Genomic DNA, 55,000 nt, shown 5'->3' with positions numbered 1-55,000 from the left:
CCATAGCATGAGAGCGTGATTCCTGCTTTAAATGTGAGTCTCACGCTTAGTGCAGGGTATTTAGCTGCGAGAGAAAATAGAATATCTGATGGCTGTTAATAAATAAATTTTTATACGTGTAGAAAATTTTTGAATTAAATGTCTGCTAGATTTTATAATATAATTAAGACTACCAGTGAATCATGGCTTACGTACAAATCGTTGCTACTTCCAGTTGATCATATATTTTTGAAACGTAAATTTGATTCATTTCCTACCACAGACATAGATGTTATCTATGTCTCTGTTCCTACTAACTGATATATACAATTCAAAATTGTTACATATGATAACATGGAAGTTTATGTTGTACCGAGATACACATAACATGATGACATTGCGACTGCACCAGCCTTTTCATTCTTTTTTTCTGACATTCTTTGCAAAATTTATGTTTTTATAATTTCCACTTAGGTGGCCTTTTAATTATATCTTTCAATATTCTGAATTGTCTTTCAGTCCTCGAGGTATTTATATCCATTCGTTGCAGTTTTTCAGCGATTGATACCAACTTTTGCAGACAGTTATACCCTGATTTGTTGTACATGTATATAATTGAAGATATTCATCGAAATGCAGGCATCTGCCAGGACTTTTAAAAGAACATTTTTACGGAACATGTCTACAAACTATTGTTGTTGATGGTTTTCACACATTTGTATTACTGTCAGTATGTTATTTATCGAAAAAGTCGTGAAAATTTCCTTGAGAAAAATATTTGACGTCACCAAAATCATTACGTTTTACTCACCCTTTATTTTATATTCAAATAGTAATAGCAAAATATCTTACGCGTTGACCCTATATTTTTATTGCATAAATATTTTCTTTTATGACTCCACTACATGCTAAAAAAATTAATGCAAAATTCACCGTGTTGATTTTTTATTATTTCACAATCTTTATTGCGATATCGCGCGATATTTGCATCAAATATGGACGTCAGAACGAGAGGGAAAATAACGTAGAATCGCAGAGTATTAAGCAAATGTTCAAGAAAGACATCATTACAAAGACATACATTTACTGAACATTATAAAATTAAAATGAAGGAAATCGGATGAAAATTGATAATAACAGACATGTTTATTGATAAAAAAGACGCAATTTCGCCGCCACCGATAGAGGGCGCTTTGACGTCATAGTAACGCTGTTTATTTATAAAATAATGCTGCAGAAGTAAAGCTTACATATCTACATGTCTGTATACCAGAAATCATCAAGATCTGAGATATTGTCAAATTTCGGTCGGAAAGTAGCGAGCTACCTTAATTGAGTCATCATATCACATACCAATCTAGTTATGTACATTTATTCTTTATTATCTCGTTGTTATCTGCACATTGGGCCTCACAATATGTTCACCTTGTATAGTTAACAACCAGGGTAGGCTCTGTACTTAAATGGGGAAGAAGAATAAGTCTAGTCGAGCTAACATAAACAATCATGATGTAAACCACATGAATTTTAATTTCATTTAATGGAAAGCAATTATGTAGTATTGCAAAAGTTTGCTTTGTTACCTAGCAACTTGAGTTATATAATTATTATACGCTTATATAATATTTATATTTGGTCATATAACTAAATCTGTAGAAATCTATAGTAACTGATAAACATGTGATATTCAGACATTAAAAGTTTTTACTTCTTTATCAATTAACTTAATGACATCCTCATACAACTGGACTACTGCCTGGTTATATAGCTCTATTTTCTATATTAGGGTTGTTACCGCACTTAAGCGAATTTATATACGTATATAATTATTCTTCTAAAACAATTTTCAAACATCGAAGAATATGTAAAATATGTACTGCAAATATTTGTCCACATTATATGTAATCATTAAAATATATGCATTCATTTCTTATTGAAAAATTTGACTTAGACTTTATAGAAAATAAATTTCTAATTACCTCCCTTTATTAACATGAAATGTAAATTCGGTAATATCTTTACAAATAATGCTTTTTGGAACTTACAATATTGATAAATCTTCATTTGAGCATTATATTTATGATATAAAACCATAAAAAATGAGTTACAGGATCTTTAAATTGAAGGTGATTTTTTTTTATTCACGTGACTTGCTGAATATTAATAAAAACAGCACTGTAAATACCTGGAACTACAAGTGCTCTAATAGGCCAACATTTTAATACACTATGTGCAGTACCCACATTGCTTACTTATTAATTCTTTTTAATATAGTAATAAAAAGGTAGTTCAGGGCTTAGAAATTTTTTGAGAATCAATCAACATTTAATGATATTTTGTGCCAGAAAACCGATCATTATAACCAGAATTTTGACACAATTTACTACCAGTTTAGACAAGACATAATTGGGAAAATTTACACAGAAAGAAATTGGGAAAATATGTACCAAAATATCCTAAATTTGGATTTTGTGTATACTGAAATCCACACAATTATATACTGTACATTATAATCTCTACAGAATGGTCGTGTTTAGAGCAATTACCTCTTTAAACAACAGTATTTCTTCCCAATGTCAACATTTACAATAAATTCAGCCTCTCTTAAAGCAGGACTCTTTCAACATCCAAAATCTGTGTCACTCCTGTGAAAGTTGTAACAGTACATACTGCATTGGGTTGAAATGAACATTGCTTTGCACCCTGTCATATCATTTGTATAACTTTTCTTCTTAACAGAATAAACATATTTTGTCCTAATTCGTATGACTTTCTCAGGAAAAATGATACTTACATACAACTGGGATTTCCTATTTCTAAAAATTGGGATAAAATAAACTAACTGGGAATACCTCCTTTCACTGGAGAATGCTTATTTAGGGACAGAAATAGCCTGGAATTGGAAATCTTATATTATCCCTTTTATAGCACACTAAAATAGCATTTATATCTTTTAAAGATGATGATTTATATATATGTATGTGCAATACCAGAAATATTAAAAGGAAAGTTTATCAAACTGAAGGGAAGCTTTAACAAAGCTTTCTTATCAAAGATATTCCTGTCATGAATTTTTCTTGACATAAGAACAACTCACTATATATCACTGTATAATTTGTCTGAGCTATATTTAACATTACATGGTGATAGGGAAACTAGAAGAAAAAGTTCAATAACACATAGGTTTTTTTGTATTTTATTACCTTCAAAACAAAACAGAAAAATAAATAAAACCATGAAACTTTCACAAAACACCCGCATTTTCTGAGGCCAAAGTAAATTAACTGGATAAACTTAGAAACACATGTTACAACTAAAACTTCCTCTTTTAATAAAATAGGTTGGACAATATATTTATTTTTTGTCTGATTTAGAAAAAGGAAGTCTTCATTTTTCTATGTACTTTAAATGGTTTTGGTTAATTATCACAGTGTCTATTTAGATCTGAATGCATTCAAATAATATTCTCAAACAGTGGCAAAAATTAAAGTCATTAAAAAAATACATCAAATTAACAGACAATTTTCTGATTAGCCATGTAAAATATATTACCATGCACATGTACAAGAAACCTTTGCTAAAAAATTTAAAAAAAAATTTCAATCAATTTCCTTTTTAATTCATAAAATTAATAATTCACAGCTGTTATTTTCTTTTCCTTTATTTTTCTTTAAAAATGTCTTACAGATCTTTGATATCTAAATTTAAAGTAAAGTCTATTAAACAGCTACTCAGTTAAATTGCACTTAAAAAGGAAGTACAAGTATAGACACATATCAGACTATAGGTTTAAACTTATCAGTAAAACTTTGTGGTTTATCATTATTGGCCAGTATACAATATACGTCATGTGATCATCTATATGTATAAAATCATTAATTGCGTATGTAAATAAGAAAGATTTGCGGTGAACTATTTATCCCCTGAATTTGTGTACTAATTAAGGTAATTTCAAACTAATAGATTAACAATGATTAACATAATTTACAAAATGATACAGTTTCTTACTAAATTTGTTAATTAAATTAATTAACATAGTTATAATGAATTGTTTTTATAAAACAAGTACATGTATTATTAATATACAGAAATGTCTATTATCTGTCATATCACAAGACTAAGTTTGTATTAAATACAATTTGTCGAAAACAAAGTCATTTCTTTTTGCTCAACCATTTTCAGCAAGCACTTGTTTGTTTAGCATCATACTACATTCAGGTACTGGTACCCCTTTCTCCTCCCTGTAAGATACTGGTACCCCCTCCTTCCTTGCGAAACATAAAATTTACTGAGCAACCCTGGGCAACATATTGTTTGTACAACTCCAACAGAAGTGCTTTAATAACTTAAAAGTTATAAGACATTATGTGTTCACGTTGAACTTTCATCATCTGATTCCTCGAAAACATCATAACTGAAGTATGCTCCTTTTGCTTTTAATCGTTTCACAATCTCTTGGTAGTTTCTCCAGAAGGCTAGAACAAGAGGTGTCTCCCCTTTAAATGTTTTACATTCAACATCAATATGTGGATGAGTCAATAGTAAAGACACTGTTTCTATGTCTTTTCTTTCAACAGCGTAATGGAGCATAGTTCTTCCACTCTTAGCATCACCAATATTAACGTCCGCCCCCTTCGCGAATAAATGTCCGAGTATGATAAACTCTTTATATTGAGCAGCTACATGCAGGCACGTTAATCCTTCACAGTTTTTAATTGAGAAGTATTTTTTACGCCTTGCAACATCACTTCCAAAAGATTGAACTATCATTGAAACAGAATCTCTGTCCCCTTTCCTGCAGGCTATGTGTAGAGGAGTGTTGCCTTGTTGATCCCGAAGTGTGACATCGACCCCTTTCTCAATAAGTGCCCTAACTATATCAACTTGTGACGTGAGAACTGCTAAATGTAGTGGAGTCTGTAACAAGAAATTCTGGATGTTCAAACAGTGTGCATCTTCTGCTAGATCAATGAACACCTTTGCAATTTCATCATTCAAATTAACTATCGCAACATGTGTAAGAGTGTCACCATCTTCATCTCTTTCAGTTAAATCAATGTCAATCAATGTGGTCTCCGGCACAGACTGTTCAGAGCTCACACTTTCAACTGACTTATAACCCATTGAATAATGACCCTCATCCACTGTATTGTCTGAAACACTTAACTTACTGAGTCTGTTTTGCAAATCATTATCCGAACTTTCATATGCATCCGAACACTGTACTGGCGTTTTGTCCAAAAATTCCGGAGTTTGTTCCAGGCTTGGATATTTTAGCTCAATACTTGCACCAAGTCCAGAATCAACTTGACCAGAGAGACACCTTGACTTTGTGTTATCCGAATATAATTTTGTGTGTGTGTCTGTCATTTTTTGTAATCTTTCACTCATAACGTCAGCTGCCTCACCATCTTGTTCAATATCCTCATCAGATGATAAATTAGTATTCATCTTCTTGACTTCTGTCATCTTGTTACTATCTGAAAAAGATAACAATCATTTTTTTTTAAATACTAAGTACATTAAATTAAATATAACCAAATTCCAATTCCATTAATCTTATTCATTTATTAATTAATATTTTTTAATATCTATTCAAATAATATTAATACAAGTATACTGGAGTAAATATTAACCTTAATAGAATCTATTACCAAAATATCAATTTAATTTCTTTACTTTTAAATAACATATAAATAATAACGATTTTTTTTTAAACTGTGCAATGCAGGTAATTAAATTTGGCAATGTTAAATTCTACCTTCAGCGCAGTGCACTGGGCTAGAACTGGGTCGCATTTTAACCTTTTGCTTAATTCAGTCTTATGCTGTTTATATCAAGTATTTATTAAAATGAATGACACAAAAGTATAGTTTTATACCTTATATTCCTCTATCAACAAAATTTCCCCAACAAAATTTCTAAGTTTATGTCAAAATCACTGTAATCAGGTAAAATCGTCCTGGTTTCCTCCTTTCTTTTGATTGTGTCAGCTTACTGCGCATGCGTAATCAGCCACTGAGGTCAATACCATGACAGAGCGGAGTTTTCATTGGGATTTCCCCGTACTGCGTTACAAGGCCACGCAAATGCAAAAATGTGAGTCACCGGCTTACAGGTTTGTACTCAAATGAACGGGTTAAATTTATGAATTACCTGTAAATATGTATTCTTCGTCACATGATTATGTTAGCAAACTATACAATGACTAAAGTGTTTAAAATGATTAAATTATATCTAAATATAGAACATTTATAAATGTTTTATCTATAATATAGATCTACACATGCAACTGAAATTGCGACTTGTTTTGACACATATTTTTTCTCGGCTTTATGATAACGTCATCATAGGTGTTCAACAAAATTTCGATCAAAGATGAAATCATCTTTAGCATTTTTTTGTGGGTGGGCGTAAGTTAATGCTGGTTCCACCCTCAACATAGAACTTTATACGCCTCGTTATACATTGCGTAAGCTGTAAATATAATGTTTTACAAATGTCATTTTAAAATTTTGATTTGTTATGATGTGTTACTTTAAGGTGACGAAAAATGGATTTAAAATAAAGAAACATAAGAAAAAGTCAAAACAGCAAAGTTGGAAATGTTGCAGGCTCGGTTTGATTGACGGTACTGTCAAGTGCAAACTACCGTCCATGTCCCGTAGCACCGACTTAAGCGGAATTCAACATTTAAATATGAAAATGGTGAAATTTTGAATTAGAAACATTCGCAGATGTGTTTCATACGGGGGTTATCACGAAACCTTCAGTGTGACAGTTTCGTGCCATTCCATGAACCTCAAGTAAAAGAATGCGTGTGCCTTAAACGAGAAACTACACAAAATGGAATTTTGAAAGGGGATCAGAGGTTAACCCGAAAATCATGATTAAGTGTTTTCTTTCCGAATCTTAACAACGCTGTACTTGAGAAATCACTCAAGGCACTAAACAAGTCACGAGAACTTTGACCGCAAGTCTTTGTTGTAACATGTACATCGCAATATAATTATCAATATTGGGATTTTCAAGGCCAGGACAAAAGTATCTAATGGTTTTTTGTTTCAGTCCTCATACAAGTCAAAGTTAGAAAGGCAGACATTTGGCATTTGATCATAATAATAGGCTCTGTTCCTTATGTCCGTTGATGAATTTCACTACTTATTTGAATGTTCGTACTTTAATGACATAAGACCCCAGGTTTTACATTCATCCCAATATTTTTAAACTTAACACATTAATGAATAGTTGTGATAAAAAGATTCTACTAAAATTATCTTTATTTTGTAAAAACATTGTGTTAAAATTTAGATAATTAATACTTCTCATTCTCCGTTCCCATTTGTTACAATATAAAATACATGTTGTATTGAATTTAGTACTTGAAATGAATAATATGATCTCCTTTTTTGTTTCTTTAGCTAGTCATAATTGTATTCTTATATTGTGATATTAGTGATTTTTGACTGTTATTTTTCTGTTTGTCGGTTGTTGTAACCAGTTGCATATTATATGCCTTGGTTTAATAAAAACTGAAACTGAATTCGGTCAATGTTTATGAAATGTTTATTGAAATAGGAGGAGCGTTTTAAAAGATATCCAGTCATTGTCTCAGGTTACCTGTACATTTAGGTTCTCATTGACCGCCGTGCAGTGACCTACTTTTGGCTTTGGGTAAATTATCGCCACTTTGTTCTTCAAAATTAACTACGGGGTCCGTACTCGACAGCGAAGGCTGATTTTTGTGCCTTACCGGGCGGATGGACCCTCATTAAACATAGACTACATACAAGTTTATTTCATTAAACCCACTGGGCTGTGTTTTATAGGAAATCTTAAGTGAATCGTCACTCCAAGGACATTTATAAAAATCATTCTTAGGATTTGCACTTAAGAATTTTTCAATAAACAGTCTTAATTTTGGACTATTGACAACATGTTACAAATCATTTCCATAAGAAAAGGGTAAGACATATTAATGTTCAGCTGCATAAATAATTAATGTTGTAAAATGTTAAACACTTAGGGCATTAGTGTCTCAATTTTAGGTAAAGACATAATTATAATTTATGTATTTTAAAGGCCCATTATCTAATTATGTTTTAAAAAATCTTTTCATTTTTGATTGCCAAAAAATTACTTATTGGCCAATTGACTGAACCATCTTTTTGTGGTAATTAGTACAGTTTTAGTGAATGGAAGTCAAAATGCTTACATTTTGCAAACTCTATGACATATATCATTTCACTTTTAGCGCCACTTTCTCCAGGTTGAAAGCATCTTACATGCTCTAAATTAAACCCATTATTTAAATTCCCTGTTTGCCATTTATATACTGATTCGTTTTCAGAGGCATAATGTGTCTTTAATGCATTATCTAGAATTCATGCTGACGCGTTTTATTTTTGTGCCCCACTTGAGTGGCAGGCATTTAGATTTACTCGTGTCCGTCCGTCCGGCCTTCCGTCCGTTCTCTTTTGTGTCGCACATGACTCATGAAACTTTACAGGAATGTTGATCAGCATGTGCAGTTGTGCACCTGGGTATTTTCGTGTGTATTTATTCAGCATTTTTAGAGTTATTGCCATTGACTTAGTAAAAATTTGCAATTTTCAACTTGTGTCGCACGTTACTCAAAAAGTATTCGACCTAGAGTCATGAAACTTTACAGGAACGTTGATCAGCATGTGTAGTTGTGCACCTGGGTATTTTTCGTGTGGATTTATATAGTATTTTTTTAGAGTTATTGCCCTTGACTTAGCAAAATTTTGCAATTTTCAACTTGTGTCGCATGTAACTCAAAAAGGATTTGACCTAGAGTTATGAGACTTTACAGGAATGTTGATTAGCATGTGTAGTTGTGCACCTGGGTATTTTCGTCTGGATTTATTTAGTTTTTTAGAGTTATTGTACTTGACTTAGGATTCATTCAGAATTTGTAAAGTTCTTGCCCTTTACTAAGTAAAAGAATTTTAGTTTTCAACTTGTGGCACATGTAGTCCAAAAAATATTTGACCAACATTGTAGAGTCATAAGATTTACTGAACAGTGGCGTGTGGGGCACCCGTGTCCTATGGACACATTTCTAGTTTTCTATATTTTTTATCTAGAATAAGAACAACAACGTAAAACGCAGAATAGACATACATGTATTTATAAGTGTAGTTATGTCATTTGTTGTACTTGAGTGCATTCTTTTTTATGACAACTATGTAAATAAACTTATTCAAGTTTAAAATCGCTTTCCTTTACAATGGAAATAGTGAAATGTGTGTTGGAAATTTCCGCTATATAACTTTTCAATGGCCTTACTAATATTTATTTGTCAGTGACATTATTTTCAAAAAACTCAAATAGAAAACGGGTCATTCGGGGACACCGGGTTCCCGTCGTAATTTTCGTTTTCGGTCCTTATCCAGTTAGTCAGGTTTTGTTTATTAATCTGAAATAAAGTTATGGTACGAATTAAACTGACAATACTGAACATTTCCTTCCGAAAATTGTCTATTTTCTGAAAATAAAACGCAGCATCAAATAATTCATGTTCACAAAGATATCATTCAGAACACATCTTGTCATCTTTTCGAACACCTCGCCCATTATCTGACATTGGACAGTATTTCATTGCGTGGTGAGGTGGAACGTCCGTAAAGAGGAAAAAGAAGAATAATAAGAATTAAAATGAATTGGTGAAGAAGAAAAAAAAATCCGAAAAGTTGCATTATTTCGACCGTGAACACTTTATAATGGATTGATAAAAATATCTGAATAGGTTGTTCTGTTGATTCCATGCACCTTCTCATGAGGGGGGAGTTTAGTTTAAACATTGCGAAACAAGATCTTCCAAGTTATATTAATTACTTTCGAGTCCCTCGTGGAATATAGCCCAACCCACATTTTGGACGGATGGTGTGGACGGACCCCACTGGAAGGATATTTGACCAGATCACAAATTTAATGTCATCTCTTTTCTACAATGGAAGAGCACTAGGCGGAATATCTTTCTGGTTAATAAAATGATGATTTTCCAAAAATATTTCAACAAAGATATTGTGTAACGGCTGCACAATGTTTATGTCTCTTTGAAGTTTGAATTCGAACTTTTCTTGTTGCAAAGATTTTTTTCCTCACATAAACCAAAACGATTATTTTGTATTGGCCTTGAAAACTCCAAAAATTAACGATAATCTTATTGATGAACAATGTACTTTTTACAACAAATACTTGCGGTTTGCTGTATTGGCTGTATCACGTGACCACTTTAGCAAAGATTAAAGCCTAAAAAATCCCACAAAAATAATCACATAACATGTATAAAAATATACGAAGAAATACCCGAGGATAGGGTAAAACTTTGGTGATAAAGTAATGTCATACCGAATTTAACAATTGTACCAAAAATGCAAAATTTTGAGACTCTGATCGTCAATATTTGTTACAATTATAAAACTTATAATACAAATTCATAAAGGATAATCAAGATTTTCCCCCTGAAAATATAGGATTTATTTTCATCGAGTGGTATGGAAATAGATATTTCATGTCAAAGTAGCTGTCGCCACTAGTGAAATATGATAATTTTCATACCACAAGATGAAAATAAATCCAGTAGTTATAGAAAAAACCTTGAGTTTTCCGTTTATATTTACATTTATCTCCTTTTGCAAGGCTTCCCCTTAAATTTTGTGTATCGGCTGAATTAAGTATAGAGAGTAGTCAAGCAATGCGCTAGTGAAAATACGGACTGCAGTGAAAAATAAATGTGTGCAGTGAAAGTACGGAAGATGAAAATACTCATTTTATTTCATCAATGTTTCTCAATATTTCATTTATAAGTAAATATGTATATAACAAATTATAATACAATGACATTTTGAAAATTTCACACTTTAAATTGAAGGTTTGCCGCACGACAAAAACACTATTTATATAAAATGATAACCAGACAAAACAAGTAAATAAAGTATAATCAAAACAATACGTCACGTTGAGGTAAGTAATGCGTAAACGCCGATCAAAAGATTAATAGAATCTATCATTGGGTTAGATAGAGGATAGGGAAATCCCAACCCGAGGGTGATCGGTTCCATCGGGAACGAGCCTTGGCGAGTTCCCGATGGAACCGATTGCCCGAGGGTTGGGATTTCCCTATCCTTTATCTAACCCAATGGTTTGATTATTTTTTTCTCACTCACCTGAACACACAAATATCAGTGAATCTAACTTGCTACGCCCATTACAACGTACCTGGTTTTTGAAAAGGGGGCGGGGCTTAGGCCGCCTTGACTTTTCTATGATTAAAAAGCAATTATGTACGTCCGCAAAAAAAATCTTCTGACCAAGTTTATGTTTGAAAAATTAATGAAAATAAATTCAATATGAGACCCCTCATGAAAAAAGCAAGGTCATTCATGATGAAAACACATCGATATTAAAAACGGAAAGTGCCATAATATTAAGTGTTTTATAAGGAACTTCAGTGTCCATACTCAAATGGTTGACAAAAAAGCGTTTACCGTTTGCAAAGATTTTCTATTTTTTCGGTTATTTTGGCTGAAATATTCAATTAAAAATATATCAAAATTGAGATTCGTCATCAAAAAACATCGTATCATAAGCAAAAACATGAATGTTTTCCCGGCAAAGTGTCATTAATATCGATTTTACGAAGAACGTTCGATATTTTTTAAAAGTGGTGCCTATTTTAGTAACAGATCGTTAATTGGAAAGTGCGGATCTAGGTAGAGTAGGACTCATTGCAGTGTGAAAGTTAATAAAATCAATCTATTTTGATTCCGTAAGACATTTAATAGATTAGCTTTACAAATTTTTAATACATTTTGACCCTTTAACGTTTAATTTTTGTTAAAATAGGAGTGAATCGCGTATTATTTTAGAACTGCTGCACGTTGAGTGTGAGATAAGCCCATGTGAGATAAGATTTTCCAACACCGCTATTTTTAGTAACATTTAAGGATTTTTCTATCTGGTTAGTGAGAAAAACGTGATCTATGGCTGAACGCCATTGTACGTACAACGTTAACGTTCAACGTAAGACGTCTACAAATAACGTAAATGAGTAACTATGTCACTAGGTTCAACTATTTTCGGAAGACAAATGTACTTCAAATATGACTCTGTCATACATATTAGCCTGCGTAATATATACACATTGAAAGACGTTTAGCATTGTTGTTGTTTTTTTACGTTGTCACGGTGGCGACGTTGAAATTGTTAATTGCATGATAATTGTGTTTGCGGGCTCCCTTAATCACTAATCTGGATTACCTGCCCCTGTTACTACGTTATCATGGAACCAGACTACCTAAATCATTAAGACTTTCGGAACACTTCGCCGATTATTTATAAAATAATTCTTATCCGAAGTTTGACGGAAAGAGCCGAGAAGTTGAGATATCCCAAAATGCTATATATATATAATTAAGGGGGCACGGGTGTAAAGTAAAAATTGCTCGCCCATATGGTTCCTTTCCGGTGGCGAGGGTAAACAAACGCAAACACACAAAAAAAGTAAAGTAAAGGCATATACATTTGATTGCTTTCTTTTAACTTTTGTGGACCATGTATAAACACACTAAAAAGATTCTGCAAAATACAAAGAAGAATAGATTATTATTAAAAAATATATTTTTCATAAACATACTGTTTTAGTGGTAAATTATTTCAATCTGTTCATAATGATAAATTTATCTCGACATTTTTATAACGCATATCTCAACAATATTTTTATTTTTCAATTTGACGTGACTTCGAGGTAAGAAATAAATATTATATTCCTCATTTGTTTCCAGGAGCACTTCGAAAGCATTTTCTGTTTGACCTATGCGTGATACTTAACGAGGCGTTGTATTTTTATTGTAGGGCAGTTGTTTTCTTGTCATACGTAGATTGCACATGCACGGCAAAACTGAGATATTATTGAGATTTATTAAATATTTCTATATATATACATTTTCTATACAATAAAATTTAGCCATTCTATAGATGGAGACACCTCTGTTGACAAAATTAACGTCGTTTATAATTATCTTAATTTTCTGCACGTTTGTAACATCGATTTCTATTGGATAATTATAAAGTTTATATTATAAGTTGAAAGATTATATGACCTAGTACAAACGATTGTAAGCTTATATGACCCCAAGTGAAAGAACAGGGTAACTATGATTGTAAACAACCTGTTGTGCAAGGCCATATGACATGTTAACAGTCTTTTTTACGATTTGTTTAATACTGTTAACTTTATTTTCCTTGACTAAAGCTATTATGTTGTATAGTAAATGCATGGTAAGGGTTTTTTACATGCCATATGATCGATATTATATATACAACTGTAACACAATGCATCAAAACTTCCTGAAATTATGCATTTCTGTTTCACATATCTATGTACATTGTATCCCACAATTACATACTTGTTACAAAGAAACATTGTGAAAAACTTGACAATTTGCTATTTCCTTTATGTGACATTCCTAAAACTACATATGACCTTATACATAAGTATATTGAGTATTCAAAAATGTATAAATTAAGTGTTTCGTTTGTCAAACAATACATTTTATTTGCGGCTTGTTTTAATCAGAAATACTGTAATTTTACCATGTACTCTAATAAATTAGATTGTAAAATATTACGGGAATTTCCGCGCCACTAATAAAACTTCCTAGGTCATTTAACATTAAGTTATATATATAAAGTAAAACAATAGCAGTATAAAATAGTTATAGTATTTTTTAAAGTAAGATAAAAAGAGAAAGTACGGAAATATCTATGAAAAACTATATAAAGCGTCATTAATGCATATGTATAATTAAATGTCATATACTTTCGTTTTTCTGACGGAAATTTGATGACAAAAACCCAGAAAAAAGTTTAATTTAGAGGACATTACAACTATGAATAATAAAACTGCTTTTATATACAGTATATAAAAAAAGAATAAAAATTAAAAAGAGACTGCCTTGGTCGAGTGGTTAAAATAGCTGACAGAGCGTCACTTGCTCGCTATACCTGCGGGTTCGAATCCCGCAAGGAACTTTCATGTGGCAAACTGTCCAGTCAGGTTACGGGAGGTTATGCATGTTCCACACATATAAAATGATACACAAAAGTACGTGTACTTTAGATCTTTCTCTGTAAGTAAGGGCGGATAGTAGCAATATATATATATACAATTTACAATGTTTCATGCCCTAAAACCGAACATATAAATAACAAATGTCCTGGGATCATATAGACACAATGCTATATTGTTATAATTAATTGACTGACATAGATATGAATGTATAGGATATAGGAAGATACAGTAATACTAGTACATTATCAAAGTTCATATTTTTAAAATCAAAGTTGCGAAATATACTTAGGTCGAAATCCAGTACACTTTACTATTATAAAAAAACACGTGTGCATTATGCTATTTATATAAATATAATTAGATTTTCATGATTTAAGATATAAATGATAAAATCATGATTGAGTGAGTATGACTGCATATGTACGGTATATGTTTATGATCAACAGAAATTTTACACAATAAATGTGCAAGTTGTATGGAAAACAAGTTGTTCCTTTACTTAAAATAATAATAATAGTAATAATTTGAAGAACTATACAGAAAACCGCACCTAATATTTAAATGCGGAAACTCCTTATTAAAGTATTAGGGAAACACATTAAAACTTTTACCATGTTTTAAATAGAAAGGAAATTCTGTTTCAGTTTGCATCGCATGGTACATTTCAGTATACATGAAAAAACATTCTGAGAAAATTATACAAAATGGTACTTTCCAATGAAAAATATCCCATACATATCAAACGGGAACGTGAAATATTTTACGGTTAATTCATCAACATCATATTTTCTGAATGTCACGTCAGTGGTTACATAAACAAAAGACCACTTCCGTTATTTTACCACAAAAAGCTGTATTTGGACACAGACATTCGGTTGTTTAATTAATGTTTTTCTTCATGTTCTGTTTCACAGGCAAAAGGCCGTCAAAACAACAACGGTAACCGGTCACGGCCACGATTACGACAACGACGACAACCACCACCATAACAACAACAACAACAACAACAACAACAACAAATAAGAAACAATGTGCTAACACAATAACGACAACAATTGAAAGAAAATGTGTAATAAAAAAGATTGAGCACACCAACAGAAAATAAAAAGTGGAACAGAAACAATAAAGGAAAGAAGAAAAGAATATTCGTTATTGACATGCAAATTCTTTTTCACTTCCTTCGATATAAAAATGTGTTTGTATAAACCCCATATACTATTCCACTTGAAGCAAGCCCTATCAAAATAAATTGCCTTTTTGATAAATTATTTTTGAAACTGTCATACACGACTTTATTTACAGCTACTTTAATCTATAACGCTTGCGTATTGCACTTAAAGTAAAGTTCAAATTCAGTGTCGGTAAACGCCGTTTAATTCAATATATAATTTATTATTATAGAATAAGTGACTAGATATGTAGGTTGTTAGGTTCGGCATTCATAAACATCAAAACAAATACATTTTGGAATGATTTCGAAATATTCTTGGTGACTTTTTAGATTTTTGAATTAATAGGTCGCGTAACTTAAAAACCAATATGTATTAATAGCCTGGCCTGATATACCCGACACGTAAATATAAAAGGTAAAGCAATTGCGTAATAACATGTATTTAGTAAATTTCCACTTAGCTGGTTGCTCGAATATTTCAAAAGTTAAGTAAGCATTCATTTTTTTAAAGTTATTAACCCAGTTTTGAGACAAATGCTTGATTTAATATTACATTTTTTTTCAATTGTAAACAAGACAATGCACGATGTTGTCTTCTTTAGTTTTATATCTATTATACATTATGGTTTTAGGACTTAATAGATTAGGATTATTTTTACATTATTAGGGTATAAAGGGATTATGAAACACAAGGATTAGACATAAGGGTTATAAGGAATAAATTAGACATTAGGACTATAGGACTTTAGTCAACATAAGGATTATAGGACTTTATACGATATTAGGACTAGAATAATTTATTTGACATTAGGATAATAATGATATATGGCCTAATGCTTATAATTACATGTATATACCATTTTTGTCTCATATATCCATGCATATCTACTCGGATGGAACATGTATATCGCGGGCGTGTTCGAAATCTTAAACTCGACATACCATAATCGTCCAAGCGTAGACTTTAAACGTAAAAAAATGATTTTACCCAAAAGTTGTGGGAAGATTTAAAAACCAGATCAACGACTCCCATCATTGACGAATAGATTTTTTGTCGTCATTTTCAGTCTAGTTTTAGGTTTTTTTTATTGCGGTTTAAGGAAACTAAAATAATTAAGGAACTCAAATTCGTAACACGAGATCTTATTACATAATGTTTACCTTGAGAATTTTGACGTTGAGAATATGTCTAAATGCCATTTTACCTCTTCCAAAGCTTAATTAAATCCTTCAATTTATTAGTTACTAAAATTGTTGGTATGTTATATGGCCAGGTATTCAAAGGTTGTTAGGTTATATAACTCGGACTGCAATGCATTGGTTATATAGCAAGCAACCGGTCATACACGACCATATAACCTGCATGAAATTCTTATGACGAATTTATATTACTTAACATTGAAATAGGAAAGTATTTCACGATTTGCAGTGTATTTGAATAATGTTTAAAACTTCTGAAATCAGCCAATGACTTGAGCTTCAATGAATAAAGGGAAACAACTCTTTTCTAGGGATTAAAGTAGTCGAAAAGAGTTACTGGTATTATTACATCTACTGTCGTCCAAAGGGTTGCCTAGAAATATTAACATTTCCCCTTTCGGAATCTAAAGTGATTAACCTTTGTCCAGGCCAGTCTGCATCCCTGCGATCTGACCAGGCTCTACACAACCGGAAGCTCATTTTTGTTTATTTGATTAAAATCCTCAATACTAGAAATGAACAGTTCCCAATTAATAGCAGCGCAAATCCATCGCACAAATTAATTTAATCAAAATGAGAGTTATTAGGAAGGATTGTTGGTACGCTGCTGATGACGTCATAAAATTGCTATTGCCTATTAAAAGGCTTGGAAGATTAAAGGCACCTGTCTTTTCTTATCTACATTCAATTAGAAATGTGTAATTACTTACTTGTATTTATCTTCTCTTTATTTCTAAACAAAACAAGGCAACTTTGTTTTCTATACATATAAAGTGATGATATGATATTTCTAGGGGGTAGTCCCCGGTTAACACTGGTTTAACTTTTGGCTAATGTATATGCATGATAATTTTGCTAAAGTAATAATTATGTCAATTCGGGTTCATAAATTTTGCTTGAGATGAAATGATAACAATTTGTGTATAATTATGCCATGTTCTTTTATAAAATAAGTTGTACAATAGAGTTATCTATTTAAAATATTTATGTAGTATTATTTTGTTTTATCCAAATTCTGACAAGTGCAAAATGAAATGACATAAAAATGTCAAACCATGTAAATCACCCACGAAAAATCATATATTTCCAGTCATTTACCCTGCTGGAATCAAAAGTGACATTACCACCAGTACAGACCTATGCCAGTCAGCACGTATAGGTAGTCTGACTAGGCTCTATACTGTTGGCTGACCAACATTAATTTTTTTATCTTGCTATCTATAAAATTGATAATGGACAGTTCCAAAAATGGAAGTTGGACAAGTTCATTAATATCCAGAGGTTAAGGGTTAACTGTTGAAAATTTAAAATAAAAAAAAATAAATCAAGTCATTAAAATGATTTTATTATCTCTTTTCAAAAGGTGTAAATAAAAATGCATAATATTATAAATACATTTGTCAAATAGTCGAATGTTCAAATATCATGACAGGAATTCTTTGAGCAGTTGATATTTATTTGTCGACAACATGGGCCATTCCTGTAACAAAGATTTTGTAAATTCTGTCTCGTTTTCGTTAAAGTTTCTAAGATTTGTGATAAGATTGAATATTTTATAAAACAGGGAACCAGCGCCACCTGGCCGGATGTTGAGCAGGTGCTGTAAGCACGCGACAAGCTTCTCTTGAATCTGATCGACCTTGTGAGGCTCTTCCAGCTTGCATCGATCTATAAATAGATAAATAATCGATCTATAAAGTCCAAAATATGTAATTATTCTTACTGCCTCTCCAAAATAACGTTGATGGAGGGATAAATACGTTTATGAAGAAATAAATAGTGTTGCTGGAGGAATAAGTAACGTTAATGAAGATATAAATAACGTTGATGAAGATATAGATAACGTTGATGAAGATATAGATAATGAAGATATAGATAACGTTGATGAAGATATAGATAACGTTGATGAAGATATAGATAACGTTGATGAAGATATAGATAACGTTGATGAAGATATAGATAACGTTGATAAAGATATAGATAACGTTGATGAAGATATAGATAACGTTGATGAAGATATAGATAACGTTGATAAAGATATAGATAACGTTGATGAAGATATAGATAACGTTGATAAAGATATAGATAACGTTGATGAAGATATAGATAACGTTGATAAAGATATAGATAACGTTGATGAAGATATAGATAACGTTGATGAAGATATAGATAACGTTGATGAAGATATAGATAACGTTTGATGAAGATATAGATAACGTTGATAAAGATATAGATAACGTTGATAAAGATAACGTTGATGAAGATATAGATAACGTTGATAAAGATATAGATAACGTTGATGAAGATATAGATAACGTTGATGAAGATATAGATAACGTTGATGAAGATATAGATAACGTTGATAAAGATATAGATAACGTTGATGAAGATATAGATAACGTTGATGAAGATATAGATAACGTTGATAAAGATATAGATAACGTTGATGAAGATATAGATAACGTTGATGAAGATATAGATAACGTTGATGAAGATATAGATAACGTTGATGAAGATATAGATAACGTTGATAAAGATATAGATAACGTTGATAAAGATATAGATAACGTTGATGAAGATATAGATAACGTTGATGAAGATATAGATAACGTTGATGAAGATATAGATAACGTTGATGAAGATATAGATAACGTTGATAAAGATATAGATAACGTTGATGAAGATATAGATAACGTTGATGAAGATATAGATAACGTTGATGAAGATGAAGATATAATAACGTTGATGAAGATATAGATAACGTTGATGAAGATATAGTTAACGTTGATGAAAGATATAGATAACGTTGATAAAGATATAGATAACGTTGATGAAGATATAGATAACGTTGATGAAGATATAGATAACGTTGATGAAGATATAGATAACGTTGATGAAGATATAGATAACGTTGATGAAGATATAGATAACGTTGATGAAGATATAGATAACGTTGATGAAGATATAGATAACGTTGATGAAAGATATAGATAACGTTGATGAAGATATAGATAACGTTGATGAAGATATAGATAACGTTGATGAAGAAATAGATAACGTTGATGAAGATATAGATAACGTTGATGAAGATATAGATAACGTTGATGAAGATATAGATAACGTTGATTAAGATATAGATAACGTTGATGAAGATATAGATAACGTTGATGAAGATATAGATAACGTTAATGAAGATATAAATAACGTTGATGAAGATATAGATAACGTTGATGAAGATATAGATAATGAAGATATAGATAACGTTGATGAAGATATAGATAACGTCGATGAAGATATATAGATAACGTTGATGAAGATATATAGATAACGTTGATTGAGGGATAAAAATCATAAATCGAGATTAAATAACGCCGAGCGTTGTACCAGATATCTTACCACAAAGTAACCATACTGACTTACTATTAGAAGGTAAATATTTAATATGCTCTACAAACCTGAAAACATGGTAACAATTGCCCGGATGATTGACTCCTCTTGAATAGTAAGTTTTAGATCAATAACTGACCTGGCATACTTGAACTTAGACAGAATGAAATGGATAGGTACAATCCGCTCCAGCTCGTCCATGTGAATTTCCTTACCCCAGGGCGTGGTCAACACCCGTCGCTCCATATCAAAGTTCCGCAATAAAGCTCTGAACCCTCCTAGCAAGGTGCTCTCTGTTCTTGACGCTAAATTTATGTTCACAAAAAAGAAATTTGGTCAAAGTATTGTCCTTTTCAAAATTCTGAGTTCAGGTGAAATGGATGGTTCTAGAAATAGCATGCACACGACCGAATCAAATCAGTAAAATATCTTATAATATGTGTGTTTTAATTTCTTCTTTGCTGCATTTACTGAAGATGCTGGCACAAAAAGGGCCAGAAAGGTTATTTTTTATACTCCATGTGCATTTTTGTGTGCATTTTGGCATTAGTATTCTGTCGATAATGTTAAGGCTTACATATGACCAAGTTATATTCTTGTTTGACTTGTATATCCATATAAAATAAAGTTACCCTTAAAAATAGGAAAACAAACAAACAATATGGCAGCCATACTGATCGCCATCTTGAAAATTAGTATCCCTAAAACAATTACTTTTGACCAGCTGTTAATAGTGGAAGTATGGAAGTATATTTTCTTGGGATGTGGGTGGGGAAAGAGGTTTAGTACCACCAATACAGTATAAAGACAAATTAGGTCATAGGCGACTTTCCTGCTTTACTGGTGCAGGAAGAACTTAGGTGCCTTTCCATGCATTATTTCAGGCACAAACTTGCATCGACGTTCCGTTAGCCAGCCGGATAGCCTCCTCACATTAAAGATTCCAAAGTTCCTATCGGTATTCGAGCCAACAGCAATGATGACCTAGTGATTGGAAGTCAACGACATTAAACACTCGGAGACGGACGACTCTAAATTCTGAAAGTTTGGCTTAATTGGTTAAACAAGAAAGCCACTAGAACTTTAAAAATCTGATTTTTGTGTTAAAGATTTGACTTTCTTGTTTTAGTTTGCTTAAATTGAAATCTTTTTTAAATTGTCAACAGAGTAAGGCTATTAATAAACTTGCTAAATATGTACAAAGCTAACCTTTGGCACGAAAAATTCCAGGGGTGAATTATGTTATATAATCTAAGTTCCTATATGGTTTAATCAACTATGGTATCTTATTGTTTTGTTATTGTCGACATAATTTGATAGAGCTAATTAATATGGACTACATGCTTTTCTCTTTGTACTTGTACCACCATTGTATATATGTTATATTGGCGACGAACATTTATAATAATGTTTTTGCCGAATATATATTTAATATTGAATTGAACTGAAATGTAAAAAACATATCACTTCAATTTATTTTTTGTAACCATTAGTAGAAACAGCATTAAGTATATAGCCTCATTTAAATACATTTTGTAAATAGATACCTTTAATTAAATTGGCCTGGTCGTTGAGAGATAGCTGTTTAAATCCTGGTATAGACTTTGCAAATGCAACCACTTGTGAAATCTTACGTTCAAAGAAATTAAAAGCCCCGTCCACATGTTGCAGCCTTCCATCTAGATCTATTCCTGTGATTTTATAGAATTCTGAAAATTCTTCTTTAGAAAGCCCCATGTCACCAAACAATTCCTTCTTTATGTTGTATTTTTCCTGTTGTAGAAGAATAACTTATTAGTTAACACACTAGGAAATCAAGTATATTCAATGCACTTGCATATCATGTCGAAACACCACGTGCATACATAAAAAAATCACGTGCATACATATAAAAGAAATCACGTACACACATATAAAAAATCACGAGCATACATATACATGTAGTGATTGTCCCCTTTATATAACAGAGGCCTGTAAAAGGCATTTTCCCTATATATATATATATAGAAATTTTCTTTAAAATCATGCAGTTTTCTCCCAAAAACTGAACCAACCCCAGCTTTTTTACTTCCCAAATTAGCAATTATAGCGATAAGTGTCTAAGGTCTCTTCCCAATTAAAGGAGAGATAAAACACTGCCATATAACCATTGTGCATGATGTGAACATATTTAAAAATTCAGGTAACTTTTGTAAGATTTAATGATAAGTTTTCTTTTGTTAAAAAATAAAAGTAAACAACCATTGGCTATTGCAAAAAATGATACATTTTATTAAACACGAATCATCATTATGTTTGATAAACGAAATTTAATTGAATGAAATAATATGCGTGTGGCAGCAGCAAAGTGGGTTTCATGTTACTTCCGTAGTTGCCAAATATTTTGTCGGAAACCTTTAAATTATTTCTTTTATAATAAGAGCAAGTCACGTTCCTATATCTATACATAAAAAATCACACTCTGTTTCTGTTTCGAAACTTCTTTAAAGTAGTTTAATCAAGTAAAAATAAAGTACATGCAGTTTGCTGTATTGATCTATATATACGAACAGAAAATCTTCTAAACTGTTAACAAAAACTTTGTTTTTATTTATAAATATTCATAGACATAATCTTAAAAAGAAAATAAACCTGTTTCCTGTAGTTTAGACTTATAAATAATTAATACTATGTATATAACATGAAATTAAAATGTGATACCAAGTATTCTGTTTGTTTCTGTTTGATAACTTCTATAGGTAATCTGTAGTCGTCAAAGTCCATTTTAGTCTGAGCTTGTGTAATGACTGCCACCATCGTCTCAACTTCCTGTTAATAGTTAAAACAAAATGACTATCAGAATAAATATTACACTTATGTAACATTACAAAAACGCTGTTCAATTGCATCTGTAATATAGATATATATGTCCATTATAAATAGATAGAGATATTTGGTGTCCAGATAAAAGCGTACATGTCAGCACCAGTACTGTGAGACTCCGCGTTAAGGTCACCAATACATAAAGGTGGTAGCATTATATAACGGGGTTTTTCATAAAAATTGTATCCGGCAAACTAAATATAACGTTTACAATTATTGATTATTTAAAAAAAAATCTAGCACTATGACGTAGTGCACATACGAGTGAATTATAGTCTTCATTCGTATACGAATTTTAGTGTTATCCTGGGGTTTGAAGAACAATATCTGATTAGTTTTACGACAATTATGTTAAAAAGAGAAGATTGCTTGTTTTTCAGGTCGACAGCAGAACAGTTTTACATATAAATAAAACAGTAAAAAGAGAACTAAGGAGCGAAAATTTTCATTTTAATTAAGCCACGCATTCCGAGATGTTATATGTTGAAGGCCTTACAGAAAAGAAAACTCATAATTTAGTCATGAAATAAATATAAAAAGCTGTTACAGATTGAAAAACATACATTTTCCCCATTTAAGTTACTGAAAAAATCAAAACAACCCAAATTGCATATGTAATGTCAAACTGATACTGTAAAGGTCATGTAGAGACTTTCCTGTTTTATACTTTGCGAAAAATACTTCCGGTATATAATAATTTACTATAATACGGATATGGATATCACAGATTTATGTTCAAAAAGCCACAAGAAAAGAGTTCTTGTGGATGACTCTGATTCTGATTATGAGTAGAAAAAAACGTCAACCTGCAGGAGCCATAGTATTCGCAGTATTTTTTTTTCAGGCACCTACCAAAGCTGACAATGACGATTTTGGCAGCAAGCCAACTTTGACCCCATGACGATTTTCGTACTTTCGTACGTTCGCCTCGTAAAAACTAGAACTCCGCGAGTCGGATGTGTCGCCTTGTGAACAGAATATACGAGGGCTGTCCGGAAAGTTCGTAGACAAGGCTATTAAATTATTATAAACAGTGATATCAATATGATGATTGAATATTTTGCTAAAGTATTTATTTGCTACATATTTCTAAATTAAAAGACATGATGAAATAAATATCTGTAAAGCACCGATCACTAACTATGGCAACATGATCAACGAATCACGGAGCACTTTGATTTCATAACGATAGCTACTCGAATAATAAGTTGCTAAAAGTTGTAATTTTAACGCAAACTCTCCTTTTAATTTTGTGGCATCATATGATATTTAGTGTAAATTATGACGTCATACGTAAACAAACAGCTTGTAAAAGACGATTATAGGCAATGAAGGTGCGTAAATTTTGTGTTGCAAAAATGACGTCAAATTCACGGACGGAGCAACGTAATGATATTTAACTTCATAGCAACGCTAATATGGCGCCAACTGAGATTTTAATCTTTACTTTTAAAAACAAAATCAACCATAAAATGTTAAAGGCAACTTGTGTTTAAATGTCAAACAAGATTAAGAAGCGGTGATGACAGGATGTCGTATAAGAAACGCTCCAGACGACCAAAAGTAGCATGGCCGAAATATCGTAGATTGCGTTACAATTTTTGAAAAGGCAGACATCTCACACACTGTATGGGAACCAGTGACATCTTTGATTTTAAATAATAATTTTAAATATGAAATTCATGAAGTAATAGCAAAGGAACATTACATGTATTAAGTATACGCCAGACAGGTACCATGACTATTTACATGATTTAAATCGGAATAAATTGAATTCTTGGTAGACATGAAGTTAATTTGACGCCGTTGACTCTGTCCAAGTGCTCCATGACGATGTATATATGTTGTATGTAAATACTGTTAAAATACAAACGTAAGTCACAGTTCAATAATTTTTGATAAATGTGTTCGCTAGATATGCATATTTATGCTGACAAAATTTAAACAGCGTATGTATTGTTATACAATAAAAAATGAAGATGTATATGAACTTTCCGGACATCCCTCGTAGCTGTCACTTAGGTATATTCTTCTAAATAATATTCTACTCGAAAGTTCGCAAAGTGTCGCGTTCTACCTTAAATATAATTATGTTATTTATAAGCACCACTCTTACAATGTACATGTACCTTGAACTTTAGTGGCATTTGAACTGACTGAATCTCTTGAATAGCTTTTATTGTGTAGAAGAGTTGGCCCGGACAGAAACAAAGTATAATAGTAACCAAAAAGGTAATAACACAAAAATCATGAAGTAATGAGTACCGGTTCTTGTTCGTTGCTCCTCTTCTCAATGAGATCTATCATCCTATAAAGTTTCAAGTCCATAGCTTTTATACTTAAGGAGATATGGCCTGGACAAAAATAAAGTATGAAAATTAACAAAGGGCAATAACTCAAAAATTAAGAAGCGCAGAATAACCATTCTTATGCACTGCACTTCGGGTCATTGAAAGAAGCATGCATGCATGCCAAGTTTGGAGTCAATCTTATAGTGACTCAGTTATACTCCGAACAAGGCTTAGGCATTAGGGGACGCCGCCGACGCCGACAAAAGTAACTCCTATATGTCGTCTTTTTCAAGGCGAGACAAAAAATGTTCATGGCCCAATTCACGTCACCCACGATTTGTAATAAATGTGTGGCAAGCGGGATTTATTTTACCTATCAAAACATAGAATAAAATTATATTAACTTACCTTTAATGTAACAATTTCCTGTCTACACACTATTTTGTCTTTTTTAGAAGGTGATGGAGCCACATCGTCTTGGGTGGATAGATAATTTGGTGACGGCGTCGATTCGAACATCATCAATCGAGCTTGTGACGTCACCAGGGGAACTTATATCTATAATCATGAAAATTCATTTCATCTGTTTAGTTATATAACACCAAGACTTTATTCCGTCGTTTAGTTTTGACAACAATTTTTGAATTACTGTAAGTCATAATTACCTTATTCGACATTCATTTTCTCTTCAACTTTAAACTCTCTTTATATTAAGAAACAGAATAAATAATATTTTAAATGTAGGAATAGATAACGTTAATGTTCATTTCATAGGACAGAAACATATTTAAACTGTTAAGTTTGGGGATTGGTTATACGTAACGCAGACATAGTTTGTTAAAACATATATATAACCGGCTAGATTGTGATAAAATATTCAGGGTTCATTACCTAAAGTTAACCAGTACTGGCGCCATATAAGAAAACATGACCATGACCCCAGTAGGGCACAAACCCACGATCCCTAAGTGAAGAGTAATGCACCCTAACCACTAGGAATCTTTCTGTGTAAAGGTTATACGGCGCTTGTGAAATACCAAATTGATCTGTGATGGAATACTGACGATTTATCAATGCACTCTCTCAAACCTCGGTAGAACGATCGACCACCGACCCTCCGCGTGCTATCCAACTGCCCTCCGCGTGCTAGATTCCAGACGTGAAATATTTAAGACATCCCTAACGGGATTTGCATCTACAACCGTGATGGGCAATCGAAAAGTAGTCTTCAAATTGTACTTTCTATAGATAAAGTAGGACACACTTATTTGCCGCGTATGTATCTGTGGTGGTGGTTTTCATATTATACTTTAACATTCATATACATGCACATTATGTGTATAAAAATTTACCTATCCCGGATGATGATGACGGACTACTTTCAGAAATCATAGCAGCATCTATCATTTTATCTACTGGTTCTACAGACTTCACTTGGTTGATGTTTTCCGTCTTGTGTTGCAATGTATATCTTCCTATTTTAATAGCTGAAATGTTTTTTAAGATATTTTTGCTGAGATATAATGATATACATTCATAAGCCTCACTCTAAATATTTGACACAATGACGTGTCATTTATTCACCGATAATCACCAATAATAAAATTCTTACATATTTTTGTATCAAAACGCAATTTGAGAAATATAAACAAATTGTATACTAAAAGTTTAAATACACTAACAACAATTAATGACTCCTTGTCTTGCATATCTAATCCTTAGAAATGTGCCCGGATAACACGGGCGTATGCCTAGTGCATAAGTATAATTGCTGACAAATATTCTTAGACTATATCATTGTTACAGCAATTATATTTTTTGTAACATGCAACATAAACTTCAGTCTGCGGACGAACATCGAGACGGGCGGACGGACAAGGGCATATCCCAACGAGTGTTTGGGACATAAAAACGAACAAGTCTGAATAAACTTTACCGTCTTTAGACATTCCTACACTTACGCATCTTTTATATCTACATGATGCGCAGCCATTTTTCACGGTGCCTCGTTTCCATTGTTCCTTCTCATCCGGTTTACATTTACATTTGTAATTTACTTCATTCTTCTTAAGCGTTCTTCTGAAAAATCCCTGTCATGACATGAAGACTTGAATAACATTTTAAGGTATTACACATAATCAATTCATTGTCATATTGTCACGTTATAACATAACATTACTGTCATGTCATAGCTTAACATAGATACTCAATCAATTAATAACAATGTACAAATCAATTAGCATATTGTCACGGAATAACAATGTACGAATCATGTAACATATTGTCACGGAATAACGATTTACGAATCATGTAACATATTGTCATGAAATAACGATTTACGAATCATGTAACATATTGTCATGGAATAACGATTTACGAATCATGTAACATATTGTCACGGAATAACGATTTACGAATCATGTAACATATTGTCACGGAATAACGATTTACGAATCATGTAACATATTGTCACGGAATAACGATTTACGAATCATGTAACATATTGTCACAGAATAACGATATACGAATCATGTAACATATTGTCACGGAATAACGATATACGAATCATGTAACATATTGTCACGGAATAACGATTTACGAATCATGTAACATATTGTCACGGAATAACGATTTACGAATCATGTAACATATTGTCACGGAATAACGTTTTACGAATCATGTAACAATTTGTCACGGAATAACAACATGTAACATATTGTCACGGAATAACAATGTACGAATCATGTAACATATTGTCACGGAATAACAATGTACGAATCATGTAACATATTGTCACGGAATAACGATTTACGAATCATGTTACATATTGTCACGGAATAACGATTTACGAATCATGTAACATATTGTCACGGAATAACGATTTACGAATCATGTAACATATTGTCACGGAATAACGATTTACGAATCATGTAACATATTGTCAAGGAATAACGATTTACGAATCATGTAACATATTGTCACGGAATAACGATTTACGAATCATGTAACATATTGTCAAGGAATATCGATTTACGAATCATGTAACATATTAGCATGGAATAACGATTTACGAATCATGTAACATATTGTCAAGGAATAGCGATTTACGAATCATGTAACATATTATCATGGAATAACGATTTACGAATCATGTAACATATTGTCACGGAATAACGATTTACGAATCATGTAACATATTGTCACGGAATACCAATTTACGAATCATGTGACATATTATCACGCAGTAACAAAATATGAATCATTTATATATTGTCATGGGAAAATAAACAATGGTTTCCATGTTTGTCAAACATTAATTTACCTTGCAAGCTTCGCAGGTGTTAGCCCCATAGTGATACCCGGAAGACTTTTCATCACAAACACTGCAAGGGGGCAGGATGGGCTCGGGTGGTGGATCTGGGTTCCTTACTCTTTTTCTGGTCTTTTTGACTTTTGGTTCCGTATTCCTTTCGCTCTCTATGGACGGTTCGCACATGCTTGAAGTAATTGGCACGGTGCCAGTGTTAGTGCTGCTAGGGGCCTCTTCGTTAATAGTCGATGTGGAAATGGTGCTGCCCGTGTGGTGGGAAATAGTGCCAGTCTGGTCGGTGGGTAAGTTATTGCTTGTTATGACGTCATCATAATGATCTTTTCCTTCTGTAACTGATACAAGATCAAGGAATGTTTGGGTACATCTGTTACTATTATTGTCTTTACTGATGACGTCACTGCCTATACTGTGTGGGTGTAACGAAGTCGCGGAATTGTGTTGCAAATCGCCGCTGTCATTTAAGTTATTATGCGTTTCTAACATGCTAGAGTTTTGTTGTACATTTCTGAATGAATTAAAATGTGGCATGGTCACAGCGGAAATGCATGCATGTGAAGTTTCTGTACCGGAAGTGTCAGCTGATGTGACTTCGAGAACCGGAAGTGGAGATGCATATTGAAGCGCTTGCTCTACAACACTGGACCACTCCTCGTCCATTTTTACAATTCAGCTCAGTTTTCTAGAAAAAAAAACAGAGAAGAAAATGAATTAAACATGTAAGGGAATGGTATAACATGAATAAGGCGAAGCCAAAAAGCGAGCTCTTAGGTAAGATTTATCATACAGTCATTTCACTATTACGACCTTATAAAATTTATTCTTTACTACACATTACTACACACATATAGGACTGCACACTTTCGGCAGCAAAATTTACTCAACACTAGATCTTATTCACATTATTTATTACTTTCGAATACGGCCTACCGTCAGAGATCATATATTCACTTAAAAATTAATCAAATTTCGGGATTAATAATTCCATTTCGGGAAAAGAATATCGTGAAACCTGAACCTACCTAAGGTAGATATTGGCTCGGCGTCTATTTCTATTTATTCTATACTGCAGTATTTAATGAATAATTTGCGTATAAAGGAAATTATTTCGTCTTTAATCTATCAAAAAATGTACAGTATACTTGAAGCAGTCAATATTCTAGTACTTCTTGAAAAAAATCATCAAACGATCGTGAGCGCACTAAGATTGCCATTTCGGGAAAAGTACTTTCGTGAAACTTTGTATTTGTATTGATGGTAGTCGGCAAGGGGTTCCGAAAATTAACTTGAATGGGAATCATAATGAGACAGGAAACAGAAAAACTAAACCCCGGTGTGCTTCGATAAATAATAGTGCAGGTAAACTGTTGGTACTGATCCCCGGCGTGGTCCAAAAATTGAAATAACCTCCAATGAAGAGTAGGAAAACTTATTATCCATAATTTTGATGTACAATAAAGTAGGTCACATCATCAAAATCTAGGTCAGCTGATATTAAAATTCAATCTAATATCTCAAAGTCTGCTCATGTTCCAAATTTCATGGCTGTACATCAAAAGGCAAGAAGGTAAGTCACCATGTCCACTTGGGCAGGGCAATATAGTTTGAACCCAAAGCTTTAATTCAAACAATCTTAATACAGGTCCACCAAACAATGTTTAATGTCGCATAGCTTTCTCCTATTCAGAATTTTGACACTAGAGGCAAAATTTCAACAACTTTGATAGAGGACCTACAGATGACAGTATATACCAAATATCAAAGCTCTTAGTATAAGAGATTTTTTTTAATTTGCATTTTTAAGACTCACTTTCTGGGCCACATGACCTAAATATGAAACAGACCGTAACCATTTGAACGACTGAAGGAGGACTACCCAAGGATCTGGTTTTGTTACTGTGCAGTCAGAGAATATGTTGTTTTAAGTAATTTTTGATGACACACGACGCAAGACGACGGATGACTGACGGTTGGGGATCACAATAGCTCACCATGAGCATGTTGTGCTTAGGTGATCTATAAATATGAATAAATCAAAGTAAAAACTTTACAATAAATTGAATAATCGTCTCTCAGAATCAGATAGTGCACACAAATTGGTCAGACAAACTTTTTTCAACTCTACAAGTACCATTCAGTCGTGTTCTTAAAATGTTTTTTTTTTGTAGCAGAATTTTTGTCATATAATGGTTTATATAAAATAACTTTATTATCACAACGTGAAATATTCAAAATTATACTACGGCAATCACTTTTAAAACTTACGTTACCATAGTTTTAACCTTCTGAAAAAAGTCAAAGAAAATAATTTACACATTAAAAAGAGCCACCGCCGGGCGGGGGTAACGCTCGATTTTTTTTACTTTTTCTAAAAGCAAACAAGTAAACGGTTTAAACAAAAAAATCTTTAAAAAAAAACTAAGAAAAAAAATAAGGTGTTCCTTTCTATTTTAAACAGGCCTGTCTAGTCACACTTGTTGTTTTGTCCAAGTTTGAATCATTCCCATAAAAAATGACAAAGTTAAGAAATACAAGCAAAATTCGGCCATGGTTATCTAACTTATCTAAGCTCAATATCAAGGTTAGTCCAACCTAATAGAAGGTCCTGTCCAAAATGTTGTTTGTTCAAGTCTGAAGATAATATATAGATTAATTACCAAGTTATGTACAACAAATCATGGCCATAATCACCTTCAAGGTCAAGGTCATACATGAGTCAAGGTCAATTTGAGTTTGATATACATAAAGGTCCTGACCTAAAAGGTGTTGTGTCTAAATACATGTATGAAGTTAACCCATTTATATATAAAAAAAAACATAGGCACAAGAGAATTTCATTAATTTGACCTTAACGTTTAAGATCAATTAAAGGTCAAGGTCACATCTAAATTATTCAATAATAAGTATTAACAATACTTTATCCTTTTTCTTCGGAAAAAACCCAACAAAATTGAGCTTAAAACGGCACTTAAAATTTCAGGTGCGAATATGTAAAAATAGCTCTTATTTAGTTTGTCAAGCAGTAAAAATACTGATATACAGTGGCGTAGTTACTATTAGGCCATGTAGGCACGGGTCTACAAGTTGGTCAAGAAATTAACATTTTTAAAAGTCCCAAAAATACAATAAAACAGGCGACAGTGGAGTTGGTAGTGAGTTCAAGCCGTATAGTCGAATCAAGTGGGTGCGCATGATTTACCATTCTCAATAAAGTATGCATCTAATCAAATTCATAGTTTAAAATTATTGTTTTGATAATTTTCCTTGAACATACTTTGGAACGTGCATTTTGCTCTTTTTAATCTGAACTTGTTTTTGGCTTCCGGGGGGCTAGGCCCCAGACCCCCTTTTATGTGCCTACAAGTTGAAAAAAGCTGGCTACGCCCCTGGTATATACTACAAAATCAGTCTATTAATTGAATATAACATAAGACTTTGTGACTTCTCTTAAATCAATGAATTCTAAAATAGATATTCATAATATCTTTATTTCCTCCAAAAGATATAGTAATTGATAGTACGTGTCACTCAGATACGTTTCAAAACGCACGGCAAAATTATTTTACGTAGTGCAGAGTTCTGTATGGTGAAAAGATAAAATAAGTTATTGGACGTACATATTTCACAACAGTGATAATCCGTACAGATTGTCCCAGATTATGACCGCTATTAAACTTATCAGCCAATATTTAACATGAAAATAAAACGATTAAAGCAGAATTAAAGCATAAGTATGATAGCCACATGTATTGTACACTCAAATAAAGTTACTGAACAATAAAATATTACCTTAAACTTAAAGTGAAAAATTCGTAGTATTAAGAAATAAAGATAAACAGAAAAAAATGTCTACCGTCCTTTCTTTTAACCTTCCGCCTCGCACCGTCTCTGTGCAGGTATCACGTGACCAGTATCACGTGATGAGTCACATGATTTGCAATAGCGTATCTGGTGGTGTTCAGGAGGGTCTTTCAAATTGATATTTCTATTCTATATATTGCAAAAGTTAGAGAAAACCTTTCTTATTCAACACTTTGAGCATTAAAATTCTTTTCAATACGTACAAAATTCATTTGGAGTAATTTATTAACACAGGACCGATTACTTTCATTATTTTGTAAAGATATTTATGTTGTTTACTGTTGTTGTTGTTGTTGTTTGCATCGCTAATTACATATTTGTTACCGCCGTAATAATTATCCTCGAGCTAGATCCTTATATATAGGTTTAAACATATTTATTCAACAAAACATTTACGATTTGATATATTCTTGCATATCAGACTGGCGTGTCCATGGAAAATTGTTTTATTAAGGTAATTTAAAATATGATGGAACATAGCAGAATATGCAAGTAAAATATCTGACATAAAATTATGTTTGCGGTTTGGATCGGAATATCAGTTCCTCGGGAATCCGCCCGTGGGCGTTAACAAGGCTTGCCAATGGGCGGGTACCATCGGGACGATATCCCTGTTCGAACATTTGACATATCTTATTAGTAATTTCTGAGAAAAAAAATATCTGAAAAAAGAAATATAAGATCAGTTTCATTTTAGCAGGTGGTACATAGGCGGGTTCTGATAACCCTGTATTGTTGTTTCACATTCATGACAGCGGACCTATAGATAACAAAACACAACTTCGACATTGTAGGAATGTAACAGAGCATATGTTGATAATGTAGGTATGTAACAGAGTACATGTTCGACATATTATTATACAGAGAACATGTTTGACATTGTAGGTTTTTAACAGAGCACATGTTTGACATTGTAGTTGTGTAACAGAGCACATGTTTAAGATTGAAGGTATGTAACATAGAACATGTTGACATTGTAGGTATGTAACAGAGTACATCTTTGACATTGTAGGTTTTTAACAGAGCACATGTTTGACATTGTAGTTATGTTTCAAAGAACATGTTGACATTCTAGGTATTAACAGAGAAAATGTTTGACATTGTAGGTATGTAACAGAGAACATGTTGACATTGTAGTTATGTAACAGAGTACATGTTTGAAATTGTAGGTATGTAACAGAGTACATGTTTGATGTTGTAGGTATGTAACAGAGAACATGTTGATAATGTAGGTATGTAACAGAGTACATGTTGACATTGTAGGTATGTAACAGAGTACATGTTTGATGTTGTAGGTATGTAACAGAGTACATGTTGATAATGTAGGTATGTAACAGAGAACATGTTGATAATGTAGGTATGCAACAGAGAACATGTTGATAATGTAGGAATGTAACAGAGTACATGTTTGACATTGTAGTTATGTAACAGAGTACATGTTTTTGAAATTGTAGTTATTGTAAACAGAGCACATGTTTAACATTGTAGGTATGTAACAGAGCACATGTTTAACATTGTAGGTATGTAACAGAACACATGTTTAACATTGTAGGTATGTAACAGAGAACATGTTTGACATTGTAGGTATGTAACAGAGAACATGTTGACATTGTAGTTATGTAACAGAGAACATGTTTGACATTGTAGGTATGTAACAGAGTACATGTTTAACATTGTAGGTATGTAACAGAGTACATGTTTAATGTTGTAGGTATGTAACAGAGTACATGTTTGATGTTGTAGGGATGTAACAGAGAACATGTTAAACATTGTAGGGATGTAACTGAGAACATGTTTGACATTGTAGGTATGTAACAGAGAACATGTTTGACATTGAAGGTATGTAACAGAGAATATATTTGACATTGTAGGTATGTAACAGAGAACATATTTGACATTGTAGGTATGTTTGTTTGTTTGTTTTTGGTTTTAAGTCACATCGACACAGTATAGGTCATATCGCGACGTTCCAGCTTTACTGGTGGAGGAAGACCTCAGGTGCCCTTCCGTGCATTATTTCAGGCACGAACGGGTACCTGAGTAGAACCACCGACGTTCCGTAAGCTAGCTGGATAGGTATGTAACAGAGAACATGTTTGACATTGTAGGTGTGTAACAGAGCACATGTTTAAGATTGAAGGTATGTAACATAGAACATGTTGACATTGTAGGTATGTAACAGAGAACATGTTGACATTGTAGGTATGTAACAGAGAACATGTTGACATTGTAGGTATGTAACAGAGCACATGTTCGATATTGTAGGCATGTAGCAGAACACATGTTGACATTGTAGGTATGTAACAGAGCACATGTAGAATTAGACACATGACTTCATGAATATCAAATAAAGATAAAAAAGTGAGCTTTATGTATGTTGGGGTCAATGAACTATATACAGTAACGTGTCTCTATTATAACCGCTTTGGAGCCCTTGTAGAAGTGGTCTTATTATCGAGTCGGTTTTAACTTAGAGACCTTTGCTAGTTTTCACTATATGCGTCACCTGTAATAGGTGGTTACCATGAACTATTGGAATCTTTGTATAAATATAACATATTGAGCAGCACAAAATTTTAATAACATCAATATTTATTCAACAAAAACATGTTTAAATTATTGATATTATCATATGTAATGTATATGCATTATCTTATTGTCTAGAGAGTGAAAAACTTATGCAGTCCTTAAATGATAAGACATAAAATGTACATAACTTACTTAATTATTTCATAACAAAAAAAACAAAAACAACAACAACAAAAAAACAACAACAAAAAACACAAAAAAACATTTTTGAGACTATACGGTTTACAATCACCTTAACATGGTATTGTCCATGAACAAAAAAGTGCTATTTAAACTCTTTACACAATAAAGTGTTTAAACATAATTATCACATAACTAATTAGTCAACAGTTAAATCATATATGATGCCCCTAACCTGGCACGACTCATTTCATTTTGTTCATTTAAGTCCCACATACATAACTATAATCTAGTGGGAGGTCTCCGATTACAGCTATTTGTCAGAAGACACTTACGGTTTTGGTATTTTGTCTTGAAGTAAAATGTTATGATATCTTTTGGAATAATTTCTGCGATGAGATCGAATACATGCGTCGCAAAGGTGAACATTGCAATCCTTACAATATCCACCGGCTTCAACGTTAACATTGTCTTTATGACAAGGATCACAATAAGTATCAAAGTATTCAGCTGAAGCAAGAGTATAATCATCTAGGTTATCCGACGCACGTTTACCAGCAACTTGTTCTGAATGTATCTTGGCTTTCCTTCCCGGAACATAACCGCCGATTGATAGATCATCTCTCGATGCTAAACCAGACGTCCCTTGAAGTAAATGTGAATATGGAATAAATTGTTTGTAGTGTAAAGCTATAATTATCATAAATATGCATGTGTTATTGTGCATTTGGGGAATTGCTTGTTTTATTTTCTTTAATGCATGCTTCAGGATATAAAATTTGAAAAAAAAAGAGATTTGCAATTCTTGAAGCTCAATATTGGGAAAAATCAAGATGTCGACATGCCTGTCCGTCTGTCATATTGTCCTGCTGTACATCAGTAGACTTACAAAACAGTGGAATGTTGGGGGGGGGCATCCGAGTCATATGGACACATTAAATTAAAAAAAACAATAAGATAGGAACAATTGCAGAATATTTAAAAAGAATACTCAGGATTTTTAGTTTTGCAATGACAAATGTTTGGCATGTCATTATCTCATGGCAAGAAGAAGTCGTCTCAATTAAATAAAATATTGCCATATAAATTGATTTTTATTGCATTAAAAATAAAGTTAATAAACACAACATTCGCTTTAAATTCTTCTTCAAATTATGTATCAAACCATTGAATCTTTCTTTGATCTGAACATTGCATTTACTAAACATATGGCTGGAAACTTTTATATTTGATAAGTAAGATCAGGGTGTGGTGTCGCAGGCGTAACTACACGCGTGGTAATATTACGCAACACCGTTTTTGAAAAGAGAAAACTTAAACTTGCACCATTTATCATTGTAGCTGGTCCTCTCTGTTGATGGTCATGGTTTAACAGCAGAGGTGGATCGCTTCTAAACTTCATGTATATGTCTTGTATTAAACCAAGTAGGTCACACCTCTGATAATATAAAACATATAACAATTAACGTTAAGATGTTCATATAAATTATCAATAAGTAAAACCACATGAATACATTGTTTACAATAGACAAGATGGTTTTTAAGAGACTATATATATTCAGATCGAACATAATTTGATATACACGGTGATAGGGCGATTACCACAACTTTTCCGCGCAACGTCAAAATATCATCCTTCTGACCGAGACACCGTATATTTCTGGACAAAATATTAATGGCGGGATAGACAAATTCCAGGTAATAGCTTACAAAATATCTTACTGCTGGACATTGCAAGATTATTCCAATTGTTTAAGTATTCCATCGAATTTTTTAGACAATTTATCGTTAATCTAGCACAATACAATTCACAAAAAAACACATACCTTGAAGAAATAGTGTTTACAAAAGATCGTGTGTACCTCAACATGACTCGTACTTGTCACAAAAACATGTGTTATAACGACGATGTCTTTGTTCTATGACCTAACGAGCTCGTATATTTATTATGGTTAACCCTAAGTTCAGGTAAATTTCAGGGATTATATGTTGAAAAAGGTCTACTGACCAGAATATTGGAGCACCGTACAACACTGAATTCAAACACCGCATTCTTTTTCCGTTAGACCGATAAATACTGGCACCGAATTCTTTTGAATTATACAATCTTCTTACAAATATGTTTTATTTGATGAAAGATTGTTTACTTGATGTTGTTATCATACGTTATGTTATGGAAAATTTCTGGAGGTCTGATCTGTGTTAATACTACCAGTAAGATAACTGCAATTGTATCTATATATAGATAAGGATGTATTTTCCTTTTCCTGATAAACCCTACATAGAAAGATTGAAGTTCTTGGCAGACTATACCATCTAACAACATCGAGAAATAAAAGGAATGAAATATTTGTTAATAAGAATTTCTTATTGCATACTAATTTCATAGAGTTGCAAAAGTCATAAAATAAATTTTCATGGTGTAGTTTTTGCAGGAACCCGGGTAATATTTCCATAATCTCTTCAGTCATGGTCTCCAATGTGCTTTTTTTAAACAATCTTTTGCGAAAGTTTGACTCCATATTCTTTTTCTTATCGGGTGCGTTAAGCATATCGTCCTGAAATACAGGGAGGCGCTGATCCATTGGCGTACTTCTGATATCAGAAGACTTAGTTGGGCGCTCTCCGGTTGCTGCAGTATCTGCAGCTTTGCTAATTTCGCACGTTGTTTTGGCTTGTTCAGACATAGGTTTGAACGTCTTCTTTTTCTGAAAGCAAACATTAATACATTGTATCAAAAATAAACAGTGCTAAAAACAGAAACATGCGGTGACTTTAAGGAGGAATAATGCGGTGCCCTAATCTTATGATTGATAAAGTTGTGCGGTGCCTTAAAAAACACACGTGGAAACATAAAAATCATACCAAATATACACAAAAACGGGTTATTTAAGTATTGTAACTTGTTCATACGACAATAATGTACATATTTATATTGTATTTTACCACTTATATGAACTGAACGGACTAGAAATACGTTATATTTCGTAATGAAAGCAAGATTTTTTTCAGTATGCCCTAAATGTTTTCACTATCCTGACTTAATTAATGAAGCATTTTGCATGTAGTAAAGATAAATAAGTTTAAAATTAAATGGCACATTCGATGAAAAAGAAAAAAATGATGATTTTACCTTGTTTTGAGCAAATTATCTGCTGTTTTCGTCTCGGTTACAGGCTTGCTGTCCATTTTGTACCGCAGAAATATACGGTGTCTCGGACAGAAGTAAGATATTTTGACGTTGCTCGGAAAAGTTGCGGTAATCGCCCTATCACCGTGATATAGATCTCCCTTCTGTATGCTTTAATTTTGTTACGTTTGCTATGTCGCAATAAACTAACTATACATGTACAATATCAAACAGTTAATTTGACAACTGAATCGTTTTATTTTAATGAATGGAATTTGTCATATTTTATCAAATACTATTTATATCACAAAATCAAGTTTATCCAAAGACTTTTTTTTTAAACCCAACATTTATATAAAAGACATTTCTTCATTTAAAAAAACCCCATCAGCTTACATGTGTATTCCACCTTTCAAGATATGGCGTGCTCACTATTCCAGTTCTATCCACATAAGCGCATCTTTCATGATTAATGTTCATGAAGGTAGTTGGTACAACAAACACCATAGGTGGCTGACTAGGGTATCCATTCATCAGTTGTATACAGAACGGGAAAGGAAACTGCACTCCTAGCAAATATTATATGTTAATTATACATTTTGTACAGGTTTGTAACATAAATTTTCACTGGATAATCTTGATGTTTAAATTATTGCTAACTTTCATTAGGTGATTTTGATGTTATAAAATTCTGTTAGATTGTAATGTCAATTTCCATTGAATTTAGTTACGAGTACAAGTATTATACTGCAATATTATAACGTCAACAGAAATCGTTGAAACTATGATGGCAAAAAGACGAAAAAAAACATGATTCAGATAGATAGCATATGAGTTACGTCCCGGAGACAGTAATACCACACGCACAAAAATAGCATTTTTTGGAGACTTAATTTTAAAACTTTCTAAATGTGAAGAAGGTCTTACCAGGAGCCGCACCCTGTAGCGTCAAGTTAAATCTCTTTCTTCCGTCTGGTAATGCTGAAAATGCCAATACCAGTTTAAACTATAGTGTATGCATATTGTACATTTTCCAAATGTGAACGAGGAATAAGAAAATAAATAAATAAAAAACAAAAACACACATTCAGTCATTTACAGTGTGTACAGCACAAAAGACAAACATTGTATATGTTATAAACCAGAAAAAAATGGCGCAACTATAATATGTCTGATACTTTAACATATTACTGCATAAGCATAATTATTGTGAAAAACGGCTGTTTTCATTGAAAAGCCTCCTGTTACAAGTTCCAATTGCTATGAAACTATAAAAAATGCTTCCATACTGATCAAACTTGGCACAAATGTTGACTGGACCATAGCCTTTGTAACAGCATTCTCAATCTTAAATTTCCTGTTACCACGGCAACGGGGGCACCCCCTTGATGTACCTTTTTGATAGGCGCTGAAAAAGTGGTCTCATTTTTAACAACATTTCTCAAACGAAAAATGGTGTTTGGGATCTGAATAGGGCTTTTTCACTATTTGAGGCCTCCAAAGGAGGGTGTGAAAAGCCATCAAAACACGTCTATATGAGGTAAAAGTACGTACAATGTTCTTCGAATGCTCCATATAAATCTAAATAAGTCTCCATGGCAGTAACAACATCTTGTTTGGTCCTGATCGGATCATCAAACTTCTGAATTAAAAAAAAACAAAAAAAAAACAAAAAAAAGACATAAATTCTATTAGACATATTATTGTACTGTATGGACGTATTGGCGGTCATTCTAAAACTACATGTTTTCAGCTCTTAATGTTATGTTTAAATAAGCAACAAAACATATTTGCCAATTTCTGGTCAGTTTGCCTGTCTCGAGTTATTTAAAACAATTTTTCTCAGTTTTCATTTCCCCGAGCCTCTAGTTATAAAAAAGGCAAGCTTAATCATTTACTTATCTTATAACATACTTTTACTTATTCACAAAATCTTATTTGCAGAACTACTAGTATTTGAAGAAGATGAAAGCGGTTGTAATAATCATATCTTTTATGTCAAATCATACACAATATATAAATACAGGCTTCCTTCATTGTTTATTACTAATAATAAATTGTTCACCTTTCCATTGCATTTTCAAATTATTATAAACATTTCCCTCTGCATCTATAGTTCTAGTAATATGAAAACTTGTTGTGACAACATTGTCATAATTATTCCGGTATTCGACGTATTTTGGCTACATAACCTAACGTTTTTCATATATAGAGGATATTCTTGAAAGTGTATTTCAGTAAGTATAAAAATAATTTTCACGAAGTGGTATGAAAATACAAGTGGCGGTAGCCACAAGTGAAATGTGATAATTTTCTAACCACGAGATGAAAATATATCCTATATTTACAAAAAAAAATCATGGATTTTCTGTTTTTCATATACTTTAACTCTTTTTGACCTTATGATTCGAAAGATTCCCCTTTACTTTTGTGTATTTGCTAAATGTAGATAAAGTAGTCCGTCGAGACACCAGTAAAATAAGGAAAATATCTTTCACTGCAGTAAAGAACTATACGAAAAATGAAAATATGCTTATAATAAAAAGTTATACTTACACCCTTGAGTTGCAATTTTGCGATATACTCTGTCCGAGCTGTAAAATATACAGATATTTTGTTTGCTTTGTATGATCAAAATATATTTCATACATTCACCAAAGAAAAGATCAGAATCAGTATCAAATGATCCTGACTTTATAACCATTGTTTTATAAAACTAAAATTGATCGGATTTTGCCATAATGAAATGGTACATATTCAAAATGTTAAAAAATTGTTGATTTGCAAAGAAACAAATTTATTTTGGGATAAAATCGACGATTAACAAATCAAATACAGAAATAATCGGATCAAAATAAGGATCAATTTTAGGATCAAGATCAATATTTGGATCAACCGTTAAATAGCCATTTCTTGAAAAATGTAACAAAAAATTTATTCTTAAGTTTCTTTTAACATTCTATTTCAAGTACAGTTTTATCAAGTTATTAAAAAATATTTATTTCATCTAAACGCTAAACAATGGAGAATATTTGAGGTTTTAGATTTGATCCTGATCCTGGTCCTTAAATCTTTGTGAATACGGGCGAAAAAGCGGAGCTGGTGTTCACTAGTGCTGACATGAAAAACAAACCAACTATTATATCTTTTTACGGTCTTTTGTCATTTTTTTCCAGATTTTTGAAGCGTAACTACACGCACTTTACTTCATGACATTATAATGGCGTAAACATTCTCTTGTCTCTTGTTGGTCAATAATTTTGTAAAACTCTTGTTAACAATTTTATATGATGCGCTTAAATAGTATAAATTAATAAACTTTCTGAATTGTTTGTTTTGTCTAAGATATTTACATATATACAATAAAACAATATATACAATAAAAATACAATATCAGTATTACTTTTATTCATTTAAATAATTATAAAACCGTCAGGTTAGATCAATAGGTAAAGCGTGGGATTGCGAATCGGGCAACCCGCGTTCGATTCCTGAACGTTGCAGGCCATTTTCGTTGTAATTGATCTCGAAACATTTTGTACGGTCATTCGCACTGTACTTCCACTCTGACATCTACAGATCCTTGCGCAATGAAGGCAACTAGTGCTAGTTAACCGCTTGGCAGTCTGCCCTGGAACAATACGGTGGCTTAACTGTGTCCTGGTGATTAAAAGTGGCATACTGTCGTGATTCGGAGGAAAAACTAACACCACCCTACCACCAATACTGTTTGAAATATATAGTGTTAACATACCGTCTAGTGTGCTAAGTTGTGTTAAAGAACCTAAAGGTGGATTCTGACTAAACACTTTGACCAGCTCATTCATCAGCCTTGTAAGCGACATAGACGTAAACTATACAAATATAGAATAAATGTACTGTTTTTAACGAACAGGTCAATGCATTTAGTAAAAATAGTATTCTTATTGTGTAAAAGATTTCTTCCAAAGTGCGTGTATAAAAAGAAATATTCTTATGGCGCATGTAATAAATCATTACTAAATAGCCTAAACCATACTAAAATTAGCAGCATAATATTTTGTTCCGGAACATTTTATTCTGTATACGCACAATATGCATGTGTAAAAAATAACTAAGACATTTTAAGAATCGACCATACGATTATAGTAACAATGTAATTTTACTCTTGATCAGATTTATATATATATATCACTTCCATTGTTTTGTTTTGATATATTTGTATGTAAAATAAATGCTGCTGAAGAAGGCCGCGAGGCCGAAAGCTACGACCAATTTAAAATTAGCGTTTTTGATTATATACGGCAAGTTAGAGATTTTACTTAAATATATATAAAACAATTTAAGATAAAGCTTTATATCATTTAAAATAAAAAACCCACAGAACAACGTTCCTAGAAAGTAGCAACCGACAAAATCAAGACATACTTCATGCCCAAATACATCAAGCAGAATTGGCGAAAAAAAAATTATCTTACGTAAAATTGTATACAAATGGTATACTTTATTCTTTTCTCACCTTATGCCAATTCTCCAGAAGATATACACGAACCCTTCCATTTTCATCGACATCCTTGCTTTCCCGGACGTACATCCAATATGAAGGTACAACATACACTTCTGGGGGTACCTGGGGGTATTTGTCAGGTATTCGTATACTTATAGGTAAGTTGTACATCATTCCTGAACAAATTTTATAATCATTTATATTATTATTTATTTATTTTTTTTTTAGATCATTACTATTATTTTTAGAGATATTGCAAACTACTTGGTCATTTTACTTTACGACCACGTTATATGAATGTGGTATACTTTTTGTGGAGAAGACAAAGTACCACGTTTTATAATAATCATTATTTTTAATTATCGGGTGATATTATACTTTTAATCCATAATTGAAATACTATTCAACAGGCATGCTTGCTCTCTTTTTCTAGTTGAGAAATGATATTAATTTCTGAGGTTAAAGTAATAATTAGACGCTTACAAGAAGAAAAATGTTTTACGTAAATAGTTCGTATGAGGAGTGCCTGTAACTTGTTTTAAACGTTAAGTCTATGTCCAAGAAGAATACAGCATCTACTGCAAATTTATTATTATTCATGGAGGAGTACTAATTGGTACAGGACAATCCACGAATTTAAGATCCGGCGTAATTTCATTTCGTTTGCTGTAAGATTTTTTTTTGCATCACATTATTTACCTTTTACCTTTTGGAAAATAAACTCCACGAATTGTTGTACCCACGAAAACGTTCCTTGCTACAAAACCACGAAATTTCATGTGCACGAAATTAAGGAAATTCATAGTATTTTCTTACATTATCAAATGCTGTATATATGTGCAATTCAGAATAAAACAAATCTGTTTGATATTGTAAATAACGAAAGTCCTAAGAAGTCTTAGTCTTTCTAAATTTCTTTATTTTCATCAACAAATTTGCACAATTCATTTTAGTCTTTCTAAATTTCTTTATTTTCATCAACAAATTTGCACAATTTTTTTTTTTAATTCTTATTTCTTAGAATAATTTGATATTGATTCAAATGATGATAGCGTACAAAAGAACATTGTTTACTGATTGTGTGAGTTTATATTCTTGCTTATAGCTGGAAGTTTTTTCATTGTCAACATGATATATTGACTTATATATAGTTATATGTTAACAGATTACCTACCATTATAAGGCATTGGAACCGTTCCATGTAAATTATAAAACATCTTTTCCTCGCCACTAGGAAGCTCTGTTTAAATAAAAGGGATACTAGTAAATAAAATAACGATTTAAATTTCTTTAAACTACGTTAATGTGCTGGAATTCGTATATACATATATAATAAATTACAGAGAAATTTAAAGCTTGATGGCCGTATGAGGTCAAATCGTATTATTTCCTTGTGCAAGATTTGATATATCCAACAGATTACAACTTGACTTTTATAATAAATTCTGTAAAAAATACAATGTAGGTGCAAAAAATTATAGAATATAAGTATTTTGCCTCAGTTAGAAGAAGTGTGTTATTTAGAAGTATATAAATTATTCTTCCACGATTTGGAGCACATTTTCAAACATTCAAACTGGGAAATTATAAATGGAAACAAGTTATAAGCAGGGAGGTAATCGTGACCTGAACTAGATATTGTTAGTTAACGATATACCGGTATATAATTAATAAATGTCTAACATCTGATCAGTGATGTTATATATGTTCATAGGACCATTACTTTTAAATTCAAAGACTGATTAATGTTCAAGCCGGTGCCGGAGTGGGGAGTAGGAATGCTGCAATTTCCATCATCTTTTCAAGAAGAGTCTTTGATATTCAACTCCTTAATTTTGATTCATTTCTTTTAGGGTAGATCTACTTTGCATTTTCCAGTTTTGTTTTTGCAACAACATATAAACACTGTGTAAGAATTAAAATAGATCAAACGGACATTTATTAAAGCTGCATTAAATAAATTTCATAAAAAAGAAAAAGCTATACATTTCGTTAATTAAATATGTTTCATATCGACTCCCGTTCTTAATTTGGTATCAAGACAACCAAAATGAGTTTTATAAGACTAAAATTCTGCAACCTAATTTTGGCGAAATCGGAAGTACAATTTCTATTTGCATGAGAAACTTCGCCTTTGGGTTACCCGTACATCAATGGAAAATCAACCAGTAGTCCGAATTTAACGGTTTATTTCCGCATTATATAACGGATGTTTTCATACAAATTAGATATTTTATGAGATGTTTACTTTTTTGAGAACGACGGGGCTACTGCACATTGAAACTAAAACGGTAAAAGTTTGTTGATCCACATGGTAACAATTTCCGCTGTGGCATACGCATACACGACCTAATTGTACTAGTCTTCATTTGCATGTTAAAATGTGTATATGAACTTTAGTGTAACCGCGGGGTTTTCCTTTCAAAATCATAACTTATGAACTCTTTTTAATGAAATTTACAGCAATACTAAGCTCTGTTTTTAAGCCGAAGGAAAATATGTTTACATATTAATTTAACGAATCACTATAAGATCATTCCTTGTGTAAACCGCATCGAGTCATGAACATTGACGGACTACTATATGAAGGTCTAGTTAATATATATATAGACTGCAATTACATTATGTGAATAGATGTATGAATCTTGAACAGAGAAAATGATTGTAAAACAAAAAGCACTCTCGGTTTGATTAAGTCTACTCTTCATAGATAATGGCAGATATAACGCCTCTTACACCCCCTCCCAGCACCGACATTAGCTATATTCAATTCCTGGCATTAAAGGAACTCCACTGTATTTGCTAATCTAACAAAGATCAACAAGGGCGATTAAAATGTAAAATATGAGAAACCTTATAAGAAATATACTTTGAATTAAACTGAAAATTGATATTTAACGATTCTTGAGTTTAAATGCCTTTCATATTTAGGTCATCCTGCACAATTTAAGTTACTAGTCTGGAAACAAAACAAAGTGAGTGAATGATCTGAAATTTTGTACACAAGTTATTAGTGCATATTAGTGTTATAGACATATATATGTCCCGCCATGTGAAAACAAAAAACCCATCAGTTGTGAATTTTCTGTGTATAATTTCCCGTTCAATAAAAATATAAAAAATACATCTCACAACTTACTTGTTGTTTCCATTGTTGGCTTCAAGTCATTAAACATTGACAACACTGTTCTGATTTCCATCTCTACACCCATGTCATACTGGTACTAGAATACAAGAGAAAAGTCAAATTGAAAATCAAGCATTTAAAATAATGTGTGAAAATACGGCTATCTATATTTCTTTCTTTTTTCTTTTATCAGTAAAAAAATAGCAATATAATATAAAAAAAATATAAAATAGCAATACATCATGATACCGTTTATATTTCAAAGTGAAACTACTGGAGATGGCTTAAAATGCTTTAGGAAAAAATTAGTATTAAACTTGCAAACCCGCGAATATTCATTTTACCGATCTTGATTTGTCGGCCCTTTGCCGCGATCATAAATTGGGTTACCACATTTATTGAAAAACACTTGACTTTATTATCTGAAATATTGTTTGCTATCGGTGCATGATTATCTGTTTATAATAAGCCGTTCCCAGTTTACTTCCGTTTTTTTTTTCGTAAATAAAAATTCTATGTAAACTAAAGGACACAGTACATTTTTAAAAGCTACTTGTAAATTGATACATGCATTTTTACTTCCTCGTAAGAAAATTTACGTTATAAAATAGCATTGAATAGACCACTCCATTCATGAGTCGGAAGTTTACATTTATTATGGGAATCCAGGGTTTGGTTTAAATGCAGGTTTTCTAAACAACCAGAAAGAATGAGAGATAATTCAAGTAACAAGACTAAATACTCTTCACCGATGCGGTGAAAGGGAAAGATCAATTCTGTCTCTCATTAAAAAATAAAATGATAATTAAGTAATAGTGAAAATCACAAAAGAGTTTTGACTACCCAATGAAATAGTTAAAAATGCATATCAAATTACTACGGTGTCTCTTTAGCGCAATCGCGACACAACGAAACCACGATGGTAAAAAGTCGAAGGTTCGAAATAACGAAACCACGATGGTGAAAACTAGATATAATTTCGTGTTTTTACTATTTCACTTTCGCTTAGATATATTGCCAATGTGTTCCTTTAACAGACCACTTTGAGAAATAAAAATAATAGTATAGTATTATTTGGTAAAGAAATACATGTATATGGTATGTTATTTATAACAACTACAGTCATAGTGGTTTTAAACAAACAACCATAAACCATGCTTGTTGAATATTTTAAAATAAATATATAAACTAACCATTCTCTTATAATTGTCTGAATTCTTATAATAGTTAAAATTCTTATTATAGTCCATTTTTTATTATGACACTACACTATCTCGTAAGCGTTTTGAATGAAATGTACGATCTATATATACATTGACCAATTTTAAAAATGATTAACAAATTACGTGAGCGGTAAATATAGTACTAAATATTTCAGTAAGGTATCCTGTTAAGGCCAATTCAATTATTTTCGTTCTTTTTTTTTTTTACAGAAAAAGTAGTAAGATTATTTTTTCTTCAAGCAAAGCTTTATATAAGATTTGACGCATGTTTAACTAAGGTCTTTCTATTTGAAAGACCCTGGTTTAACTTAAATCCTTGCAAAACACAAACACGCACGCACGCATGCACGCGCACGCACGCACACACACACACGCGCGCACGCGCGCACGTATAATAATAATAACAACATTAATAATAATAATAATAATAATTATAATAATAATAATTATAATAATAACATTAATAATAATAAAAAATAATAATAACAATAATAATAATAAAAATATAGAAAATAAGATAAATGATAAAAAAAACATAAAATAAGAAAAAACAATAATAGAATGATAATAATATTCGAAGTAATCAAAAATCTTCTCTCACGAGTCGGTTTTAGACCATTGTCACGTGATTTTTCGGGAGATTTTCGGACTTTTTCCATTTACTTTGGTCAAAACAAAATTTCTCAGAAAGAGACATCATAAATTGCGAAATTTATAATTATAATACGATTGTTGTTGTTCTTTTTTTTTGTAAAATAGGATTGTACAAACTCTAAATGTTATGCATTAATTCTCAGCAAACCAGGATATTTCCTCAAAATTAAAATGAAAGTATCTCAACATCTTCAATACAGGAAATTTCTGGAACAGAATTTTTTCCCATGAAAAGTTTGCTAGATAAAACCAGAACTTAATATTGTCATGACCCTTAAATTTGTGCACTTGGTATGGCGATTTAGTTTTATCTACATTTATAAATTTTCTATCATCTTTCAATATGAAAAGCTAGGAATCAGAATCAATAACCTTGGAGGCACTGGAGAAAACAAATTCACACTGAATATGCTTAAAACTTATGTTAAAATAAATTAGCCCACAAAACTCACAGATCTATACAATGTACAAGTAAGAAAATGGTTATTGTGACACAATTCTTGCTACTGCCAACCGATTTACTACAACCCACTAGATAACGGTGTTCCGTTGGACAATCGTGATTTTTTTTTATTTCGTCCTTACCTACGATGCACGATGATGAAAACACGATAGTACGATGGTGAAAACCCGATGGTACGATGGTGAAATCGCGATGTTATATCGTGTTTTCACCATCGTACCATTGCGTTTTCACCATCGTGCCATCGTGCATCGCGGATAATGACGAAATAAGAAATCACGATTGTCCAAACGGAACAACGTAGTGGTTAAATACATGAAATAGCATATCAGATGAAAGAACTAGTTAACGATTTTTGTCCGGTGAGTGACCATGTCTTAACATGCCTACTCACAAATAACATAATACAATGTTGACCATTTCACATTGCTATGGACCAACAGAACGTGTTTATACTTACACAAAATTATATATTCATTTTGATTAAATATTGACTGTTTCGAAGAAAAGTCGAGCTATTAAGATAGTTGCTTCATCGTCGTCGTCGTCGTGTAAAAACTGTAATGTAGCCCAAAATATAAACATTTTAATAGTTATCAACATGAAACTTGGGATACTTGTTTATCATGATCAGTTGCAGTTGTGAGGTGGCGCGATAGCTCAGTTGGTTAGAACACCGACTGTCACTCCTGAGGTTCCGGGTTCGATGCTTGGTAATACCCTTGGGATTTTCAGTGTTTCCCACATACCCAGAGGCTTACTGGTATGAAACCAAGGTAATCCTTGCATGTATCAGTGCTATATACTGGGCATGTATAAGAACCAAGGAAGCTATTCAATAAGAGCTTATGGACTGGTTCCCGGACTCCCTTGTATCTCATAGCTGTATCTAGAGTTTGCTGAGGACCCTACTGGAAAAATTGCTTGCACTTTCGTAGGTTATCATTGACCGCCCGGTCTAAAGAAAATCAATCGATCAGGCAAGGGGCATAGTTGTAAAAGCTATATTTTATGCTTATTTTAAAAATTGAATTTTAAACACCTCATGCGATGCTATTGCTATTTAGGACATGATTTTATTTTACTACTTTACAATTTACGTGACATATCAATTCAATATATTTTATCTGATAATAAACTAAAACAGTGTACAGTTTATTTAAACAGATATAACATCTAGATAAAGTTAAATATTTTATATGTAAATGTATAACGTATTGTATCCCATTTATCTAAAAATGAATTTATAATTTATCTATTCAAAAACAAATAATAGCCAGTTGAAACATGTTCCTAAAATATCATATACTAGAATCAATATAATATCACCGAGTCCAATCGTTCACTATGTTTCCCAGGCGGAGAACGCATGAAGAGATCAATTTTACAGGTGGAAAACCGATACTGTGGTAAGAAAATTGTCTTCAATTTCTTTGAAAATGCATATTTCACAAAACTTTATAGCCTATTCTGATCTCGTATGATTACTTTATCCGACAGGCATCTCAAACTCGCCAAATCTTTGTTAACTTACTAGATCATTATCGACAACTGCACAAGAAAAGTCACAAAATTGGTAAAATCGCTCTTTGATAGCCAATAAATTGACAGCCAAGCAAACTTCTAAACATTTGTATCGCTCTAAAGGTTCTTTATTAACATATCCTCATCCACCAAAAGCCTGTTCTATTTCTATTCCGTATTTTTGAAGTCTAATATCGTTTAAGCGAATTTTCAAAATGAACTCATGAGCCGAACTTTTCATGTGGTTTCATAGGTTTGCAAAATGAACGCATGAGCAGGTGGTATTTTCAAAACTCCAATTTTTCCTAATTATCTAACAAATTAAACATATTCAAACTTTAAAAATTTCAAATTTTATTCCAAATAAGTGAGAGACACTTCATTTTACAAATTAAAATATACTTTGTACGCTGTATATATATGCTAATAAGCAAAAGTACGAGGTCTGTTGGGAAAAATTTGTGAAATTGAAGTAATTCCTCGTTTGTATATTTGCAAAAGCAGTGGTTTAGACGACAAAGAAAAGCATAATAGTTCCTCGAAAACTTGTAAACGATTGTAGCATTGATGTAATTTCATGAATTTCTCCAATACATGTTATTTCATCCCTGTTTTTATAGTATGAGCATATGAAAATATATTATACACGAATCACGTTTAAATATTCAACATTTCGATATAAAGTTCCTTTTTAAACAACAAATTACAAGTTTATAGAATAATGTTTATGTAAGCCCAGTAAATCTTGGTAGTGTACATATGGTGCTATATGCCGTCCAATGCAAAGGTACAATTCATTGATAACTAAATTAAAGCCATTTTAATGCGAAATTCATGTAGCATGTCGACATGCTTATGATTTGGTAAGAAATAATAATTGCACTGTGCAAATTGTCTTGTACATAATATATACGCAAGGTGGGTTTTTTTCCCTCATGGCCAAAATTAAATCTGTGAATACACATATAATCAGCTTTAATGAACAACCTCTTATTGAATAACTTAAGCAAATGAATATTGTTTAATACATAAAACGGAGAGATGACTAAGTCTTGTCATGTTGAATAAAATCAACAACGGACGACATTAAGCTGATTTATATTATAATCTAACATGACACTTTGAAAAAAATCCTTGATTTTTGCACACATGACTGTAAATGACTGTTTTACAAAATACGTACTTTGATAATTAAATCATGAATCCTGAATAATTGTATACAATTACTATCATACATGAATAATATTAAACAACAAATACAACAAAGGACAAATGACAAATAATAGCGTATGTATACTCTTTTAAAGTCCCTGTACCTCAAAACTTTAATAGTCTAATATGATAAATCCTATACTCAAATAAAGAATTACCAATATTACAAATCTTATATAGATATTATCGTCTGTAAATAATTAATAACTAATTAGGTAATTAGAAACACATTTTGATAAATACTTTGCCCATTCTTCATTAAAATAAAAAGTGTATTATTTCTAAAAGAAAAACTTATAATGAACCAAAAAATATGTGTTATTTCAACATTTTCTTGTATGTTCATTTTGTTGTAAGGAAGGTGATATATATATATTCTTGCTTAAAGATCCTGTATGTTATAATTAAGGATGTAACATCCTTGCGAAAGTTGTATATAAAGTCTGTTCTTATGAAAAACATATACTGAAAAGGTTGATATTATTAAACACATTATATGATTTTATTGGGGAAAATAGGTTGTGAAATTTTATTTGAATGCAAAACTGATTTTTTTTTGCCAAAAACAGATTTCTAATTATCTCCTTTTATCATCGGAAATTTTAAATTTTGGCAAAATCCTTATCAAAAAGGTTTTCTGTAACTTTTAACATTCTTAATTCTTTATTTGAGCCAAAGATTTTTCATATAAGAACATAAAATTTTGTATACATAAAAAGTGTATGTTATATCTTTAATTATAACATCCTGGAAATTTAAGTCCCATCAACCAATGATGTTGTTGTATTTTGCAAATATTTTACTCAAAGTTTTAGCAATGAGGATTTATTATATTTTCACAGAACCGAACAGACCTTCATCTATTGCTTATAACCAATTCACTATAAGGTATGAAAATTAGGACTTCTGTTTACTCAAACATTTAGAACGAAAATTTTGGAATTTTAAGGTTTAGTGATCGATAACATGACTGTGAGATATCCATGAAAACTGGAGTAACCAAAAAATCCACCTGCTCATGCGTTCATTTTGCAATCTGATGAAACCACATGAAAAGTTCGGCTCATGCGTTCATTTTGAAAATTCGCTTAAACGATATTAGACTTCAAAAATACGGAATAGAAATAGAACAGGCTTTTGGTAGATGAGGATATGTTAATAAAGAACCTTTAGAGCGATACAAATGTTTAGAAGTTTGCTTGGCTGTCAATTTATTGGCTATCAAAGAGCGATTTTACCAATTTTGTGACTTTTCTTGTGCAGTTGTCGATAATGATCTAATAAGTTAACAAAGATTTGGCGAGTTTGAGATGCCTGTCGGTTAAAGTAATCATACGAGATCAGAATAGGCTATAAAGTTTTGTGAAATATGCATTTTCAAAGAAATTGAAGACAATTTTCTAACCACAGTATCGGTTTTCACCTGTAAAATTGATCTCTTCATGCGTTCTCCGCCTGGGAAACATAGTGAACGATTGGACTCGGTGAATATACTCTTAACTTATTGCGTTTTCACAAAAACTCGTGGAATCAAAATTTCATTTTTACTCGTAAATTTTCAATATTCAACATTTTTTTTAACCATTTACGGGACAGTTCGGCTAGATATTGTTTGGCAACATTGACCTGAGACATTTGACTATTCTATTCCATGACCCTTTTACGATTCCGGAGTAAACCATGCGGATTTTAATGTAAGGCACATGGTATATAATGTATATGTTAAAATCATCATAAAAATCACTTTCACATTAAATGTATTCAATCATAGAAATAAAAGAAAACAGAACATAGATTTTACTACTTGGTTTAAGCATAACAAGCTCGTCACCATATTACATATAAAAATACCACATATTATACATAAATGACACATGACATGAGTATATATAACTGAAAAATAATCGTATATGAAATGTGAGAATGTTGTTAAGTGAGATAGGAAAAAACTAAAAAAGATTTTGACTATATAATGTTCAAGAATTTTGTCTATCTTTACTTAACATTATCAAATTTAACTACAATGTATTTTGTTTTATATTTGAGAAATTCAGTAAGTATATATAATTATAATCCACAAAAAAGAAAGCTCGCAGTTTGCTGACAAATGAAGGGAGATAACTTATGTTTACTTTACATAACAACATGTTAGGATTTACTTCCCTTTGATAATTTATGATCAATATACATGAAATAAGTAAGTAAGCTTAGTTAACAGATGTTCGACTATTTTTTAATTAAAAAAACAAAAAAAAAAAAAAAAAAAAAACAACAACAACAACAACAACAACAAAAATATTACATTCCCCATAAATATGACATTAAAACATGCCCAAAGTGATTTGGCGATGTCTCCCGTTGATTAAAAGTCGTCTGCAATTGTTCAGATCTTCAGAAAAAAATAAAACAATACTGAGCAATATTTATAAACTATTTCTTTCTGAAACTACGCTTTTATTGCATTTTTAGATATTTAAATTAGATATAAAGTTTATTTCAGAACGACCTGTTTTAATGCCTTTGTAGATATGATTTACAGGGATGGATGTGCCTATAGAAGAGCGCAGGAAGACATTGATCAGCACCAGTGTCTTACATGGTATTGGTACTTTTTTGGACATAATGTTTGAGGACATGATGTGTGAATAAGCAAGGCTATGGACAATTTCGTTTTAGAGATCCAAGAGACATAGGGAGCCGTAGACATAGGATCCAAACAGTTATCGTATTACTCTACTGGTTCATTTCATGAAACATTTTTCTAGTTAAATTTCCACGGAGATGTATTAATTCTCTAGTGAACAGCTTATTCAATATAAGAATTTACCGACTGAGTTATAAATGACATTCTATAAGTTTTGTACAAAATAACGAGACTACATGTATCAATAACGTCCACGATCCCGAAACACATGTACATACGGAAAGATATCAAAGAAAAAAGTATTTCTGGTAAAATCAGTGTATTATGCTCGGTGTTCATGATTATAGATGTGTACAATGGATATAAATTTAAAGTTTCGATATATTTTGCACATAAATAAAAAATAATTTAATGTTTACATGTGTACTTGTAAGTGAAAGGTACACTTACAGAATCAAGTCATAACATCTTCCAGTGTTTACCAGATCTTAAAATTAAAAGCTATAATGTCAAAACTCCGAATTTACCTAAAAGCAGTTTTGTCTCGTCCGAGTATCTTTTTAAAGATACTTCTTGCTTGTATTCTTCAGTGTACTGCACTTACTTGTACTTCTAGCAAGATGAAAACCTTAAACCTATAATGAATTATTTATCTGTAGTGTTTCTGAGGCAAGAAAGCCAGCAAAGTTTCTTGACAAATTTGTTTCCTTAGACAAGGTAGATAACACTGTTCTGTTGAATCCGTCACGTTTCTGTTAAATAATGGCGCTGCATCAAGCTTTGGTTTAAATATATTTTATTTAAAATATTTGTACATGTATAAATAACAACATCACAATAATTATTAATTTTAGCCGAAAGCAGAGGCGTATAGAAACATCTAGCTTTAATATTCTTTGTTTAAGTTATATTACATTACTATCTGGCATTGCTAGGTAGTATATCTCCTTAATTAAAACAATAATGGATTATTAATTGAAGCTCGAACCCGTCTAACATGGCGACAGCCTACATGACGTGGCTGCATGTATGACACTGTTGCTATACAATCGAAATGTGGCTAGGCAGCTTCCTCGAATCCCTGGTTTGGCATATATGCACAGGTCTAGTAAAGCATATTTTGCACTGCGAGCTCATCTATATAGTTATAACTGTTATGACTGTTATAACTGCAACACCAAAGCAGGCAGTACAGGCTTGTATGATGTAACCACTCTGGTATCATTGTAGGGGGGGGGGGGGGGGGGGGTCATAAAAGGACAAATTCAGATAGTTCGGATGGGCGTCTTAATTTAACGTATTATGTTGGATAACACGTTCATGTTGGCCTCTATATATTCATTGTTGAACTGTACTGTGTATAGACTTGCAGTATTCACTAAATTCTGTATATAACTCCTGCTAAAGGCTGGTATATTCATTGATGTTAATAACAAGCTTACTTTCGCAAATCTAATCGACGTATTCTGGAGTTCCGAAGCAACTAGCATAGTGATAGCAGTCCCGTTACTTCCAGGCCACTTAGTAAATGTGTCCATTTTGCTTGTGATGAATTTGCAGGATGTACACTGGAATTGTAGCCTAGAGCCAAGTCCAAGTTTTTGCTCAGAGAGTAATTTGATGTTAAACTTATCACATTTCTGATTCT

At 32.1% G+C, this 55,000-nt stretch overlaps 3 protein-coding genes across 6 annotated transcripts; all 3 read right to left on the bottom strand.

The window, feature by feature from the left end:
- Positions 1 to 3,159: 3,159 nt before the first annotated feature.
- On the bottom strand, positions 3,160 to 6,018 carry LOC132735571 (NF-kappa-B inhibitor alpha-like). 2 transcript variants are annotated; one of them, XM_060722528.1, is made up of 2 exons: positions 5,861 to 6,018; positions 3,160 to 5,459 (listed from the first exon to the last, which is right to left on the bottom strand). In XM_060722528.1, exon 2 carries the CDS (start codon positions 5,446 to 5,448, stop codon positions 4,351 to 4,353), a length of 1,098 nt encoding a protein of 365 aa, XP_060578511.1. In that variant the 5' UTR covers positions 5,449 to 5,459; positions 5,861 to 6,018; the 3' UTR covers positions 3,160 to 4,350. The 2 variants fall into 2 exon arrangements, with proteins under 2 accessions (XP_060578511.1, XP_060578508.1); XM_060722525.1 differs by having other exon boundaries at positions 5,741 to 5,865.
- An 11,757-nt stretch (positions 6,019 to 17,775) lies between these two features.
- On the bottom strand, positions 17,776 to 32,248 carry LOC132735566 (nuclear receptor subfamily 1 group D member 2-like). 2 transcript variants are annotated; one of them, XM_060722520.1, is made up of 6 exons: positions 26,344 to 26,478; positions 25,400 to 25,549; positions 22,539 to 22,646; positions 21,386 to 21,611; positions 19,907 to 20,143; positions 17,776 to 18,119 (listed from the first exon to the last, which is right to left on the bottom strand). In XM_060722520.1, exons 2-6 carry the CDS (start codon positions 25,511 to 25,513, stop codon positions 17,875 to 17,877), a joined length of 930 nt encoding a protein of 309 aa, XP_060578503.1. In that variant the 5' UTR covers positions 25,514 to 25,549; positions 26,344 to 26,478; the 3' UTR covers positions 17,776 to 17,874. The 2 variants fall into 2 exon arrangements, with proteins under 2 accessions (XP_060578503.1, XP_060578502.1); XM_060722519.1 differs by lacking the exons at positions 17,776 to 18,119; positions 19,907 to 20,143; positions 21,386 to 21,611 and adding exons at positions 26,928 to 27,081; positions 28,314 to 29,001; positions 32,173 to 32,248 and having other exon boundaries at positions 22,538 to 22,646.
- A 2,503-nt stretch (positions 32,249 to 34,751) lies between these two features.
- Positions 34,752 to 46,969, bottom strand: LOC132735569 (uncharacterized). Of its 2 annotated transcripts, none has more exons than XM_060722522.1 (11): positions 46,826 to 46,969; positions 45,645 to 45,729; positions 43,680 to 43,745; positions 42,518 to 42,681; positions 41,774 to 41,873; positions 40,576 to 40,613; positions 39,574 to 39,661; positions 38,947 to 39,000; positions 38,416 to 38,588; positions 36,216 to 36,327; positions 34,752 to 35,534 (listed from the first exon to the last, which is right to left on the bottom strand). In XM_060722522.1, the coding sequence occupies exons 1-11, from the start codon at positions 46,880 to 46,882 to the stop codon at positions 35,221 to 35,223; spliced, it is 1,251 nt and encodes a 416-aa protein (XP_060578505.1). In that variant the 5' UTR covers positions 46,883 to 46,969; the 3' UTR covers positions 34,752 to 35,220. The 2 variants fall into 2 exon arrangements, with proteins under 2 accessions (XP_060578505.1, XP_060578506.1); XM_060722523.1 differs by having other exon boundaries at positions 39,574 to 39,658.
- Between the last annotated feature and the right edge of the window lie 8,031 nt (positions 46,970 to 55,000).

This window comes from Ruditapes philippinarum, unplaced genomic scaffold (assembly GCF_026571515.1).
Source record: "Ruditapes philippinarum isolate M1 unplaced genomic scaffold, ASM2657151v2 ctg6184_1_1_1_1, whole genome shotgun sequence".
NCBI classification, from domain to species: Eukaryota; Metazoa; Mollusca; class Bivalvia; order Venerida; family Veneridae; genus Ruditapes; species Ruditapes philippinarum.
The sequence above is the reverse complement of the archived record's forward strand: the minus strand, read 5'-3'. Positions and strand labels throughout refer to the sequence as shown.

Excerpts from the sequence above, each read along its gene's own strand:
- LOC132735569 (XM_060722522.1), bottom strand. The coding sequence starts at position 46,882 with ATGGACTATAATAAGAATTTTAACTATTATAAGAATTCAGACAATTAT. Across the intron at positions 43,746-45,644 it reads GCCAACAATGGAAACAACAA|AGCTTCCTAGTGGCGAGGAA; the intron begins GTAAGTTGTGAG and ends TTATTTAAACAG. Across the intron at positions 40,614-41,773 it reads ACAACTTAGCACACTAGACG|CTCGGACAGAGTATATCGCA; the intron begins GTATGTTAACAC and ends TATATTTTACAG.
- LOC132735566 (XM_060722519.1), bottom strand. The coding sequence starts at position 28,979 with ATGGACGAGGAGTGGTCCAGTGTTGTAGAGCAAGCGCTTCAATATGCA. Across the intron at positions 26,479-26,927 it reads TGTAGGAATGTCTAAAGACG|CTATTAAAATAGGAAGATAT; the intron begins GTAAAGTTTATT and ends AAAACATTTCAG. Across the intron at positions 25,550-26,343 it reads GTCATCATCATCCGGGATAG|ATATAAGTTCCCCTGGTGAC; the intron begins GTAAATTTTTAT and ends TCATGATTATAG.
- LOC132735571 (XM_060722525.1), bottom strand. The coding sequence starts at position 5,777 with ATGCGACCCAGTTCTAGCCCAGTGCACTGCGCTGAAG. Across the intron at positions 5,460-5,740 it reads CCCAGTGCACTGCGCTGAAG|ATAGTAACAAGATGACAGAA; the intron begins GTAGAATTTAAC and ends TATCTTTTTCAG.